General features: G+C 39.6%; 4 protein-coding genes and 3 non-coding genes across 11 annotated transcripts in view; 3 read left to right on the top strand and 4 right to left on the bottom strand.

The window, feature by feature from the left end:
- trnan-guu (transfer RNA asparagine (anticodon GUU)) overlaps positions 1–41 on the bottom strand; it is an 82-nt gene extending 41 nt beyond the window's left edge. The window contains exon 1 of the tRNA in view: positions 1–41. This exon is cut by the window's left edge and continues 41 nt beyond it. This is a non-coding gene — a tRNA (tRNA-Asn).
- Positions 42–9,509: 9,468 nt separating this feature from the next.
- LOC116698919 (uncharacterized) lies at positions 9,510–15,020 on the bottom strand. 4 transcript variants are annotated; one of them, XM_032531158.1, is made up of 4 exons: positions 14,556–15,020; positions 12,489–12,542; positions 10,169–10,269; positions 9,510–9,763 (listed from the first exon to the last, which is right to left on the bottom strand). In XM_032531158.1, the coding sequence occupies exons 1-4, from the start codon at positions 14,638–14,640 to the stop codon at positions 9,719–9,721; spliced, it is 285 nt and encodes a 94-aa protein (XP_032387049.1). In that variant the 5' UTR covers positions 14,641–15,020; the 3' UTR covers positions 9,510–9,718. The 4 variants fall into 4 exon arrangements, with proteins under 4 accessions (XP_032387049.1, XP_032387048.1, XP_032387050.1 ...); XM_032531159.1 differs by having other exon boundaries at positions 9,536–9,760; XM_032531157.1 differs by having other exon boundaries at positions 9,530–9,763; positions 10,169–12,542; positions 14,556–15,006.
- Positions 15,021–22,659: 7,639 nt separating this feature from the next.
- On the bottom strand, positions 22,660–33,265 carry LOC116699423 (ceramide synthase 2). Of its 2 annotated transcripts, none has more exons than XM_032531969.1 (11): positions 33,019–33,265; positions 31,861–32,031; positions 29,183–29,300; positions 28,389–28,507; positions 27,491–27,548; positions 27,347–27,397; positions 25,944–26,036; positions 25,590–25,718; positions 24,354–24,463; positions 24,069–24,222; positions 22,660–23,890 (listed from the first exon to the last, which is right to left on the bottom strand). In XM_032531969.1, exons 2-11 carry the CDS (start codon positions 32,025–32,027, stop codon positions 23,678–23,680), a joined length of 1,212 nt encoding a protein of 403 aa, XP_032387860.1. In that variant the 5' UTR covers positions 32,028–32,031; positions 33,019–33,265; the 3' UTR covers positions 22,660–23,677. The 2 variants fall into 2 exon arrangements, with proteins under 2 accessions (XP_032387860.1, XP_032387861.1); XM_032531970.1 differs by having other exon boundaries at positions 31,861–32,043; positions 33,021–33,166.
- On the top strand, positions 22,930–23,002 carry trnar-ccu (transfer RNA arginine (anticodon CCU)). The gene has a single exon. It is a non-coding gene; the product is annotated as a tRNA-Arg (tRNA).
- Positions 26,671–26,742, top strand: trnam-cau (transfer RNA methionine (anticodon CAU)). The gene has a single exon. It is a non-coding gene; the product is annotated as a tRNA-Met (tRNA).
- A 4,561-nt stretch (positions 33,266–37,826) lies between the features above and the next one.
- ctxn1 (cortexin 1) lies at positions 37,827–42,396 on the bottom strand. The gene is made up of 2 exons (XM_032531971.1): positions 42,198–42,396; positions 37,827–38,925 (listed from the first exon to the last, which is right to left on the bottom strand). Exon 2 carries the CDS (start codon positions 38,287–38,289, stop codon positions 38,014–38,016), a length of 276 nt encoding a protein of 91 aa, XP_032387862.1. The 5' UTR covers positions 38,290–38,925; positions 42,198–42,396; the 3' UTR covers positions 37,827–38,013.
- A 15,113-nt stretch (positions 42,397–57,509) lies between these two features.
- Positions 57,510–58,769, top strand: LOC116699583 (uncharacterized; the record flags this gene model as incomplete). The annotated part of the gene is given in 1 exon segment (XM_032532248.1): positions 57,510–58,769. A coding segment is annotated over 1 exon segment (691 nt), but the record flags the coding sequence as incomplete, so codon positions are not given.
- Positions 58,770–62,214: the final 3,445 nt, after the last annotated feature.

The raw sequence follows: 62,214 nt of genomic DNA, 5'->3' as shown, positions 1-62,214 counted from the left end.
GGTTAACAGCCGAACGCGCTAACCGATTGCGCCACAGAGACAACCATACAAGAAAAACAGGCATAAACAACTATGAAATAATAACACTATGTACAGTTATGTTAATACAACCATGCCTGCCGGCAATCACTTTAATCAACGTTGCAATAGCGCCCCCTTGAGACAGCTTAGATACTCAAATTGCGTGCATTTCTCTTTTACACCACTAGCGAGGTGGCTAATCATTGGAGAAATTAAAATGTAATTAAAAGAGATAAGCTAGCTAGCTACACACGCGACATACAAGATAGAAGCTAACAATCAGTGAGAAATTGGGGGTACATGGTAGGTACCGTTAACGTTTCATGCGCGGTGAACGTTTTATTGACTGTCAAAAAACAGAAGTTTCGGTTCGCTCGGTTGCTAGCTAATTAGCTACGCGCTACTACAAGCTAACTAACTAGTGCGCTAAGTACTTAAGGCTAGCTAGCTTGATAAGTAAGAGTTAAGTTATAATAGTTGACTTAAATGCAGCCTGACTCATAAATAAACCCAAATTGACTAACATAATACATTTAAACATTAGTTAGAGGGCCCGGTCAGTGGTTCCTCAACCAATTAACGTTAAAGTCCAAATTGTAATAGATTTAAATCACAAAAATTACCACAATAGGTCATCAGATAGATATTAAGGGAACGTGCTAAATACTATCTTTACTGACAACTAGACGACTCTCTCCAGTATTTTGAGTTTGTACTGCAGTTAGCTAACTGTTTTAAACACAAGCTGCACCTTTTACGTAACGTATTAAAATTGGCACGAGGAAAGGTGTTCAAAGAAAGTTAAACTGCATAAACCGCTTTATCGCGAACACATGACTGACGTAATAACAATTTAAGATAAAACTCACTTTCAATGGATAGCCAGCACATTAAAGCGCAAAATCACTCCATCTCTATAGCGACCAAGGACCAGTTCTGGAACGTTAACATTGGAGCCGTGAAAAAATAGGAATTTATCACGTGTTTGATTGGGAAATGTGCATCCCTCCCTCACGCTACATAACTATATATCATCAAACAAATAGTATGTATATGCAACTTGCCTCTTAACGTTACTTCAATTACATTATCTTTGATACTATTATATCAGGTCACATAACGATATGTAACTGACACCTGATAGCACCCAGCCCGTGTAAACCTGGTCGCAGCCACTAGATGGCACTAAGGGTACAGAAGAAGCTACAGCATGATTTCAGTCTGTGATAGCAAGATGAGATATACCTTTATTTATCTCTTGTGGAATATATAGCATATATATGTGTGTATATTATCTATGTATAAATATATATATAATAGACTGTTAATATTCTATTTTACAGTTGTTGTCATCCTGGTCTGTGCCACCAGATGACACTGAGGGTACAGAAGACGCTACAGCATGATTTTACTTCTCGGAAGACGGGGATTCGAATCCCGGTCATCCCTATCGAGCTATCAGCTAGAAGCTACACCATAGAAGTTATAATAAAAGTTAGAAGAAGAGAAGGGATGGGACCTTCAACCCTAAGGGACTCATCAAAGGCAGCTTGCTGTAATTTATGTACTTTACCAGGAGCTTCTTGGAAATTGGGGATCTGAGGGAGGAGCCTGCGCCACCAGTGGCACCCTGCCAACACTGTTGGTTTTGGAGTCAGGGCCAAGGACACTTGGAGGCAGATCTGGGAGAGCAGGGCTGATGGATATGCTGTCATCATTTTAGGTATAAAGTGTGAAAAAAACAGAGATGTACAACCTGCAGCAGTGCATCTGTAATGGGTAGAGAAGGTTAATAAAAATAAAAAGTTCCCCCCTCCTATTTTTTGTTAATTTCTTACAGGGTATTCATTGCCATGTATTTAACTTCATGCCGGTAGACGGCGCTGTTTATCTGCTTCACCGTTGTGGGTTGCCGTGAAGTTGGTAGCTCGAGCGCTGGTTGTTTATTTCTGAGCGCTCGAGCTACCAACTTCACGGCAACCCACTACGGTGAAGCAGATAAACAGCGCCGTCTACCGGCATGAAGTTAAATACATGGCAATGAAAGACACCATTTTGGTATCTCCACTTCTTTCCAATCCACGGGTGAATTTTTAAACTTTTACTTTAATTTCTGTTAGGTTCTAAAAGTGTATACCAGTTTGGTCTCTGTAACGTATGTTGTTAGGTTTTTTGTAGAAAGATTATTATGATGTTGTTATCTGGGATGTATTTGCTAGCAGCTTTAGCTAGCGAGCTAGGTGAAGTTAGCCTGTCAACGTTCGTGAAGGCTAAGCCGCCGTCAGTTTATGGAAAGCCAAACCGTTTAAAGACACGTGATTTCTCACACGTAATCAACACGTGAACAACACGTAAACAACGTGCAAAATACACGTAAACAACGCGTCAATTTTTCACATGTTAACAACACGTAAAATACACGTAAACAACACGTAAATTATGCGTAAATTATGTGTTATCAGCATGTAGACAACGTGTTGTTTACGTGTTAATTTCATGTAAATTTGAGCCATTTGGTCCCTACTCAATTTTGAATGGGTGAGCGTCCTAAGCTCCATTGGCTGTGAGCAGTAGGGTTAAACCATTTCTGTAAGCCTGGGGAGGGGGTCGCCTGCCCAACATTCAACATGCAAAGGATCCTCTCCTTCTTTTTCTCCTTTATTCTTGGTAGCTTTTAAAAAAAAAAAATAATATTAAGTTTAAACTCAATAAATTTACTATTAATTATAAAAAAAATTCTCACGATAACATTACCACCTTTGCTCCACTGCTGCCTTTTGGGGACATTCCGCTTTAACACCATCAATTAACTTTCCAATCCAGCAGATTGTTGTAGGGTGGTTGCTTCATGCCAAAAGATTTTTCAGTCATTGCAAGGGAGGCACATGATGTAGCATTTTTTTTTTTTTCTCTTGCAAATATTGTACTGTGGTTCGGGTATTTAGCGTTGTATGTTTTTTTCTGTACAAGCTTTTGTTTTACTATTTCTACTCATTGCCATGTCTTATTGGATACTATTGCCACATTTATCAACCCCAACCAGCACCATCAAACACGCCTAAAAACCTTGGTCGTTTCTCCCTAAATGGAGTTTTTCTTCACCACTATCGCCCTAAATGCTTGCTCTTGATGTAATTACTGGAATTGTTGGGTCCTTGTAAATTATAGACTATATATAGTATAGAGTCTAGACCTTCTCTATCTGTATAGTGTGCTGAGATAACTCTTATGATTTGATACTATAAATAAAATTGAATTGAAATTATATATTTGCAATTGGCTAGTGTGAACAAACTATGAGAAAGAAATGTTTTGTTGAAAGTATAGTGTAGATAGATAGTTAGATAGCCTTTATTAAAGGGTAAGTACTTTAGTCTTTTTTTAACTGGACCCTATTTTTCAATCTTTTTGTGTGTAACCCTTTAGAGTTACCCAACGTAACCCTAAACAAAAACATATAAATTAGTATTTTACGGCTCAAAAGCACAAACCACCGATGTTCCTTTACATTGTAGGACGAAAACTCCAATGAAGTTGTAGTTCATTTAAATACCAATGCAGCAAAAATAAATGTACTGGGTAGTGCTTCCTTAGTGCTGCCTTTTAGATAATACTCCAGAGCCTCAGGAGACCTTCATAATACTTTATCAGATTAACTCGCACACAATTTAAAAAAAAAACGGCTTGACTGAACAGGTGTAAGTCTGTTGCAGGCGGCTTAATTGCTTGTTAACCATGGTGTTGTCGTCCTTTTTGTGTATACAACCCTTTTCCACCGGGTCGAAAATGACCCGCCTTCACTTAACCCCTAAAATAAAGCAGCTTACCGTAATTGTGAATGCCAAATCTTAGGATGAAGAAACAACCTGTTGTTGATCACAAAATGTGGGAGTATCTAGGAATTTTTCTATTCTCAACAAAAAAGGCTATTTAGTTTGTGAAGACACTAGTTGTTTTATACAAGCTCTGTCATTAGTTTTTTTCTTGACTAAAGTTGAGATTTATTATAAATTATATTATTTTTAAGGTGCTGCATATGTGGTTAAGAATATTTTTGTATCAAGTAGTAGGCCTACTGTGGATCTCTGATCCCAAAGACTGAGCCAGCTTAATAAGTCGAGTGTGTGTGTGTGTGTGTGTGGTGTGTGTTGTGGGTGTGTGTGTGTGTGTGTGTGTGTGTGTGGTGTGTGTGTGTGTGTGTGTGTGTTCAAACGTCAGGTTGCCCACACCACTCCCTCCCGTCCAGCTGGTATGTCATCACATTGGCCCCCCCGCTCTGTGCCTCAGCCAGCATGTCCATTACTCTCACAAATTATACATTGTTTCATTATATTGTAGCAAGCCAGAGTAAACCTACATATTACATTACTATTGATGATTTCATATATTGAATGAATGCTTTTTGTGGTTCAATATGTTTAGAATAAACAGTGTATCAATGAGATTGTAAAAACATTGTGGACAATGTGAAAGATGCCGCTCAAAGCGCAGAACCTACAGGGAATTATGGCCTGAGTCTGCCACTGCTCCCTCTGTTTTTGCAGTTTTACGGTGACTTCAGCTCCCGGTTTAGCTGTTGGCCAGCGACTTCGCTGTTTGGTTCAATTCACAGCTCTCATAGCGACAGTACCGGCACAGCAGGCAGCAGGACCAAAAAAATCTCCAAATGGAATGATATGTTGCTCCTTACTGGGATGAGTGAATAAGCTACTTTTTGCCAACCAGTTACTGCAGGTTTAGTCAGTCCTGTTCATAGACTGCAAGTTATAATATACTTAGCTACTAAAGTATACTTGTTCATGGCGAAGATTCATCCACAGCTGCAGTAATGTTATAGCAAGCACCGTTTACTACCTACTGTATATTGTAGGATAATTGATTACTAAAATTGATTTACATAGCCTTTGTAATTGTAATCAAAGTGTAAATGTTTTGAAAAAAAAGCTATCAATATGGTTAAATTTTTCTGAGGTTTATAATATAAATATCAATTAATGTAGGTAAAACTGTCTTTCTGTGTAGATTATGTGTGTAAGTGGTGATGCAAATCCCAGTTGAGATGGCCCACTTCTTCATGTACCTGACAAAAGTGCCTGATCAGGAAGAAAGATCCTGAATTTAATGAATTGACTACAGATCATTTTTGACCCACTTTTGGGGTATTACAAAAGTAAATCAGCTATCCAAAGATTTTTTTAAGGAACATATGTTATCTCTCTTTCAAATGGAATACTTGATGAATGTTTACATAGTAGATATAGGTTGTCACACCTCCTAAATAGTTCCCAAATACACATTTGAAAATAATGTTTATACAAATATTTGTTTCACTAAAGATTGAAATACTGTAAACATAATATAGTTACATAATTGTGTGGATATGTAACTGCTGAAGCAGACCTGTAACAGAGACATCTAAGTATGATTTATGGAGTGGTGTCTATGATGAGTATAAGTGAGGATTTACGGTCGGTGAGCGTTACAGTTAAACCTGAAAGACATCCACCGTGGTGCAAAAAGCACCTGTGCTCTATGTGTTAGTTTCTAGATGGGATGTATCTAGATTAGCCTATGCTAGGCATGTGAGTACGTGGTTACTTTAAGCTTGTGTCATGAACAAAGTGGTATGCTATATAAATTACTCATATATCATGTCACATAGGTTCGGCAAAAGAGAGTGTTCCCCGTTTTATGCTGCACTGCTATGCTATGCACACAATGCCAACTCTGAATACCAGTCAATAAACACTTGTGCACATGATTTGCTGCAAAACAAAGTCATTTATGATTTGTATGAGGCATCCATGTATGACTTTGAAAAACACAAACTGAGAATTGAACAGTAAAAAAACTTGTGTCACAATGTCAATGTCACATTTAAGACATTTCTAACACTTGTAAAGCAAGTCAATAGTGTGTTCATAGTGGTTCTAAATTCATTAATGTACTCCATGGATGGTTATTTCACCTGGTCACAAACCCCCTATCAATGGTAAGCAGCACACAGTGATGCTGGCACTATTGGTCCCAGCAGATTTACTGTCATGTGGCTATACACGCACACCTAGTCACTTTATCACTTCAATACTGGACTCAACACTGACACTTTAATAATAATTTATGGTTTTGTTTGTTTTATTGACAAAATGTCTTATTGTTGTTATTATCATTATTGTTATTTGTTTCTTTATACCGTCTTTCTTTTCTTTTTTTTATCTTATTTTTAATTTGTTCTTTCTTGCTAAAAGGTGCTGGAATTTTCAATTTCTTGCGGGAGTCATCCCAAAAGGATAAATAAAGAGAAGTCTAGTCTAAGTCTAAGTCTGGCCCACATTCAAGTGCACAGTCTAGCATGGCTGGGGGAGCATCAGTTACATGGTGTTCTCTCTACAGAACACACAACACACCACACACACACACAAACACACACCCACACACACACACACACACCACACACACGCGGTGTGCTGGGTGGGTTCACAGCCCCTTCAGTGCTAGGAATCTAATATAAACATTTTCAAATTCAAATTGCACTTATCTTATTATGATATCTCTGTTTCATCTGTTTTGTAAATAAAGTTGATAGTTCACTATGCACTCTACCCTTACACTAAAGAAAAAGGCACACATTTGGAGTTATTATTATCGTTATAATGCAATGGTTTTACTGGTTGGCCACTTGAGAGAACTGGGCTGATATTGCCCAACAGCTAAATTGGTTTGACACACCTGTTAAATATTAAACAAACTATTACAATAGCTCTCTAAAAATTGTGCTTGCACATCAATACACCAGCAACATTACTCCAATAATATTACTGCATAATCATATTTTCTGAACATAAGGGCCATATTATATAATTTTTACTTTCATTATTAGTTTATTTTCAGTCAATACTTAAAGTATATAATTGTACATTTGAGATCAAAACAGAACCTTTATACTAGTAATGAAGTATTCCTATGGGTACTAACTATAAGGAACCTGAGAAACTTATTGGGCCACATGCATATGGCAGCCGCGCTGCCTGGAAGGGACATGTTGGGGCCAAAACCACCAAACACCAAGTGATGGAGAACATTAGTAAACACCTCCACTGTGGATATTGTCATTTGTACACAACAAAACACAAAACATTTATTCACATTAAGCACTGACTACATGCTGAAACGTCAGTATTTGCTTCCCTTCATACATGATGCATTGGAAACACATAAAAAGAAATGATGAATGGGAACATATAGAAATACTCATAAATTACTGGAGTGTAAATGAAATATAGATACACTTTCTACAATTCTCTTTCTACATATTTTTAATTACTTTCATTGAATTTTTGACAAAGTAGGGACTGTAATGAAATTTGAACAACTGTAAAGCAACATTCAAACATTTGGGTAATTTTTGATTAAATCTTGTCATCGCATCTTAAAAAGTTCACTTTATTTCTTTATGTATTTATTTATATTACTTAAAATGTAAGGCAATTGATTATATGCAATTCATAATATGAAACTTTTCTTATATTGGGGCTATTTGGGAGATAGCCAACGTCTTATGTCAAGAAAACATTTCCCCCCCACAGGTTGTTTAGCGTGTGACAGGAGGTGAGGTAGCCCGCAGCTCAGTCAACAGGGCTGATTGCGTAGTATGTAAAAGGGACGGCCGTAAAATATGAAGGGGGTTCGTCCCCTTTGAGAACTAGCCTTCAAAGACATTTGAGTCACGGACCATCTGGTCAAAACCAAATAGCCATGGACATGTGAGATACTAATTATAGAGTGCCATGATAGTTTTTAAGTGTTGACCAATGGTTGGACGTTTTGTGCTGTGTTCACGTACGTGCTGAGGTTGATAAATAGTATAAAATACCAAACAGCTAAGCATTTACACGCTTTCCTGTGGGAGTATATTCAGACTTGATTTCCTCTTCTTTGTTATAGCATAGCTCTTAAATGCTTTCATATCTTATCTTGGACAGCAATAAGCCAGCTCTCCAGAGGCATCTGTAGAGGCCCCAAGCTTTGACTGTTCCTTTAAGAGCTTTTCTCTCTGTATACGTTTTTGATACTATTGATGAATGGAAACACTCACTCTTGTGTTCACCTTAAAGCACTGTGTAGCTGATTTCTTATTGATGGATTAGTGAAGCACCATCTTTCTCGTGTCTTGCATGCGAGTCAATGCACTTCAGATTCTAGATGTCTGATATTTAATATAGATTTTATGATTGTAGTTTCCAAAATGTAAATTGTAAGTTTGTTAGAGATGCTTTAGTTTAATTTAGAATGTAGCTTTAACTATCCACATGTAGTATTCTGAGCATTGTACATAGTATGTATTCATACCAAATTATTTAAAACAACAATAATAATGAGATAGTTAAAAACAACACAGTAATGCGTTAAGTCAAATGAAAATCAGAACACACTAAATCACATTTGTTCAACATTTATTTCTAAATTACATAAGAATTAAAATATTGTATACATATGTAAAAAGAAACATTTAGAAACTTTTCTTACATGTTTTGCATTAGTAAGTAGATAAACAGTATATACTAACATACTGTGTTTAAATTCACAAACTTAACACTTTATAATATTTGAATTCAGTCTCTGTGTCTGTGGTGACTGCTTCCTGTGTGTGTGAGGTGCTTCCCAAATCCACCAGCACAGAAGAAGAAGAAGCAGATGGTGAAAACTTCCTCTGTGCTGGTCAGGCAGGAGCTCGTAGTAGTCTTCAATGGGTCTTCAGCTCGTAATTGGTGCCTGGAAGCAAGTAGGGTGCTGAGAGTGGTCCAGTGGTCTGCTGTGGTGCTGGGTCTGCCTGAGATGATAGGTTGGTTGACGTCTGTGGTCCAGTGGTCTGCTGTGGTGCTGGGTCTGCCTGAGATGATAGGTTGGTTGACGTCCGTGGTCCAGTGGTCTGCTGTGGTGCTGGGTCTGCCTGAGATGATAGGTTGGTTGACGTCTATGGTCCAGTGGTCTGCTGTGGTGCTGGGTCTGCCTGAGATGATAGGTTGGTTGACATCCGTGGTCCAGTGGTCTGCTGTGGTGCTGGGTCTGCCTGAGATGATAGGTTGGTTGACGTCCGTGGTCCAGTGGTCTGCTGTGGTGCTGGGTCTGCCTGAGATGATAGGTTGGTTGACGTCCGTGGTCCAGTGGTCTGCTGTGGTGCTGGGTCTGCCTGAGATGATAGGTGGGTTGACGTCCGTGGTCCAGTGGTCTGCTGTGGTGCTGGTCTGCCTGAGATGATAGGTTGGTTGACGTCCGTGGTCCAGTGGTCTGCTGTGGTGCTGGGTCTGCCTGAGATGATAGGTTGGTTGACGTCCGTGGTCCAGTGGTCTGCTGTGATGGTGGGTCTGCCTGAGATGATAGGTGGTTGACGTCCGTGGTCCAGTGGTCTGCTGTGGTGCTGGGTCTGCCTGAGATGATAGGTTGGTTGACGTCCGTGGTCCAGTGGTCTGCTGTGATGGTGGGTCTGCCTGAGATGATAGGTTGGTTGACGTCCGTGGTCCATTGGTCTGCTGTGGTGCGGGTCTGCCTGAGATGATAGGTTGGTTGACGTCCGTGGTCCAGTGGTCTGCTGTGGTGGTTGGTCTGCCTGAGATGATAGGTTGGTTGACGTCCGTGGTCCAGTGGTCTGCTGTGGTGCTGGGTCTGCCTGAGATTATAGGTTGGTTGACGTCCATTCTCAGCTGCCTGACGAGTGCCAAAATCCCAGAGGAATCCTGCCCTGCTAAAACAGACAAAACAGTGAGTAATGTTGAACACAGCTATACAGTATTGCACTGTTGGTAGCTGTTTTGTTGAGTTTGGCCTCCAATGACAGAATGATAAACAATGGAATAATATTCAAGAAGGTTTCTGTAATAAATATAATCCACATGTGTAGAGTTAACTTATCACTGCTTTATGTCCCTGCTGGTACTTCTGTAGTACGCCACGGCACAATGCTATCCTTGGGGTCACACACTGCTCGGAATTGCCGTTGTACACTCAAAATTCAAATTATTTAAACTTTGACCTTTCAAAGCACAACCAATTCCAGAACGTTCCTGCGCTGCGCTTTGCCTCTCTGCGCCCTACCTCACGGTTTTGCTACAGATCATGTGTAGGCGGCTTTAGTGAGGGGATTACTTACTTGGCCATGTGAAAGAAAGGCAACCACTGCTCTTTTGCTGGACTTGTAGTCATCCCAGTCCTGTGGTCGTCCATCCTTCTCATCTGGTCCAGAGTAAACACCTAGAAAAATTATGACAGTAAAACAATGAGTAAGATTTATTATGCCTTAACTATTCAATAAGTGAGATTACTGTCAATAATTGTTAACTTACCTCTGGTATAGGCATCTGTAGCTTAGTTTAAAAAGTGATACCTTGGGCAAAACACTGAACCCCACATTGCTCCCCATGGTCAGGCGAGTGCCTTGCGTGGTAGCTTTCTGGCGATGGGGATTTGCGGATTTGTTATTGTTGTGCTTGTGATCTCTACACTGATACTTATTTGTTTTGTTATTATTTTATTGTTGGAGTAATGTTTAACTAAAGCACTGCTTGACACCATGTTGTGTTTATACACCATCAGGGCCATATTATGGTTTGTTGTATGGTATTGTCAATTATCTATTGTTTGTTATACATGTCTGTTTTTATTTTTAACATGACTGCCTCATGGGTTAAGTGCCCAAGACAAATTTCCAACATGGCGGGACAATAAAGTTAATCTTGATCTAGTGTGTGAATGAAAGTGCTACATAAATGCAATTAATATAGGTATCACATACTGTACATTACCATTAAAGCTAACTATTAATCAAAAGAGAAAATAACCCTGATGCTAGATGCTACCTGAGTCATAGCCAACCCCGCCAAAACACATGGGAAGAATACGTAAATCTTTGCCAGCCTTCAAGATTACAAAGAGACAATCCTGCTTCCAGATAGGTACAAATAGGCCCTGGTGCAATACTCTACCAAAGGAGTTATCTACCCCGTTAGACGCAAAGGTTTTCCAATCCTGCAGCAAACAGTCCCAAACTCTGTCCTAATCAGAGTCGCTATCTTCAGTTCCTTGCATGTTATCAAGAGGAACCATCCAGTATCTCCTGAATGTGGAGGGGCCGAGGCCTGAAGAGGAGTGTGCAGACTCCCTGGAGCTGTCTTCCCTTCTTCTGTCTGTGGAGGGGCCGAGGCCTGAAGAGGAGCGTGCAGATTCCCTGGAGCTGTCTTCCCTTCCACTGTCTGTGGAGGGGCCGAGGCCTGAAGAGGAGCACGCAGATTCCCTGGAGCTGTCTTCCCTTCTTCTATATGTGGAGGGGCCGTTGCCTGAAGAGGAGGTTGGCAACTCATTGAGGCTGTCCTCACAATTCCCCTTCAGCCTCTTCATACTTACCTGCAAGGTGTCACTCTCTTCCCTGCTTCTCTTTGTGGGGGGGCCGAGGCCTGAAGAGGAGCGCGCAGATTCCCTGGAGCTGTCTTCCCTTCTTCTGTCTGTGGAGGGGCCGAGGCCTGAAGAGGAGCATGCAGACTCCCTGGAGCTGTCTTCCCTTCCACTGTCTGTGGAGGGGCCGAGGCCTGAAGAGGAGCATGCAGACTCCCTGGAGCTGTCTTCCCTTCTTCTATATGTGGAGGGGCCGAGGCCTGAAGAGGAGCATGCAGACTCCCTGGAGCTGTCTTCCCTTCCACTGTCTGTGGAGGGGCCGAGGCCTGAAGAGGAGTGCGCAGACTCCCTGGAGCTGTCTTCCCTTCTTCTGTCTGTGGAGCGGCCGAGGCCTGAAGAGGAGTGTGCAGACTCCCTGAGGCAAAGGTGTGACCTTTGAGAGGCTGAGGGACAACCATATTCAGGTTCTCTCACTTGCAGCGCAGGAAGCCCGTGCAGCGGACCACCAAATGGGAGGTGCCAGAATGGCTCACCAGTGGGAAAGGAAGGACGCAGTGGTTTAAATTGCTGCCAAAAACTTGGAGGTGGGAAGTGCTCGATGAGAGGGGAGTAAGGTAGGATGTTGACATCATCATGAAAACTAGAACCATCACGACAACCATCACTATAACCATCACTATAACCATCACTATAACCAGCAATATAACCAGCACTATAACCAGCACTATAAGCATTACCAGCACTAAAATCATCACAATAACCATCAACATAACCATCTCTAAAACCATCACTATGACCATCACTATAACCACCACTACCACTACCACCATCACTATCAACGTCACCATCTCTATCAACGTCACCATCACTATAACCATCACCATAACTATCACTACAATTTTCAACATCCACTTGCTCCTCTTCCTCTGCATTCTCGTCCTCTTCAGACATGGAGCCATACCCAAGATCTACAGACTGGTTAGACCAGTCGTCTTCATCCTCTGAGTCTTCATCCTCCCACTCCTCAAATTGATGTTCATCTTCTCTGAGAGGGGGAAAACGGTGACCAATGTTATACTCACCTTCCTCTTCAGGGAGGCCAGGTTCTGCAGGATGTGGGAAGTTGTCTACACGGCCTGAGGGAAACAAAGATCAAACGTAAAACCTCTTGTTTAACTAAAATGTTTAATGTGACTTCATATAATAAGGAGTTCTCATAACATTAATTATTTGGATTAAATTAGCAACAATTAAAGTTAAAATAAGAACAGCATACATATGGAGCTAGATTTGTTTCTTTATTACATGCAAAAAAGTAAAAATGTAAAAAAAATGTTTGAGAGAAAAGGTTGTCACACTGATAGCAAAAAAGGATTTTATGAGAGAGAATACAATATTTGAGAGAAAAGGTTTTCATATCAATGGCAAATATTTGAGACTAAAAAAAAGTTTAAATATAAATTTGAAAAAGAAATTTCTCTTAAAATACTTTTTTTAAACTCTCAAATATATTATTTTTCCTATCAGTGTGACATTTTTTTTTCTTTTCTCAGGATTTTTTTTCAATGTGAAAATATTGTCATGGGCAGGGCCACGTTCCTATTGGCCAATCGGGTGATCACTGTCTTGAATTTTTTTTTTCACACTGATAGCAAAAAATATATACATTTGAGAGTTTAAAAATGTATTTTGTTTTTTCTCAGAAATACATTTTAAAAATTTCAAACTTATATTTAAGCTTTTGCTATTGGTATGAAAACTTTTCTCTCAAATATTTTTTTTTTCTCTCATAAAATGCTTTTTTGCTCTCAGTTTGATCATTTTTTCTCTCAAAACCTTCTCTCTTCATTTATTTTCTCGCTTGTAACAAAGAAACAAATCTAGCTCCATACATACATACATACATACATACATACATACATACATACATACATACATACATACATACATACATACATACATACATACATACATACATACATGCATGCATACATACATACATACATACATGCATACATACATACATACTGTACATACATGTGTCATAAAGTCACCAACAGACAAAAGGCTATACCCTTTTTAACAGTAATGCCAAATATTGTGCAGTTTTTCCTCAGTTATTTTTAACAGGTGATGACATGATAATTAATTCATGCTGCATTCATATAAAAATAAGCATTATTTACTATTCTTGCTCACACTGAAAAACTTACCAAACTGTTGATCCGTCAAACTTGAAAAAATGACTGTTGACTTGATATTACATTGTATTCAGATATGTGGCTGAAGAGTCATATTTTATCAAATTAAAATCCCAAACAATTGTTAAAGTTTTCTGGTGTATTTATCGGAGTTGCTGAATAGAGAGCACATAACAGCAACAACAATAATAAAAATGGTAATAATAATAATTGTTATAATCAAAAGGTGTAGGCTTCAAGAACATCGCTTTGTATTTGTTGGGCGAGTAAAGAATCTCGCGTTAGGGCTTTTACGCACGGAGAGCGCAGTTCAACTGCCAGACCCAGAGGTCGAAAAAAACGTGGATAGATATTATAATAAAAGAAGTTAATATCATTTGATAAACTTTAAAACTTTTTAAGATTTAACCAACTAAACAAAGAACCTCCGCGTTCCAACCACACACATGAACGTGTCCTGGTTTGATTCCACCTGCGCGTCCTCGCCTCCCGACGTTCGATCCTAATAGCTCCATCGTCTCCATGGTGCTCAACTCAAATACTTTTTTTGGCATTTTATGAATTTTGGCCCGGTCGCCATCTTTTTTCAGCAAATTCAATGTAGCTATATTTTGTAAGATGTTTTGCCCTCAAACTGAAATAACAGTGTTTTCACATCCATACACTAATTGTTGATACATTCCACACATGTCCCGCGATATTAAACACATGCTGTCTAGCAAGTCATTATTTTACAGGATAAATTGTGAAGTAAAAGTCTGTTTTAACATCTGTTTTTCCAACAGGCCTTAACGTTAATGGCTTTCCACCTTTACATTCTAAACGTGACACCAATTTCCACAACTTTATAGCTACTGATAAAGATTGGCTATTTTTATTGAATACATCAATGAATCAGAGAGAAGTAGGCCAGACTTATAATAAAAATAAATCTAAAAATTGTCTTACCTTGCATGTGCAACCCATGGATGCGTCCCCTCGGAAAATCCGGGAGGTGCTCCTCGGGTATGCCACCAGGCAGACGAAAGGCCATTTCCAAGCTCTTCCTTTCACCACAATAGTTAGTGATTCAGAAGTTGTGTTGTTCTTTGTTGCTCTTTTATTTTTCCAAATGATCAGTTTGCAGTATGTTATCTCCAGCAGTTTAAAACTCAAAGAGTTTGTTTTCCACAGGTTCGATTTGCATGAAGCACAAGTCAAAATGCAAAGTGAGAAATTAGAATGGTCTGCAGCCCTATAGGCTCCTCGGATCGTCGTTCTGTTTCCATGACATTAATTGACGTACACGCCTGCGTTTGATTGGCCGAATGGCCACTAATGTATTTTACAGGCTAGCCTACTCATTTTTATTTTTCTGTGAAATGAAACCATCAGTTGTTTTTTTCTGATATTCTAAGTTATTACTTAGGCATTGTAAACCTTTTACAACCTGTTTCAATAATAATTAAAAAATATATCACTATTACATCACATTAAAATAGGCTTCTACAAATAGCCTAGTTAAAGATTAATAAACAGGCAGAGAGACTAACGTTTCTGTAAGTATGAATGAACCTTATTTGCATTTTGATGACAAATATATATATGTATATATATATATATATATATATATATATATATATATATATATATATATATATATATATATATATATATGTCTAAGCTTTCCTATAAAACCTTTTTTTTTTAAATGCCCCTCAAGCTGGCTGGCTCAACCGGGTAGAAAATGACCCGCCTTCACTAAATCCCTAAAATAAAGCAGATTACTTTAATTGTGAATGCCAAATCTTAGGATGAAGAATCAACCTGTTATTGATAACAAAGTGTGTGAATATCTGAATATCTGAATTTTTCCTCTTCTCAATGAAAAAACACTACATTTATTCAGTGAAGACACTAGTTGTTTTTATACAAGCTTTGTCATTATGTTTTTCTTTACTAAAGTCGAGATTTAATATAAATGTTGTTATTTTTTAAGGTGCTGCAAATGTGGTTAATATTCTTGTATCAAGTAGGCCTACTTGTAGCTCTCTGCATCCCAAAGACTGGATCCAGCCTTGACTCAGGACCTGTGTGTGTGTGTGTGTGTGTGTGTGTGTGTGTGTGTGTGTGTGTGTGTGTGTGTGTGTGTGTGTGTGTGTGTGTGTGTGTGTGTGTGTGTGTGTGTGTGTGTGTGTGTGTGTGTGTGTGTGTGTGTGTGTGTGTGTGGACATTGACTGGAACACCTGACATCCAGTTGGTGATAGTCCTGGAGCCAGACTCCTGAAGCAGGCTGTCTCAATATGATCTTCAGGATATTGACTGACATGCATACATATTAGTTCATATACTGTATGTCAATAAATCTCTTTTTGCAACATTAGGTACCTCTGGGTATCAAGCCCCATTGGTCCGGACAGGTGATTTTGGAAGATCCAGCTACCTTATCACTGAAGAAAACTTGAGATTCCTGCTATCATGTGGTTTTGTAACTACACAAATGGCTGAAATCCTGGATGTATCAGTCAGCACAGTGAAACGGCGATTGAGGCATGAATGACAGTTGCAAGGCACATACACAATTAATTTTTCTCACATTGCTTATGTTTTAAATTATTTTATTCAAAATACTGTGTTCTTTGTCAGTTTATTTACTTTCAGTGCTTGAAGGTAACGTTTTCCCAAGGAGTGCACTGTTGATCCACATACAGGCTTTAGTAACAAAATAACCTATTACAACGCCAATGTAGCAAAGTTAATGGAGCCACTAAATTAATTTTACGGTACACTGTCGAGCCCTGACATGATTTTTTTATAGCTATACATTCAGTGGAATTGATAGACACCGCTCATTTAAGCTAGCTTTGGGTATCTTACTTACTTACTTACGCCTACTACCCCTCCTGGGTCACAGGCCGCCGACAAGGGTTCTCCAGGCACTCCGGTCCTGTGCGATTTTCTCTAGTTGTCACCAAGAGTGGCCTGTTCTCTTGACGTCAGCATCCAGGTCTCGACGCCAGCTGTTTCGGGGTCGACCCCTTTTTCTCTTCCCCTGAGGATTCCAGGAAAGAGATTGCCTGGTGATGTTTGAAGCCGGCTTGCGGAGAATATGTCCTATCCATCTCCAGCGCCTTTGGATGATCTCTTCATCTGTCGGTTGTTGATTTGTTCGTTGCCATACTTCTTGGTTGCTGATGGTATCGGGCCAGCGGATCTGTAAAATGCGCCGCAGACGTGTGTTGGTAAATGTCTGAATCTTCTTGGTGGTGGTAATGGTGGTCCTCCAGCTTTGGGTATCAGCAGGTCAAAATAAACAGGAATGAGCAAAAGTCAAATTATGCATAAGGATAATACATTTACATATCTGACACAGTTGGGTCATTTTGAGCATCAAAAGCAAGTAGTTTAGTGTGGTTTCTTTTTGCAAGGTATAGTTTATTACTGAAACTGTTATTATTATTATTATTATTATTATTATTATTATTGCTGTTATCTGTATCAGAAGTTTTGTTTTTGTAAAATCACATTCAGTCAATTGAAAGACACTTAAACTGAAATTGACTTCTCTCTGTCTAGGCGGTTCAACTTGTCCTATTTGATGAGGTCTACACGTCTTACTAAATAATTATCAGTCCTCTACAGTACAAACTTTTTTCTCACTTTTGTTTGTCAAAATTTTGCATGCATATGTAAAAAGAAAAAAGTGGTCATACCGTTGTGAGCCACTAGTGGATCTGATTAACTTAGAGATCAGAATAAACAAGCACGTATCCTGCACTGATGTATGTTGTTAGGATAAGTTAATTAAAAAAACATTTTGTGTAGTGTTTTTCCTATTTTGCTATTGAGCTGTAAACAGATGTTATAAATGTAGGTGTCTAATTTCCTCAGTTATGTAGCTTGTAATTATGAGAACATGATTGCTGTGTCTGTTTTGTATTACTGATTCCTCGACCTTACAGTACATAACAAATCGTACTTTAAATACCACCATACATTTTGTACAGGAGCAAGCGTAGAACCCTGAATTTATTATGTAATCTAATGCATAACACAAATAACCTCCTTTTTGTTTCATTTTTAGGAGGAGAATAGTGATCCATGGTGGAATATGTGGCTTCAGCAGACTGATTGTGTTTTTGCAAGCTTCAGACAATAACAGAAGTAGCAGTGTGTTTGATCAGTTGGTTCTAGCCACTGCTAATTATGGGGTGCCTTCTAGGATAAGGTGTGACTATGGGGGAGAAAACAACAGCGTTTGCTTCTTCATGAACATTTACCGTGGATCAGAAAGGGGAAGTGCCATGCGGGGCAGAAGTGTCCATAACCAGCGGATAGAGAGGCTTTGGGGAGATCTTTGGCGGGGAATGACAAATGTGTACCACCAGCTTTTCTCCTTCCTTGAAAGTGAAGGAATCATTAACTGTACATATGAGCTGCACTTGTGGGCATTGCACTATGTTTACCTGCCACGGATTAACCGGGACCTGGATCTTTTCAGGCAACAATGGAACAACCGTGGCTTGCGCACTGTTGGCCACCATACACCATCTCAGATATTTATCCGAGGATGTCTTCAAAGGCAAACGCAACCACTCACAGCCATGGCAGAGATTTTTGGATCCGACACTGCTCAACAAGGTGCACCTGCTGCAATTCCTGCTCTGAACTGGCAAGAAGTAGTAGCAGTTCCTGCTAACCAATTCAGTCCAAGCCATGCACAGATGCAACAACTCCAGGATGTGGATATTCTGGCAGGACCTATTGGTAGTCTAGCCATAGACACACTCCAAAGTGTAATTGACATTTTGGAACAATAATTTTATGTTCAAGTCACAGCCACAGCTGTTTCTCAGTATTGTTGCCTTGTGATAGAAAGCCATATCGTGCATAGAGGTACTTTACTTGAGTCTTTTCAAATCATGCCACCATCTACTGCTACCCTACATTTCAGAGAAATATTGTACTTTTTACCTCAATACATAAATCTGAGAGTTTTAGTTACTTTAAAACATTAAGATTGTTTTGAACCTTTTCAGTTTTTAAAATGTGTTTATATTTATGCAATAGCTGAACACACTGCAGAACTCACGGCCCTTGAGTTTTTTTTTCTTTTTCTTTTTTTTTTAAGTTTAGAAAGGTTCACTCTGTATTTAGATATATTTTAGCCTAATGTAAAAAAACAAAACAAAAAAACACTTGAAGGATGATGATAATTTAAGTTTGACATTACTGCTTCTCCTTTTCTTTTTTTAGAGATTGTTTTATTATTCAGAAACATATTTTGTGTAACGCCACAGACAACTTTATGCAGTGGCTTTTGCTTATTAATGGTACGAAATAAAAACATTTGTCAGATAGCATATCTCTGTGGGTGTTGTCAACTTGAAAGTGTGAGATTTAGGCTGAATCCAAATCCTTCGTCTTACCCCTACCCCTGGGCCCTTAGCCCTACCCCTTGGCCCTTGAAACCAAGGGGTAGGGGTAAGGGGTGAAAACATACCCCTATGAAATGGGACACCACTTGGTGACATCACCATGCAGAATTTATCACAAACTTCCAAGAAGCTGTCTCTGTCAGTTGTGTGGGTTTGGACAACAGTGTCATGTGTATTTATATATTTTATAGTTATTTTATGTTCACTTTGGTGGTGTAGAGGCAGATGTTCTTATCTGTGTAGTACTTAGGTCTGTTTGCAAACCAAATGTGTATACACATGTATCATGTATACATACATGTACACCCTGTATACATGGTAAATACATACATATACACCCTGTATACATGGTAAATACATACATATACACCCTGTATACATGGTAAATACATACATATACACCCTGTATACATGGTGAATACATACATATACACCCTGTATACACGGTGTGTTGTATATCTGTTTCAGCTATCACCGTTTTGAATGTCATTGATGTTCAGAAAAAGATTTTGTCAGCAAAAATCTGTCTTTATTGCTGATAAATTAAACATAACAGGCAAAAACGTTACATAAAATTATGTTACAGAACCATTATCAACTATTAGAACCATAACTAACATGTCACACACATAAAAAGGCTTCAAATGTGTAAAACTAAAAAAATACACACAAGACCACAAACAAACAAATTAACTACAGCTGTTCTGATATTCCAGACCAGTCTGACCCCCCCCCCCCCCCCCCCTCACATATCCTCAGTGTCCCATATCAAAACCAACAACAATATACAAGTATATGAACAATGAACAGGAATTAATTACAAATGATTACATTAATACAGTACCAACATGTACAGTACATGAACATGTGATTTAGGGAACTTCTGCGTTTTCAGCCCCAAAGTGGACCAGCTCCTGTGTCCTCCTGTGTGATACAGGGCGGTATATGTAAGCACGTAGCGATGTATCATAGACCGTTAATATTAATATATATATAGCTATACAATCTATGCAATGTATACGATCCATTCAAGGCAGAGAAATGTGGGACTGTTGTGCAAATCAACGTTGGCGATTAGCGTTGGCATTGCAAGCTAACGATTTTTAAAAGTTTCAGTTAGGAACATGGTTACAAGTATATATGCACAGGACTGCATAGACCACAAAACAAGACTGTCGTAACTGTTTAATCAATTATTTAAGCCGAAAGTACTTACATTTATGTGTCTCTGGTCGATGCAGCAGCCACACTGCTTGTGTGTTTTCAAGTGAGGTCGCGTCCACACTCGGTTCGTAGGGGTATACACCCCTTGGTCTATCCCCTTCCCCTCGGTCGTAATAGGTATTCGGACACCACTAGGTCCCCCGTGAACGCGCAAAAACTAGGGGAAGGGGTAAGGGGTAAGGGTAAGACGAAGGATTTGGATTCAGCCTTATCCTCTGTAATATTGTCCATTTGCTAACATTGTATATTTAGGCAGCTTAATAGTATTGATGTCAGCCATAGCACACACTATGTTTTAGACAAAGCTTTTATTTCTCAAAGTATTTACACACTAGCCAATTGCAAATATATAAAGAAAGCTTGTACAGAAAAGAAAATACAACAGCTAAATAACCAGGAACCACTGTACAATGTGTGCAAGAAATAACAAATGCTACACTTAAACAAAAAGGCAGCAGTGGAGCAAAAGGTGGTAATATAATCTTGAAGAAAAAAATTTATAATTGAATAGCAAATTCATTGAATTTAAATTAATATATATTTTTTAAAAGCTAAAAAAAAAAGAAGAAATGAGAAAGAAAAGAAGTGAGAGGATCCTTTGCATGTTGAATGTTGGCAGGCGACCCCCTCCCTAGGCTTACAGAAATGGTTTAACCCTACTGCTCAGCAGCCAATGGGAGCTTAGGACGCTCACCCATTCAAAATGGAGAAGTGACCAAGTGGCTCAAATTTACATAGAATTAACACGCGTGTTGTTCACGCGCCGTTTACGCGTAATTGAAGTGTTGTTTACGTGTTGTTAACGTGTGAAAAATCGACGCGTTGTTTATGTGTATTTTGCGCGTTATTTGCGCCTTGTTTGCGCCTTGTTTATGTGTTGTTCATGTGGCTTTCCATATCAGTTGAAGTGCGCGTGCCTGTAAACTCACGCAAACGGCTGACCGCTGCATTGTTTTGGTGATTGATTATCACATAGTCACGTGAACATCTTCAATCTTAATATAATATTCTTTGTATTTGATATATGATAAGGTTGTTTGTATTGTAATGTTTTTCATAGAAGTAATCTAATGTAGCCTCTGATTTGTGTTGTGTGTTCTCTTTAAAGGAATAATGTAACAGAAAGCCAGGTAGCCTATGTTTACATACTTGAAGGTGTTAATTGTTTTACCATGTATTCCGAGCTATAGTGTCATTTAGTAATGAATATTTGATATATTATACAGTAAGGCTGAGATCTATTTCACAATATGTTATTATGGCTTTAGTATTTTATCTGATATATACTAATGTGTTACATATCTGTTAGTTTATTGTATTCATGTATTTATAGACTATTTATATATTATCTATTTATATAATTATAGTGTATTTTATAATTGTATGTGTTGTAAATCGTCCAGTGTCTTAGTGTGTGCTAGGCCTATCTGTTGGCATGGTAATCAAATTATTTTCAGCTCAGCGCTTGAGAAAGACACAATTTTGGTATCTCCACTTCTTACCAATCCGCAGTGCTACCCGGCCTGTGGCTTTGTACCTGCCCAGATTCCCCTAGGTCTGAGGCGGTAACACATCCTGCTGCCAACCACCTGCACGAGTCTCCAAGACATCAGCTGCCTTCATCCAGCACTCTAGGTCAGTTCACAACACAAATAGGTTTTTCTCCATCAGTGTAGAAGGAGGATTCTGTTCTCAGCAGAATTCACCTGGTATTACTGTTCTCCGTCAGCTAGTTTGTTATTTTGGCTGTATTCAGGCCTGTTCTAGTGTTTTCCTCTCTTGCATGCTTTTTTTCAGGCTGTCATTCAAGGATTTGGCATGTGAAATTCCTCTCTTGGATACGTTCACTTGCCACATCTTTGATTGACAGGCAGTGGGCTTACTATCTATTGATATTGTTTCCGTGATTTACCTGATTTCTTAAAGGCATTGTGTTTTTCTCATTACAAATTATTTGATTCATAATTTAAATAGGGTGTTTTCAGGCTGTGCTCTGTGTAATGTACTGTAGTTAGAGAGACAGCAGGTAAAGACACGTTGTGAAACATAAACACACACTTGACTGTGTGATTGTTTCTTCTGTGATAGGTGATTCAATACGTGTACTTCTAACTTTAAGCCATCCTGAATATTATGTGACCAAAATGTTCATATAGCCACGCCGAGGGCCCCGCTGCTAGGCCTTGGAATAGAAGAGCAGGCGCCCAATATGTTGAGGACGTTGTCCTCCTAAACTACCATATACATTTCAGTTTTAATCAAACAAATCAAATTCAAATTTCTGTTGTTGTGGTATATATACAGTATATATATTTAAAAAACACACCCATGCCATCCCATACTGTATATACAGATTGGCAAATTAAACAATAAAATTCTACTGCATCAAATAACAAAACTATGACAATACATAGAAAGAGTAAAATCGTGATTTTATTTCCTACAAATGTCTACTGCATGTTGTGTAACCATTTCATTATTTTACAATGTTAAACAACCATTTGTGTCTAGAATTGGGTCTTTCATCAGCTGTTTAATATAAGTTTTAATTTTTCATTTTGCTATTGTGATATTTCTTAATAACAATTAAAGAAAGAAAACAAGTAAATTGACTGAAAAGGGTATGTGTCACTACCATTGATGGATGAATTATGAACAGTTGTTCTGCAACATCTGCAGCTGCCCCAGTGGCCTAATGGATAGGGCACTGGCCTCCTAAGCCAGGGATTCTGGGTTCGAGTCCCATCTGAAGTGCATGGCAGAGAAGCGCAACAAAAGCGTGCTGGGCCCATAAGCCAGAGGTCGATAGACTGAAACAATCCTCTGGTATTTATTTCATAGGACTAAAGATGAAACTCTTACCTCTTGTCTAATTATACTCTCCATTAATGGTGCTCTAAATGATGTTGCGTGTCTTTTAAGCTACAACATTTGTTGCCACGTACAGCAAACATCTCCTCACTATCCACTAGCTGCCTGTCCCCGGAACACACTGTAGAAAACGAAGTCTCTGTAGACAGCCCAGGGTCTACAAACCGCAACAAAAAACAAAATGTGCCCACCTGCACCATGAGGCATACCCAAACAGTGTTCCAGCGTTCCAGCCAATAATCGACAAGAAGGATTTGGGGGTGGGGGGGTTAGTGCGCGGAAGCACAGAAGGGAGGTGGAGGTGATGGGATGAGGAGGAGGGAGGGGCAAGCTAGTCTCATTTTGTTTGAAAATACTTCGAACGTCAACAAGAAGTAACGTCACCACCCAACATCGCTTAGAGCACCTTTAAATGTGAAGCAGTGGCATCAGCATACGCAAACTGTAGTAAACATCGTGAAAAATCACATATTTCCTTTGATTTCAGTCAACATGTAAACCATGGCTGTTTCAATTTTCAAAAACTGTGACTTTCTGTAAAAGATAATCATCAAGACTTTACTGAGCTTTTCGCATCTTGTCGGCTACAGACTCCCTGTGGTTGGTCAAGTTATTTAGGACACAATTGTTGGTCAGCACAGACAGTTTGGAGTTCAGTTTGTCTTTACTTCTCTCCCAACAATGATCTCCTCCTTGATCCACATTTCTCCCTTTATCGTCCCCATCTTCTTCAACCTCACTCTCTTCATCACTGCGTTCGTCTTTTTCCAGCTGGAGACAGAAGCAAATACAAGGTTTAAAAAAAGTGTGACAAAACCGAGGATCTAGTCTGCTCTGAGATGTTAATTTAGAAATTGACTCCTCGTGTCTATTCATATCAAAGCTATTTGCAAGGGTTACAAATACTAGCCAGGGATGCTCTTTGTTTTATTTCACTGCTGATTCTCACCTCGCCTTTCAGGAATTTATAAACCATGCGCAAGATTAGGCCAGCCCAGAAGATGTGAAGAACCTGCAGCACCATCAGCAGGACGTTGAAAAAGTAGTAGCCGGGAAAAGGTTTAAAATTCTCCATGGACAGTACCAACGTGGTGTGGATGATTCTGTAAGTATTAAATAATAAAAGTAATGTTGAAAAAAGTGTTTCTGACAAGGCAGCCATGCTGCATGAAGTAGTTAAACATTTTATTGCCAAAAATGGAGAAAAAAAAAACATCTTAAGACTGAACCTTACTTGGTGGGAAAAATCACCAGTCGAGTCACAAGAAAGACCAGCGTAAACACAACAAATAGCGTATCACAAGTTCTCCTCCAGCCAGTGCCGTAGTTGAACATCTTGGCAGACTGCAAAAAACACACAATAGCATTGATAAAACCCATACTCGTAAAGCTAAGTCACCACACTAAACAAAACATTAGGAAAAAATTAGTTAATGAGCTAACACTGGGGATTAGAATAATAGGTAAAGAGGAAAACATGTCAACATGGGGAAATAAAAAGGAGCATGTACTGTATAAGCATTAGCTCATTTTTGTCAGCTCAGTTCATTAAGAGTCTGTAACACGAGCAGACTTGCATGCATTAGAAATGTTATTAGCATCATTTGTATGACTTTATTGTTGTCTTTACTGTTGTTTCTTATGACATATCTTACGGAGTGCAAGAATCCCACACAACCTTTTTTATGTATACTAATACTAGTGCCCTTTGAAAGCATGTCTGTTTGGGAGGTGTCGATTGCTTTACCTCCTGTATTGCTGCTTGCAATTCTCTCAAATCTCTCTCAAAAAGTACTGCACGAAACAATTTTGACGTACTTGTACTTGTACTTGAGTACTACTTTATGCTGCTTCATACTTCTACTCCACTACATCTATTACATCTATATGTCTATTGGTACTGAAACCAAGTGGAGGTCGATAGACAGACAATTAGTTTTTTTTTTTTGCCTGCAGGCAAAAAAAACAAACAAACAAACAAACTTTGCTCTCTGCTACGGCCTCATATGAGAAAGACAGACAGACGGACCGTCGGACATAGATTCCTTCCCTTTACAGATAGATATTTTCATGTACAATCCATCGTTTTGTAGAGGTAAACAGAGGCCACCTAGGGGTGCTAAAGTACTTTTAGCCATCAGGCCTCAATCACAGGATCTGCTTGACACCATTTTACTTTCTAAGAACAACTTTGAGCACAGAGTAAACCTCTGATTGTAGTTTACTTAATTTAGACAGTTTGTACGGCTTCACAGACGCAGACATATGGCCAACATGGAGGTGACTCTATAGTGACATGCCCTCACGAGATTCATTTGGGATTTTTTTGTGCCTGTTTGGCCATCGCCCTAAAGCCGGAATAGATGACATGGTTAATGTTGTTAATGTAGTAAATAAAGTTGTTCTTTTGAATCCCACCGTTACATGAAAGCAGCATGACAATGGGAGAGTATGTGAAATCAAGCATTACCTCGAGCAGGATGTCAGAGGAGTCGTGAAGTAGCATGACCAAGGTGCCGATGCGAAGGTAGTTGGCACAGTAGGAGAAACTCAGCAGGAAGATGGTAGCCAAATGGTGAATCACCTGTTCTTTAAAATCCTGACAAATCAAACATATGAATAGTATCTACTCAGTGAAATGAAACTATCTTCGCATGGCAACAAGGTAATTTGTATAGTCACTGATTAACCATGTGTTAGTGAAGTTTCTCATTAAAGCAATGCTTCAAATGAGAAATACGACCAGGCTTAAGCAAACATGAGGCTTGTGTAATTTTCTAAAAGGAAATGCAATGTGGGTTAGAATGGATGTTGAGGTCCTCACCTTCCGCTTGACGTCCACAGAGATTCGGAGTAGCAAAGAGCCATAAAACCCCAACTCTAGCATGTAGTACCAGTAATGAGCCCTCTCCATGATCTGTGGATAAAACATTATTCAGTAGCACAAGGACATTTACCCCTGGCACAAAAATGAAGCCATGGTTAGCAACAAAGGAACAAAACTCTAAATGTAGATGAGAATTCACAGTTAATAGCTACATTCTTTCAGTTAAGATTTGTGTCATCAAACTTTGTCTTTAAAGCCATTTGTTTTTGAAGGAAGTGTGTATGGAAGGAGAGCACTAAATGAAGTAGAGCTAAAGCCATGAGTGACTAAATCGATCAGTTCATTATCAGAACATTAATCTGCAGCTATTTTGATTATCGATTTTTTTAAATCATGAATGTGGTAGTTTTAGCTTTCTTAGTCTTCTGTGATAGTAATACTTATTATACTTAGGTTTTGGACTTTTGGTCAGACAATTAAGACATTTGAAGACGTCTCCTTGAGCTTTGTGAAACTGTATTTATAAAACTGTATTTATACTTCTTTTTAATATTATATAGACCAAACAATTAGTAGTGAAAAGACATCTTCCAAAAGTATTATAGTATGTAGTGTGAGAGTATAACAGTCACTGCCACAACAGTTTTTCCTGCACCCCTAGAGGTAGTCATATGTATGACCTCCTAAGCTATTTATAGGCCACTGAGTATCAGCTGAGCAGTGCAGCAGAGTGGCGCAGCGGAAGCGTGCTGGGCCCATAACCCAGAGGTCGATGGATCGAAACCATCCTCTGCTATTTTGACACTTTTAAAGTGAATATCTGTGTTTTTATCAAGAAAAATCTAATTTATAATTAAACTAAGCATTGATGATGATTAATAGTTATCCATTTATATTGTTAGGGCAGTGATACTCTAGATTCAGAAACAGCCTGAGTTATATGTTAATATATAGAGCTATTGAAACCTGATTTTTTCATAGCTTGATAGCAATCACATTTAAATGGCGGGAGAGAACTCTGGCAAACAATAGGAATATAATATATAGTTTAAAACATAAACACAATTGTTCTTATCTTCCTAAAAATGTCATTCCTTAGTTGAGTCATTTAGATGTATTTACCCATAGGATTAAAACCGAAAGGAAAGTGACAGAATATTCATTGTTCTCAGTGACATGAATAAGGATGCAGATTAGTTCACCATAGTTTGCCATAATTTCCTCTTTAAAACAAATGCAATCAGTTTCCTTCAAAGTCAGGTTTTAGGGTCAGACTACCCTTATAAACTAATCAGGATGAACAGATTTCCCATCAAACAAGGCTCTCCTCATCATGTTTAAATGTAGGACAATAACGACAAGCAATGTAAAAATAAGATGAAATGATGTTAAGTCTTCACCTGAACTGGATATTTCCTCCAACATTCCCTCAGGTCCCAGAACCATGGTCTCTGTAGAGAAAGAAAAAATAAAGACACATTTAAAACAAAAAAACTTCCATAGCAACGTCATTGCTATAAAACGTTTTTGAAACTCATACTCACATCAATCAAACAGGCCAGTCCAGCCGTGAAGGCTGTGATGTAGAAAAAGAACCTCCAACTGCCAGACAAAACACTTTATCAGACAGATCAGACAACAAGTCTACAAAATAATGAAAGCGCCCATATTATGCTCATTTTCAGGTTCAAAATTGTATTTTGAGGTTGAACCAGAATAGGTTTACATGGTTTCATTTTCAAAAAACACCATGTTTTTGTTGTATTGAACATTGCTGCAGACATTGTTTTCACCCTGTGTTTAGGTCTCTGTTTTAGCTACAGAGGGAGACATCTCACTTCTATGCTATATTTGGTAAGAGTCGCACATGCGCAGTAGCTAGGTAAGATCACATCAGCTAGGTAACTCTTTCTCCAACTTTGTTCTGTACAAGGCAGGATTAGCTGGGAGACTTCTTCTTTAACGAGGGGTACTTGTGGAATACCTGCAGAACAGGGACATGGAAGTAGTTCTTTTGGAGATTACGGTGAACTAGTGTGTGTTGTAGCAGTGTTTTGCCATTGAAAATGAGCTAGCATGCTACGGTTAGCCACCTCGTCTCGGGTAGTGACGTAGAAAGCTGTGCAGATTTTGAACAGCTCACCCGGAGACTGGAGCCAGAGGACATTCAGAAACCGGATCTCAGTCAAAACTGCATGGATAGTTTTTTTAAAGGTTGTATGCGTGTGGAAGCACCAGAGACACAAAATAACAATCCAAATCCCAGATAAATTAGATTTTTTCATACTATGTGCACTTAGATACTAAGATAGCTTGCAGTGCAGTGATGATTCTTACGATTAGTTCATTAAGGGGTTTCCCCCAGCTCTTGTGCTCTTGAGGGAAGTCATCTGTAAACTGAACAATGAAAGTGTTGTGGCGAGAGAGAGAGGCAGCACTCACGCAGCTTCGCCAAACTTCTTGGTTTGACAGGGCCTGTCTTGGTTTCTGCGAAGTCTGAACCAGGTCTCAATCTGCCTCTGCGTTTTGCCACACAGCGACATCAAATGAACAATTTCACTCTGAAACAGCAATGGAAGAGAGAAATCAATTAAATGCGGAGGGATGGAGAGCTGTATGTGATCTTGGAAGATACTGGGTATAATGATGTAATCGAAATGGCAGGGATAAAGGAGGAAATGACAAAAGGAAGAAAAAGATATTGGCAGAGAGATCATCTCAATTTCACTATCTACTAAATGGACAGTGTTGTTGAGTTACTCCAAAAGTGTTGTTGAAGCAAAATGTAAAGTGTTAGCCGAATAAGTGCAGTAACGTTTGTCTGTAATGTCTCCTGAAGCAGATGGATCCTTATCTGCAGGTTTTGTAATCAAACAGGGCTGCTGGGATTAATGAAATTGGTTTGTGTGATGCGATGAAGCATTTTTATATTCTTTTGTAGTATTTTGTACATACAAGCATTTCTAGTTTACCCAAAAGCTGAGAGTATATGACTTAATGTAAGTTGGATGTTTTTCCTAATGACAGGTTTAGCAGGAACAAGGAACTGGAGCCGTCACAAAACCCTTTCCTTGCTTTTCACACAGAACTTCATTGCAACATCAAACTAACTAGAGGAAGTATAAATTTAAATTAAGACATTTGAGAAATGAAAACCAACTCTTTCTGGATGACGTTCAAAACGAGCTACAAATGGAGCTGAACATGCATGCATGGTGAGGCCTTTTCAGACTAACCTGTGTCGGCTGTCTGCTCCTCTGGGTGTAAAACGACTCCAGCTTCGGGGAGGGGGCAGCAGTTGCTTGTATTCTGTTCTTCACCCCCAAACATCTGCCCATGGGTGGGGCAAAAAACCTGGAGGCAACAAAAGACAGCTTACCTAAATGATGCACCGCTAACACCCACTGTGGTAGAGTTAGGCCACCAGCCTGCAGTTGTTCAGCCAGAAATATGCATAAATATAATCTGAATAGTATACGGTATATATATATACATATATATATATATATATATATATATACATACCTATACCTATTAAAGAAAATATGAGATAACAGACTACTACAGAAGAAAGTAGAAAGTAGCACAGTACAGGAATAACAATGCCATTTACGGTATATATAATATATATATATATATATACACTACCGTTCAAAAGTTCGGGGTCACATTGAAATGTCCTTATTTTTGAAGGAAAAGCACTGTACTTTTCAATGAAGATAACTTTAAACTAGTCCTAACTTTGAAGAAATACACTCTATACATTGCTAATGTGGTAAATGACTATTCTAGCTGCAAATGTCTGGTTTTTGGTGCAATATCTACATAGGTGTATAGAGGCCCATTTCCAGCAACTATCACTCCAGTGTTCTAATGGTACAATGTGTTTACTCATTGGCTCAGAAGGCTAATTGATGATTAGAAAACCCTTGTGCAATCATGTTCACACATCTGAAAACAGTTTAGGTCGTTACAGAAGCTACAAAACTGACCTTCCTTTGAGCAGATTGAGTTTCTGGAGCATCACATTTGTGGGGTCAATTAAACGCTCAAAATGGCCAGAAAAAGAGAACTTTCATCTGAAACTCGACAGTCTATTCTTGTCCTTAGAAATGAAGGCTATTCCATGCGAGACATTGCTAAGAAATTGAAGATTTCCTACAACGGTGTGTACTACTCCCTTCAGAGGACAGCACAAACAGGCTCTAACCAGAGTAGAAAAAGAAGTGGGAGGCCGAGTTGCACAACTGAGCAAGAAGATAAGTACATTAGAGTCTCTAGTTTGAGAAAACAGACGGCTCACAGGTCCCCAACTGGCATCTTCATTAAATAGTACCCGCAAAACACCAGTGTCAACATCTACAGTGAAGAGGCGGCTGCGGGATTCTGGGCTTCAGGGCAGGGTGGCAAAGAAAAAGCCATATCTGAGACTGGCCAATGAAAGAAAAAGATTAAGATGGGCAAAAGACACAGACATTGGACAGAGGAAGACTGGAATAAAGTGTTGTGGACGGATGAATCCAAGTTTGAGGTGTTTGGATCACAAAGAAGAACGTTTGTGAGACGCAGAACAAATGAAAAGATGCTGGAAGAATGCCTGAAGCCATCTGTTAAGCATGGTGGAGGTAATATGATGGTCTGGGGTTGCTTTGGTGCTGGTAAGGTGGGAGATTTGTTCAGGGTAAAAAGGGATTCTGAATAAGGAAGGCTATCACTCCATTTTGCAACGCCATGCCATACCCAGTGGACAGCGCTTGATTGGAGCCAATTTCATCCTACAACAGGACAATGACCCTAAACACACCTCCAAATTGTGCAAGAACTATTTAGAACAGAAGCAGGCAGCTGGTATTCTATCGGTAATGGAGTGGCCAGCACAGTCACCAGATCTGAACCCCATTGAGCTGTTGTGGGAGCAGCTTGACCGTATGGTACGCAAGAAGTGCCCTCCAACCAATCCAACTTGTGGGAGCTGCTTCTGGAAGCGTGGGGTGCAATTTCTCCAGATTACCTCAACAAATTAACAGCTAGAATGCCAAAGGTCTGCAATGCTGTAATTGCTGCAAATGGAGGATTCTTTGACGAAAGCAAAGTTTGATGTAAAATAAATCTTATTTCAAATACAAATCATTATTTCTAACCTTGTCAATGTCTTGACTCTATTTTCTATTCATTTCACAACGTATGGTGGTGAATAAGTGTGATCTTTCAGGAAAACACAAAATTGTTTGGGTGACCCCAAACTTCTGAACGGTAGTGTGTATATATATATAAATAAAATATGAGATAACAGAATACTACAGAAGAAAGTAGAAAGTAGCACAGTACAGGAATAACAATGACATTTTAATTAGCTTTAACAAGCCATTTGATTCCACTGACTCTTCACTCCCGTGAATGTAACAACAGTTAACACTCTGGAGATGTAATCAACCAATCCAAACCCCTGTAGACTATCTGTGTGTGTGTGTGTGTGTGTGTGTGTAAAAGTGCCTATGAGGCTTGTTATGCACTCCTATGCCCACTGCAGCTATAGAATGCAACTACCAATAATTTCTTTCTCAATTTTATAACTGGACATGTGTTTCATTAGATTTTGGGAACAGAATTTTGTTTACAGCTATAATTTAAAATAACTTTGAAATTTGAAACCCTTCCTTTTAGTGAATAACATTTCTATTTCTGTCTGTCTGTCTGTCTCTTTCTATTCCCCAAAGGGCTCTTTTTCCTTGATGATACCAATGCCTGCTCACTCACCCATAGGAAATCAGATTAGACGATTGTGTATTCTAAACTGTAGGTATTTTTTCAGGTCAGGCAGGATGGTTTAAGAGAGTGTTTGATTGTGATCCTGTAAAGCCTACAATATCCCATACACAACGCCTAGATCTTGACAGGATCAGGTGTGTTTTACCTCTCAAACACGTAGCGTAGAGCAACAAAGCCCAGTGCGAGAGGCAGAGCTATGAGAAGGTCCCGGGGTCGTGCTCTGTCAGAGTCTGCCAGCTGCTCCACGTCTCTCCAGGTCACTCCTGGAGGAAGCCAGTAGTCCTCCCTCCAGACGTCAGGTAGCAGGTCCATTCTGCTGCAGATGGACAGGTACAGGCCAAGAGGAAAAAGTAGACACGGTGATGTTTAGTTGAGGTTTCCACACAGTTAAGCCTCATTTCAACCAAATTTGATTTCTTCTGATTAAACCCAATCCGGGATGTTGTGTACTTGGATTCAAGTAAGCAGTGAGCCGAGTCAGACCTCAGAGGCCTCTAAATCTCTTTTCTATCAATGGATCTCTGGACGACTCGGGTTTCTCATTGTTTGCATGAAATCACAGAGCAGATCGCTGAAACAATGTTGGGCATCTTGAATGGCTGTTGTGCTTACAAAGGAATGTACATGTATACTACCTAGCATGACATGACAGAATAGTGGACCACTTAGAAAAGGGCATATCCAAGTGAGAATGTCAAACCTTGTTTTGTCTCTGCAATAGTAACCCAGGTACTTTTTGCGCATCAGTCTGCTCGTACACCAGCTGTTGTAGTGGTCAACGAAGAAGAAGAGCCCAATAAAGGGTTTATTCTATATGTAGCCTGCTCCTTTTACTTATTTTGTTTATTTCAGGTTTATTTATTAGGGACAATGCACACTAATAAAACTTAAATAAATCAACTAACTGAGCTTCAAACATACCATTACAATATGGATACTATTATTAACAAGTCATATCAAAGCTATAAGCAATATATTAAGTTTTACATCCTTTATTAGGATTACTACCTGTCAAATATGAATATTATCTGTCAACAATGCCACAAAACAACCACACATGTAGTTTACAAAGCTGTGAAACAAGAAAGGCCCTGCAATAATAAGCTATATTATAAATCCTAGAATAAAATCCATAAACTCCAGTACCACATGCATACTGTAGCCTATACTTCTACACAATAATGTAGAAATGTCATCTATGTTGAAAACCAGTTAGAATTACAAAAAGATGAATTTCCACGGTGAAACACACCAATTTGTAGTTCAACTGTTGAAAGAAATGGGCTGCATAAAAGAGACTCACCTGGTGATTTATGAACTGATAAATCAGAGGACAGAAGAGTAAATCCACCTCAAGCTGTGAATTTGTTTGAGCCAATTATTTGGCAGCTAATGCGCCTCAGGACCGCTGTGTCCCTGACGACTTCACCACAGTAGAAGTGACTCGTTCAGCTATCATGTTTCAGGTGTCAAGGTAGGCGCGACAAAGAGAGGACGACACTTGTTTCAAAATAATAATGATTTGTTGGTAATGACCGTTAAGGTTTGTAATGATTTTGAGTCACCAAAATGAAAACGTGGTTGCTAAGAGACGTCTGTTTTTATTTCACAGCGCACTTTTTTCAGAAGACACGATAGCCTTCAAAGGGACAAGTGCCGATGCCTTAAAATGTGTAATTAGTTAGGTAGGCGAGATAACTTACGACGCACAGTCATACAATATTTTACAGCTAAATTAAGTAGATGTTTGCTACCTTCCAAAAACATTTTTCAAATTAATTTCAACCCATATGTTTTACAATCCGTACAGCTAATCCACAGCAATTGCTCGTCAAGGTAACCCCGGTGTGCTTTTATTCTGAAGTCTTCCGGTGTTCTCTGCCTTGATATTGGAGCTTGACGGTAGAGCGGCTAATGAGACACAAGGGGCGTTTCCTGCTCCGCGCCACGGTTCACCTCTCAGCATGGGCAAACAAAGAAAAGACTGAACACTGAAGAAATATGTAGTGATAAAAATGACATAACCATGTCAGTTCAGTTTATAAGCCCTGTAACCTGAATACATTAAAGACAGTTAAAGCAGCTATGTAACTTTTGAGAGAAGAGATTAAAAAAATGTATCAATTAAAAGTTGAAATCATGAGCAATAAAACTCACTTTGGTTCAATTATTAAACCAAGTTTATGGCTAATGTACTCTATAGTTAACATAAAATGCTTGGCACACCTTTGACTGGAAATACCAAGTACATCTTGTACATCATCACGTTTCCTTATGTAGATATACGTACATCTCCTGAGTTTCTACTCGGTAGGAGACTGGTTAACCCTAACCCTTAACCCCCCTAGCAACAATCCAGGACATTTCCAGGACTTAGTTTGAAGATAGCTTGAAAGTAAACACACTTGTGTACATATTTATTCAGAGTAACAGACATTACTCTGAATAAATGTCCGTGATGGCTTTGTGCTTGACTGCTTTAACAAACTCTAATGACACACACTCCCTTAAAACACACAAACAGAGTCAGTCACACACTCCTTAACCCATGCCAGCACACCCTTGATGCTGTCCGCTGATAACCCTTGTCTTTAGGGAGATAAGCCAACTGTCTGCTGATAATATCATTACTGTTTTGCAGATGAGCTATTCTTTCATTCAGGACCGCAACTGTGTTATGTGTCAGCTGTGTTATTAAGTCACGTATACAGGACATACTGGGAGATACGTGTGTTTCTGTGGGATGGAGTCAGACTAGCAGAAAATGACTTTGACCAGATTCAGGAAGTTATTTGCATAATGTGGGCACCTGTCTTGTCTGTGTTTCCCATGGATGTGGTGTGTCCATGAACTGAGACAGAGGCGCAGGTGTCTTACGTCTGCAGAGGCGCAGGTGTCTTACGTCTGCAGAGGCGCAGGTGTCTTACGTCTGCAGAGGCGCAGGTGTCTTACGTCTGCAGAGGCGCAGGTGTCTTACGTCTGCAGAGCCGCAGGTGTCTTACGTCTTCATGAGGTTATCAGATCTGCTGAGGCTACAACACCAGCCATTGCAGCTACTTATTTCAAATGAAGCTACAATCAGACGACTTTTTTTAATAAATACTAACCAACTTAATGACAATAATTATAGTAGTATTGCTAGTATTGTTTATATTTATTCACACTCTCAACCACAGTAATAATGGGGCATGTTGAAGTGTCAAATATACAATATGCTTACCCAGAAAAGTTTCTGTCATGCACGTCAGGCCTGAGGTCATTGTTTCCGGTGATGCCGCTTTATTTGCATATCCATGTGTGACATGCAAAAGTGTGTGTAGGTGAGAGAGAGAGATGGGAACTGAGAGCCTTTGTTTGTCTTTTATCAAGTAGGTCACTTGTCAGGACCCACTGAAGCAAATGTGCCCTTTGAATTGCCGGAGTAATGAGTTCGGGGGGGGGGGTGTTAAGCTGTAAACTGTTAGTTAGTCTGGCTGGTTGTGCCAGGTTTATGGCCCCAGATAACATTCATGTTACAACAACATTAATATTATAGGTGAGGTGTGGAGGCATATTAGTGCAATAGATATGTGTATTACTGTAAAACATTCTGATAGCTTTAGCAATTGTTAACACTTTTTTCAGGACTTAGAGCTTTGAGCTTAATGCTAACATTAGCGTGCTAACATGTGTCATAATAACAATGCTAATATGCACATCTTTTAGCGGGTATAACCTTATCTTGTTCACTGTTTTAGTTTAGCATATAAGCATGCTAGTATTCATTAAATAGCTCATTAAATACAGCTGAGGCTGATGGGAATATCATTAGTTTAGTAAGTATTTGGTCGTGAACCAAAGTATCAGAAAAAAACCCTTATATTTTGACCTGATGATTGTGCTAGAGGAAAAGTTACCAATATTTCTTTAATTTGTCCAGAGAGAGACATGAAGGTTTGAATGTCTGCAACCAGACCTACAATAGTCCTACATCTCTTGAATGAATGTACTATGGAAATGGACAGTACCTATACAGTTTATCATTTAGTCAGCATAATAACTTTTAAGTAAGGGATTGTATCCAGTAATCACTCATTTTGATACTAATCCTTTTTGAAAAATCAAAACCACTTTCTCCATATTTCACTTTCATCCAAGCCCTTTCTGAAAGTCACACATTTCTCTCTTTTTATTTTCTCAACAACATTTTTTATTTTTTTTTATTGGATTTGAATAAGCTTTTCCTCATAGTGTAGAAGCACTTTGGAGCGCTAACTGATCAGTGTACTCACACTTGTAGTTCTCAAAGTGTCCAGAAGAGGTCTCAACGAATCAGATGGCTAAGTTCCTGAGTGAGAGTGTTCACAGACGGAAGCAAAGGCCAGGCATATCTGATACCACAGAGGATGAAGCTGAAAGGGAAAATATGGGGAAATCCTACTGAAAAACCCCAATGGAGGTGTGTTCAGGAAATACACTTTAATTATTTATTACAGGAGTCCGATAATTCTTACCTAAATCACTTCAAATATTCTTGTTTAGTGTTTTTGCTATTCTTTTTGAGATGACTGCCGCAAATCTTTGAAAACACGTTACCACTGATATGTCTCATTTGTCTCTCATCCCAACAAGCAGAATGCTGTGATGAGGGTCTAAATCACTCAGCGGAGGTATATGTTTTATCTTGGGCCCCCCGCCCAAGATAAAACATCTGATCTAACTCTGTGAGGGCCGGTCCTCGTAAATTAAACGGCTGTGTGTATTTACGATCCTCCAATTGATTATTCCATTGATTTAATTTGCTCTAACTCTTGCTTATATTGATTGTAGGGCGGCAGTGAGGACAGCATTTGCTCAGGCTAAGTTTGTGTGTTATACATGTGGTGTCTGCCTCTGGTGTTTGTGTGTGTGTGTGTGTGTGTGTGTGTGTGTGTGTGTGTGTGTGTGTGTGGTCTGTAAACTGATGAAACTATACAATCAAGACAAAAGCTTTTTATTTCATTAAAAAACAGAATACCAGTTTAAAGAAGTTTAGGAAAATAACTTTTTTACAAGAGAGAGTCTACATCCGGGATATGGACCACATACAATAGGTTGGTATTGATAAACAGTCTTTTGGCCATCTTTAATGAAACAAATCAACTTTTTAACAAATCAATCAAATATCAATACTTAACCTTTTTTTAATCCAGAGAGGACACTTTAATAAGGGCAGAAACAATATTACAAAAGAAGTGGAAAAAGGTCAATTTAGTATGAAATAGATATTAGCTCTTCACATACTGTATTCCTACAGGCACTGTTGAACTGATTTGGCTGGTGCACTAACCCTAAAGGCAGAAAGGATTAGGGAGAGGAAATTGGTATACATGCATTTGATAATCACAACTGAGCTTGATAAGCCTCTTAAAGGGATTGCGACATGAACTAGCAAAACCTCAAAGAAAATATGTTGCGTTAACTGTTATGTATTATAATACACTAGCTTTCATTGTGAGATGAGATTGAAATTTCGGACACAAAATAGAGTGACACAAACAATTTGAGAAGACAAATTAAGTGATTCCCTGGAATCATAGAGGCTTTGGTTAGTTAGGAATCGGTTAGGACCTGAGAATCATGTTAGAGGTGGTACAAATACTGTACAAAATCCAGCATGGTTCACGTTAAAAATAACTTCTTGGTTCAGCTTGGTTTCCAAAAAAGTCTCAAACCTGTTGTTCTTCCATTTTAACGGTAAAACGACGTACACAGTTGACAATCTTGCTTTAAATCTGCTGCAATAGTGCGTATTAGTTCTGTCTAAATGGCTTCCATGTCTGCCCTAAACATATTGGATTTCTCTTTTATTCAATCAGAGCCGCTCTTGCAGCAGCTCCGCTCTCTATTTATAATCAGCCCTGGGATTTGTAAAGACATTACAGAATTACAAAATGACATGACAAACAGGAGTCCTAACGTAATGCTATGATACTGATCACTGTCTTCCTGCAGTGTGACATCATACACACCATAAGTCTACAATAAATGTGAATTACTGTGAATTCAAATGGATGCAGGGCTTCTGGTATGTCTCCTCCATTTTTCTGTGAATGAAATCCTCATACAGATACGATGCAATGTTTTTTTTTTTGCTGTTATCTTTACAGCATTGCATTCCAGTATCCCAACCACACAACAAACATGCAGTTTCTTTTATTTTTGGGAGCTGAGACTTTGGAAATAGAAGCTTTAAACAGGGCACGGAACAAACATCATCCATCAAAAGTGCCCCTAAAGAACCTCTACATATCTCCAAATTCATCCCTTTCTCCTATCTTCACACCAGTGCATAATCAAACTGCCCTCTGTCGAGCCCCTCCTTGTGGTCCGACCACGAGGATGCCGGCATGCTGCTGTACGGGTCTAATAAGATACGGATGCAGCGAACGACCAGAAAGAACAGCAGCAGCACGAGGAGGCCAACGAAACACAGGGCCGATCCCTGCTCGGGGTGCCCTGCCGTGGGCTGCAGCGCCGCCGGGCCCCTGGGGAACCCGGGCGGAGGGTGAGAGGAGACTTCATAGTCCACAACCCAGTAGTTTGTGTCACTCATCGTGGAAGTGAGGGAAAGTTTTGAAGGTTAAAATCGTTTACTGTGTAGGTTTTATTTAGCAGTCAGACGATATGAGGAGCGTGCATGGCTCTGCAGGGTCATCTTTGTTATCGTGAGTTAGATTTCTAAATCCAGAAGGACATCACATCTTGAAAATGTGGCAGATGTCAAGAGAGTGAACTCGGCCACGGTGCTTCCCACAAGCCACAAGGCAAATAAATAGTTTCAGCAGATCAACCGCGAGGCCAATTAGTATTGCAAATGAATAAGCCCTCAGGCAAGCTGAGCAGCAAGCCGAGGCATGCTCAGTGAGTGTTTAATTACAGTAAATCCCTCAAGAGTAGTTAATACAGAAGCTGTGGTCGCCACTTTAACTTTAAATCATTGGCACGATCCTCTGTTTATTTTAAGTGTTATCCTGAAGCAGCCCTAGAGGGGCATCTATTGTGATTACAAAGTGGTGTATGAATTCCAATCGAGTGGCTGAAGATGATGTTCCATGGATCAAGTGCTTGCAGGCTGTTAATAATCTGCGTTTTGTTTGCTTCAGAGAACGTTATGGTATTGAGTCACTTGAGTTTTCATATCTTGAGTCACCAGGAATGTCTTCATTTGGGGATTCAGTCATCAAGATACCTGAGAGGGGGGAATCAAGACAAGAGTATGGCTGGGTTAAAATCATCCATTCTTCAATTGAAATAGATATTGAGTCATCTCAAATCGGTTAATAACATCCCCAAATCGATCTTTAAATGGCTGCCTTGTCACCATGGATGTGTGGAATCGACCCCCGTTTTGGGTGTCAATTATTAGTGTAAACATTAACCTGGTCCATTGTAAAAAAATATTTGAGGGTTGCTTCTTGCTTGTACAATTTAACAGCAGAAGTTCTCTAAGAATGTCTTTATTATGTCCAGGCAAAATTGGTATTGTAATTTGTAATCAGGGATGCACCGAATCCAGGATTCAGCTTCGGATTCAGCCAAATATTGTGCTTTGTGACGGGGTTTGTTGTCTGACAAATCTTAGAATTTACGCTTACACTTGGCACGCTACGCTGGTTGACTTAAATTACGTTGATTATGGGAACGTGTATACGGAGGTGGAGTGTTCAATGCAGGAGGCTGTGAGAGTGAAAATGAAACTTGTGATGTTGACTCAAAACAGAAATGTAATGGAATCGGGACCTTGTGAATCGGAATCCAATGGATTCAGGGAATCATTGTGGATACCCAAGCCTAGACAAGAGGCCATGTGAGTGAGTGAGTTTCAAGCATGCAGAGGTGTTGAATGGATGGAAAAGTCTGATGGATTCAGGGGGATCAGAATTTGACAGGGGCCCTGGACCATATCAAGAATTATAGATTTTTAGGGCCCGAGTAAGGAATTTTCAAACCTAGCAGTATCCCTGTATCACGTGCCCGTGAAACAGAGACAAAACAGTCTTATGTTAAAACTATGCATAAAACTACAAAAAAAAATGACTTTCCTCGTCACAACATCTGAAAAAATAACTGAGACCAGGCTGAAGCACTACGCCTCTCCTGAGCTCCAATACAGCTTAGTACAAGAAAGATAAATCAGACACTGATGATGGGAGAGAATTATGTGGTGGCAATCCTCGGAGAGTTGCTGCACTCTTGCACAGAAACACTTTCTGTAGGCTCTTTCATGGGCCGCGGAGTGGAGCGAGATTTCCTGCTCTAGGTGCACTCCCCAGTCAGCAGATTCTATTCCAGGAGGCTTCATCTTCCTCCTTACCACCCCGCTGATCCACACAAAGACACATTGATAGCTCCTCTGCTCTCCGGTTGATGGGAATAAAGGTCCAAGCGGAGGTTTAATAGAAAACTTGAAGACATAATGAAAAAAACTGCCTGCCTCAGTATCAATTATCAAATGGCCTGTGGTTACATCAGGCTGGACAGTTCAGGTAGCTGCGTGTATCAAAGGAAGCTAAATGAACAAGACTCAAGATCAATAGAAAGCCATGAAGTAGACACCAAGTTTACACAACAAGACAACATTAGTCAGAGTGAGTCAGTGGAAACCACTCCGAACAAGGCTGCTAATGAAAAAAGTGGGCAATAGTAGTTGCACAATGTGATTTATGATGTTGTTTGATGACTTCTACAACTAATGTGATTTTCCATGAAAGACTGCATAACCGATTTTATACTTTTAAGATGTGACTGATTTTTATCTGCTGCCAGAAAACATCTACATTATACAAGACGGGATTTGAAAGTGATTGGGTTTTTTCCTCCTCCTAAATCCTTTTGAGTATCTGCACAGTCAAAATATACTTTCAAGTTACGCAACGCAACCAACATTTTTGCAGCTCACTGCAACTCTACTTGACAGTTTACTTCATGCTGCATTGGCAGAATATATAATAAAGGAGGGTTACATTAATTCAGTGCCATCCTACATTTTTTATCCCATGACCCTCCTGCTCTACAAGTCAGGAAGTCCCAGAAAAAGAAAGAAATGTAACATTGTGAATGCGTTGTCCTTATTCACAAGCAATCCCAGCAGATACGTGGGTTTCAAAAAAGGAGCAGGGAAGTTACTGTTTGTTTTCAGGTCACTCTCAAAATTTGTGCGGGTTACCTAAGGTCATAAAGATATACAAACAACACAGAACCCAGGGTGAGGATATAAAACCCAGTGACATTGAGGAGAAAAACAAATGCAGCTTTAAAGAATATAAAAAATCGAGTTACATCCATTTCATGGCTCATTGGTCCTTATTGAGACACCTGCTTTGGTTCCTAAGCAGCAGATAAATCCCACTGATTTACACATACTGAAAATAAAAGAATGGAAGAAAAATGTGGACAAATAATTTTCTAGGAAGTAGACTTACAAAAGCCTCAGAAGCCGTGCCAATGATTTCTGAGGACAGAGCACATTCAGTGACATATGGTGTCCCACGTGGCTGTAATACCTGTAATAGTAATATAATTCATAACTGTGGATTAAGACAGCAGCTTTGAAAATGTCAAGGACTTCTCCAACTAAAAAGGGTGAAATGATGTTGTCTAAAGTAAACCCTGAATGTGGGATCTGCCAGGCTAAACAGAGCCAAATATCTATTAGTTGAAGCAATGCGCTCTGGCATCTAAAAATGTTAAATGAACTGTTTTGCGTCGTCTTTTTAATCCCTGCTGGTAGTGATCTCTGAGTATATCACCCCAAAGGCTTTCTGTAATGTGGTTTTATTCTTCTGGTTAAAAAGAACTACTTCTTAAACACAGACATGAGTGAAATTAGTTCAAAGATTCAAAGACATGCATTTTAAATATGTGTCTCACTGCTGTTAGAAGAAGGTGGAAGAAGCAGATGATTTCATTTAATGATCTCCTTATAAAACTTCAGTTTTGACCAAGTGACATGTAATCTCCTCCACTGTATTCCAAACATGCAGGGCATGAGATGGACATCTTGCAGTGGGTGAATCTGCCTTTTTATTGTGTATATTTGCACTTAGCACATAACTACCTCTGCCCTTATACCGTGAGTACAGTGTAACGTGTTGGTGCCTTATCATCGTCTATGAAATAAAGCAGAATTAATAAAGCACATATAATATAATTATATTCCCTGTTTTACTGGGATGCTGTGGCTCTCTACTTTGTACATGCCTGGATCCCCCTGTCTTATTAAGGGCGAGATGTTAATATATATATTTTTTTTTTTTTTAAACATTGAAATGTAATGCATTTTTGAACCAAGGATGTTTACATTACTCCAACTGAATGGGACATGAAGTTACACAACAGCACAAAGTTATAGCCTGCAACCCACCCGGCCACGCATGCATGACGTTCACAGCTCCAGGCTGACTTCTTCATGCATACGTTCACACAATGACAAACTGGAGGACAATCACATTAGAGACTTACTTCCCAGCTGTTGTCACAGATGAGTACAACTTGGAGTGATGATCCAGCAGTAGCAGCAGTAGCAGCAGGCGCGGTTTTAGCACCGCGGAAGGCTGCGGTCTCTCTGAGCTTGCACGCGGAGCTCCAGGTCTGAACTCTGCATCACCTCTGCTGCTGTGCTTTAAGTCCGCTCAGTTTGAGGGTCCGCCCCACCTCCCTGCCCACTTCTGACTGTCCCTGCATGTACTGCACACATCTGTTCGTTCGGATGAGTAAAGCGCCGGGAACCATGTGTGTCTTTTGCATTATGTAAGAGGACACTCAGGGGCCATGCAGCCAGTATGACTTGTTTTATTCTTGTTTACTCCAAAATAATAACTCTATAATTTTCTTTGAATTATCCTACACAAATCAAAAACAAAAAAAACATTATTCAAAAAGAAAAACATTTGTACACCGATAGGTAGGTTGACAGGTGCGAAGAAAAACCATGTATTGTGTGTAAGTTTTGTAATACTTTGCTTTATTATAACTAGTTTTACACTTCTAGTGTTATAAAGGCTAAATTATTTTTTTTTAAATGGCAGTAGCATGAACTAAACAATGTAGTTCTTACAATAGAGTTTGGGCTATGAGTTATGAGACAAATATGATGATGCCACTTGCATAAAATGTATTTGAACAGATAACTATGAAAAGGTCCCAAAATTAAGACATTTTAGAGATTTTACACAATGTTGTGTTAGGGAGACTTGCGACCCCACTACTGTTTTTTATTGCTAGCTTTGGTTTTAAAACATGCATGGCTGAATTAACCTGAGATCAGGCCCTGGGGTAAAATTGAGCTGTGGGCCCCAACTGACCACCCTCCAGGTATGGAGTTTAGTGTGATTCTATTGAACACAAATTAATTTAGTAATAGTCTACCAAGTGAACCGAGTAGAGAGTGCAGGTAGAGCAGGAACTAAACTAGATCAGATTTCAGAACGAGATGTTGACTTGCTGATTTGTTTGGGAAAAAGTAGACAAAATCATAAGAGCTTCTCAGAGTTGATGAATTGATCATCATTGATTGATGTTGAATTAATACTAATAGGAATACCTAAAGTGTGCTTAGAATTGCGAGGTATGTGATGATTTAGTATTAATATCTTACGTCAGACTGCATAGCAAGTTTTCCTGAACTGCAAGAAAGGAAATGATCAAGACATGGATCAAAACAAGTGGGCCAACCTGACTGCACCTGTGGCTCAGCTCCAGACACTGACTGTGAGAAGTCATTAATTGGCACAATTAAAACTGTACAAACACTGGGACAGATTGCAGTCTGTACACATCCATATCTCCCCTGTGTGAAGCCACATGGGATCTCCCTGTAGGTTTAATTAATGGTCAGTGGATTGTAACACTGTCCTGAACACAACACAGGCCACTGGGGTCCTCATTGATAGGAGTCTCCAGCCAGCAAGGTTATGAAATCCAACATTTCTATCGCTATCCTTATTGTTACAGATACAGGTACACTGAGGGGTAAAGCTGTGGTCCAGGAAGCAGACGCATGCCACCCCTACGGGCAGTCTGGACCCCATGACAGCAGGTGAGTCTAAGTAATTAAAACCATGTGTATGTAGGGCACTGGAGCCTTTGTTCCACTTCGAAGCAGCCCTTCCTTTAAGGCTACAGACACACCTCACCTCCTTCGGCTGGGATTGACAGACTCTTATCTTAAAGCTATAGTGCTTAGTTTCTCGCAATCTATTGCGAAGTAATGGCAACAACATGACAACATTGGCACATTGACATGATGTAAGCGTTCGGTGATCGCACCCTTCTCAGCAGTGACGTAAAACACGTCACTCAAGCTTCTGCAGGCAAATGTCATCTGACGGCACCATTCTGTAAACATAGCCATAATGAGAAATGCAGAGAGTTTTGTAGAGCTGACAGGCTTGAAAAGCTTTTTAACAACTAATTTGGCTATGGCTTGAGTTTAACGGAGGTTCATTATATGAAATAGTTGTGCACAATAGCTTTAACCAGGGCCAAAAACCTGAACTTGACCTTATCCACTGTACAGTCTACTCTAACCTAGTCTCGCATTGACAGACCTTCCTTCACAGTGCTGTGGAGGAGGGTCTGATTAGTCCACACAGAATTTAGGGATGGGAGAATCACAATCGTCATGGGTGGCACTAAGCGCTGCACGGAGCCATGGTGCTGCTGCAAAATAGCATGCAACAAAAAACTCCGATTGGACAGATAGTCTAGCTAGCTGTCTGGATTTACCCTGCAGAGATCTGAGGAGCAGTTAACCTTAGTCCTCAGAAATCCACCCGAGTTTAGAATTAAAACACGAAAAAAGTGTAGGGTAACGGACATACTGCTGCAAAGCGGGACATCCAGCAAAATTTCCGGCGGCAACGGAGCAATCCTGGAAGTGGAATTTTGTGGATATAGACTAACTCTAACCTAAACGTGTTACAACTCATTGGGGAAAGTGATGCCTGATACCTTCCTAATTCTTTCCAAGACTGCGATCCAAATCGCATACTTTTTCTACTTTCTGCCGTACTGCAGCTGTCCTTACAAAGTGGGTATTGTTGCATGCAATATGCATACAATTGATACATACTTTGTCATATATTGCATCTTAGACTTTGACCATCCTGCTCATATATCCGTCGAAGGCTTCTGTCCATGAACTGTCATCTGTCTGTGCTCTCTTGGCGGCTCAGTCGATGTTATGTATCTTCTGCAGCTCAAATGATTGTGGGTCAGAATAGCCAGAAAAACATGCTGCTTTGAATACTGCAAAATGCGACCGGATGCAGTAGGACATCCTCGTTCCAACGCATACTTCATTTGAGATGTGTATTGGGACATGCTTAATCTTTTTCTGGCATACAGAATAGTACGGTAGAATGGGTATTGGCATAAAACATTGAAATTAGTGTATTATGTGAGATTAGTGTGAGATTCTATTGTAATCAATCATTATCAACAGTTTTCACAAAAGCACAGAAAGTTGTATTCAACCCTTTCTGTCAATATGGTATATACAATATTGTAATATAACAGTAATTATTCATGTCAATCATTTGACAAGATTACATGAATAGTTTGATAATTTGGGAAATAAGTTAATTTGCTTTCTTGCAGAGAGTTAGATGAGAACACACATATTTGGTCACTGTGTGTAGCCGGTTAGCTTAGCTTAGCATAGAGGCTGGAATCAGAGGGAAGAAGCTAGCCTGCCCTGACTCTGTCAAAAGCTAACACAAAAAAAGTGACTTCCTGGAGTATCTGCTGTTTGCCTGGCAACCTTACAGTGAGGTGTAAGCATTTTAGAAAACTGGTCATACACAAGTGACGTATTACATGAATATATTTCACAATCACAATTTGCATAGTGGTACCAATACCAATCCCATATTCCTAAGCCGTTTTCTTTTGCTGATAAGTTGTCCAACTTGAGCATGTAAAGATAAGAGCAGCAGAGCAAGCCCTAAATGTGGGCCATATGTTTAGATACAAGTAAAGTTTTTCTGGGTATCAAGCTACTGTTGAATTTTTTTCCTCAAGACTACTTTAAATGCTGTTTAATTTGCTGGGGAAATAAAATAACAAAGTGTGTTATTAAAGTATGTTACTTCAAACCAAAACCACCACAAAGGAAAATGTAAGTATCAGACTAAGCTATATGAATTTCATGACATGTAAACAATGTATAACATCTGCTTATGTAATGGTCTGATGTTGCTGCATTCACCACACTGAAAACCTTTTTATTACAGTATGTAGACGAGAGCACATCTTGGTGTATTCATGGTAGTGAGCCACCAGGAACGTAATGAAAGAAGTAGATAAAGGAGAGCGCTGCACTGCCTCCAGGCTGTTGCTGAGATGCAGCCAACCCCTTTCATTCAGGTACAATAAGGGTGTTCTTTGCTCAGGGGGCAAAACATGGACTTTTTCCGTAAGAATGTTCTTATCACATCCTGTGATTTTAATGGGCATAGTTTTATCTTGCCACACTTGCCGCACATTGAAGGGAAAAAAACTTAAAGGACAGGAATCAACACCCAGTACGCTTCAGTGGCATTCAAGAGAGGTAAGAAGACTTCGGAGGACCAAAGGAGGTTAGTGGTAAGACGTCCCTAGTCATTCATCACATCAGACAGCTGTGGGATGAGGTCGCCTTAAATTGGCCCTGTGTGTGTGAATCTACAGGCATGTGTTATTAACAGCCTGATCTATCATCCCTACACTACCAAGTCCATACGTTTATCAAGCAGTGTCAATGGCCAGACCAATGGACATCTATCAAAGCGTGTCTGTTTGCTAATGAGAAAAACAAAGCGCACACACACAACACGCACAAATTCACCAAAGTCGTTACCTTCCATGTCATTAACTGGAAAGGAGTAATCCTTATCAGGTATCATCGTTGTCGCCATTCTGTAGTGCAGTTAAATCAATTAGCATCATTTCCACGTCATAGACTTATCGTAATGCAGATCCATTCACAACCCGATCTGATGTCATTGAGAACTCTTCCAAGTAGCAAATTGTAAACAATTCGAAGGGCAACAGTTATATGGAAAGCCAAACAGTCCAAATACACGTGATTTCTCACACTTAAACAACACGTAAACAACGCGCAAACAATGTGCAAACAAGGTGCAAAAATACTCATAAACAACACGTTGATTTTTCACACGTTAACAACACGTAAAATACATGCAAACAAGTAAATTACGCGTAAACGGCGCTTAAACACGTAGACAACGCGTAGACAACGTGTTGTTTACGTGTTAATTTGATGTAAATTTGAGCCACTTGGTCACTTCTCCATTTTGAATGGGTGAGCATCCTAAGCTCCCATTGGCTGCTGAGCAGTAGGGTTAAACCATTTCTGTAAGCCTGGGGAGGGGGTTGCCTGCCAACATTCAACATGCAAAGGATGTCTTTTCTTTCTCATTTCTTCTTTTTTGTTTAGCTTTTAAAAAATATTAATTTAAATTCAATGAATTTACTATTCAATTATAATTTTTTTTCCTTCAAGATAACATTACCACCTTTTGCTCCACTGCTGCCTTTTTGTTTAAGTGTAGCATTTTTTATTTCTTGCACACATTGTACAGTGGTTCCTATGTTATTTAGCTGTTGTATATTTTTTTTTCTGTACAAGCTTTCTTTATATATTTGCAATTGGCTAGTGTGTATATACTTTGAGAAATAAAAGCTTTGTCTAAAACATAGTGTGTGCTATGGCTGACATCAATACTATTAAGCTGCCTAAATATACAATGTTAGCAAATGGACAATATTACAGAGGATAAGGCTGAATCCAAATCCTTCGTCTTACCCTTACCCCTTACCCCTTCCCCTAGTTTTTGCGCGTTCACGGGGGACCTAGTGGTGTCCGAATACCTATTACGACCGAGGGGAAGGGGATAGACCAAGGGGTGTATACCCCTACGAACCGAGTGTGGACGCGACCTCACTTGAAAACACACAAGCAGTGTGTGGCTGCTGCATCGACCAGAGAGACACATAAATGTAAGTACTTTCGGCTTAAATAATTGATTAAACAGTTACGACAGTCTTGTTTTGTGGTCTATGCAGTCCTGTGCATATATACTTGTAACCATGTTCCTAACTGAAACTTTTTAAAAATCGTTAGCTTGCAATGCCAACGCTAATCGCCAACGTTGATTTGCACAACAGTCCCACATTTCTCTGCCTTGAATGGATCGTATACATCGCATAGATTGTATAGCTATATATATATATATATATATATATTAATATTAACGGTCTATGATACATCGCTACGTGCTTACATATACCGCCCTGTATCACACAGGAGGACACAGGAGCTGGTCCACTTTGGGGCTGAAAACGCAGAAGTTCCCTAAATCACATGTTCATGTACTGTACATGTTGGTACTGTATTAATGTAATCATTTGTAATTAATTCCTGTTCATTGTTCATATACTTGTATATTGTTGTTGGTTTTGATATGGGACACTGAGGATATGTGAGGGGGGGGGGGGGGGGTCAGACTGGTCTGGAATATCAGAACAGCTGTAGTTAATTTGTTTGTTTGTGGTCTTGTGTGTATTTTTTTAGTTTTACACATTTGAAGCCTTGTTATGTGGTGACATGTTAGTTATGGTTCTAATAGTTGATAATGGTCTTGTAACATAATTTATGTAACGTTTTGCGTGTTAGTTTAAGTTATCAGCCAATAAAAGACAGATTTTTGCTGACAAAATCTTTTTCTGAACATCACATGACATTCAAAACGGGATAGCTGAAACAGATATACAACAAACGTGTCTACAGGGTGATATGTATGTATTCCATGTATACAGGGTGTATATGTTGTTTTACCATGTATACAGGGTGTATATGTATGTTTACCATGATACAGGGTGTATATTATGGATTACATGATACAGGGTACATGTATTACATGATACATGTGTATACACATTTGGTTTGCAAACAGACCTAAGTACTACCCAGATAAGAACATCTGCTCTACACCACAAAGTGAACATAAAATAACTATAAAAATATATAATACAAATGACACTGTTGTCCAAACCCACACAACTGACAGAGACAGATCTTGGAAAGTTGATAAAATTCTGCATGGTGATGTCACAAGTGGTGTCCCATTCATAGGGGTTGTTTCCACCCTTACCCTACCCCTTGGTTTCAAGGGCAAGAGGAGTGGCTAGGGCCAGGGGTAGGGGTAAGACGAAGGATTTGGATTCAGCCTAAATCTCACACTTTCAAGTTGACAACACCCACAGAGTATGCTATCTGACAAATGTTTTTATTCGTACCATTAATAAGCAAAAGCCACTGCATAAAGTTGTCTGTGGGTTACACAAAAAATGTTCTGAAAATAAACAATCTCTAAAAAAAGAAAAGAGAAGAGCAGTAATGTCAAACTTAAATTATCCATCATCCTTCAAGTGTTTTTTGTTTTGTTTTTTTTACATTAGGTAAATATATCTAAATACAGAGTGAACCTTCTAACTTAAAAAAAAAAAGAAAAGAAAAAAAACTCAAGGGCCGGAGTCGCAGTGGGTTCAGCTATTTGCATAAAATAAACACATTTTAAAAACTGAAAAGGTTCAAAACAATCTTAATGTTTTAAAGTAACTAAACTCCAGATTATGTATGAGGTAAAAAAGTACAATATTTCTCTAAAATGTAGGGTAGCAGTAGATGGGTGCATGATTTGAAAAGATCAAGGAAGTACTATATGCACGATATGGTTTCTATCACAAGGCAACAATACTGGAGAAACAGCTGTGGCTTGACTTGAACATAAATTATTGTTCCAAAATGTCAAGTACACTTTGGAGTGTATCTATGGTAGACTACCAATGGTCCTGCCGAATATCCACATCTGAGTTGTGCATCTGTGCAGCTTGGACTGAAGGTGGTAGCGGAACTGCTACTACTTCTTGCCAGTTCAGAGCAGGAATTGCAGCAGGTGCACCTTGTTGAGCAGTGTCGGATCCAAAAACTCTGCCATGGGCTGTGAGTGGTTGCGTTTGCCTTTGAAGACATCCGGATAAATATCTGAGTGGTGTATGGTGGCCAACAGTGCGCAAGCCACGGTTGTTCCATTGTTGCCTGAAAAGATCCAGGTCCCGGTTTATCCGTGGCAGGAACTAGTGCAATGCCACAAGTGCAGCTCATATGTACAGTTAATGATCCTCACTTTCAAGGAAGGAGAAAAGATGTGTGGTAAACATTTGTCATTCCCGCCAAAGATTCCCCAAAGTCTCTATCGGGTTATGGACATCTGCCCCGCATGGCACTTCCCCTTTCTGATCACGGTAAATGTTCATGAAGAAGCAACACGCTGTGTTTTCTCCCATAGTCGCACTTATCTAGAAGGCACCCCCATAATTAGCAGTGGCTAGAACCAAACTGATCAAACACACTGCTACTCTGTTATTGTCTGAAGCTTGCAAAAACACAATCAGTCTGCTGAAGCCACCTTATCCACCATGGATCACTATTCTCCTCCTAAAAATGAAACAAAAAGGAGGTATTGTTTATGCATTATGATACATAATAAATCAGGTTCTACGCTTGCTCCTGTACAAAATGTATGGTGGTATTAAAGTACGATTTGTTATGTACTGTAAGGTCGGGATCAGTTCCAAAACAGAACAGCAATCATGTTCTATAATTACAAGCTACATAACTGAGGAAATTAGACACTACATTTTAACATCGTTACAGCTCAATAGCAAATAGGAAAAACATACCAAAATGTTTTTTTTTTATTACTATCTCAAACAACAACATCAGTGCAGGATACGTGCTTGTTATTCTGACTCTAAGGTAATCAGATCCACTAGTGGCTCACAACGTATGAACTTTTTCTTTTTACATATGCATGCAAATTTGACAAACAAAAGTGAGAAAAAAATTTGGTACTGGTAGAGGACTGACAATTTTAGTAAGAGTGTAGACCTCATCAAAATAGGACAAGTTGAACCGCCTAGACAGAGAGAAGTCAATTTCAGTTTAAGTGTCTTTCAATTGACCTGAATGTGATTTTACAAAAACAAAACTTCTGATACAGATACCGCAATAATAATAATAATAATAATATATAATAATAATAATAATAAATAATAACAGTTTCAGTAATAAAATACCTTGCAAAAGAAACCACACTAAACTACTTGCTTTTGATGCTCAAAATGACCCAACTGTGTCAGATATGAAATGGATTATCCTTATGCATAATTTGACTTTTGCTCATTCCTGTTTATTTGACCTGCTGTACCCAAGCTGGAGGACCACCATTACCACCACAAGAAGATTCAGACATTTACCACACACGTCTGCGGCGCATTTTACAGATCCGCGGCCCGTACCATCGCAACCAAGAAGTATGCAACGAACAAATAACAACCGACAGATGAAGAGATCATCCAAAGGCGCTGGAGAGGATAGGACATATTCTCCGCAAGCCGCTTCAAACATCACCAGGCAATCTCTTTCCGGAATCCTCAGGGGAAGAGGAAAAGGGGTCGACCCGAAACGCTGGCGGCGAGACTGGATGCGGTCAAAGAACAGGCCACTCTGTGAAACTAGAGAAAATCGCACAGGACCGGGTGCCTGGAGAACCGTCGGCGGCCTGGACCCAGGAGGGGTATAGGCGTAAGTAAGAAGTAAGAACCCAAAGCTGCTAAATGAGCGGTGTCTATCAATTCCACTGAATGTATAGCTATAAAAAAATCCTGTCAGGCTCGACCGTGTACCGTAAAATATTAGTGCTCCATTACTTTGCTACATTGGCGTTGTAATAGTTATTTGTTACCTAAGCCTGTATGTGGATCAACAGTGCACTCCTTGGAAAACGTTCCTTCAAGCACTGAAAGTAAATAAACTGACAGAACACAGTATTTTGACTAAAATATTTAAAACATAAGCCACGCAATATGAGGAAAACAAAATTGTATGTGCCTTGCAACTGTCAGCTACCTCAATTGCCGTTCAATGGGGCTTGATACCCAGAGGTACCTAATGTTGCAAAAAGAGATTTATGAATACAGTATATGAACATATGTATGCATGTCAGTCAATATCCTGAAGATCATATGAGACAGCCTGCTTGGAGTCGGCTCCGGACCATCACCAACTGAGCAGGGTTCCAGTCATGTCCCCACAACACCAACACAACACACCACACACACACACACACCACACACACACACACACACACCACACACCACCACACAGGTCCTGAGCAAGGCTGGATCCAGTCTTTGGATGCAGAGAGCCACAGTGGCCTACTTGATACAAGATATAACCACATATTGCAGCCATTGAAAATAATAACATTATAATGACTCTCGCTTTAGTAAAGAAAAACTAAGACAGAGCTTGTATGAAACAACTAGTGTTTCACGAATAAATGTAGTCTTTTTTCATGAGAAGAGGAAAATTCAGATACAGATATTCACCACACTTTGTTATCAATAACTGGTTGTTTTCATCCTAAGATTTGGCATTCACAATTAAGTAATCTGCTTTATTTTAGGATTTAGTGAAGGCGGGTCTTTTTACGGTTGAGCCAGCCCGCTTGAGACATTATTGAAACAGGTTGTAAAAGGTACAAGCCTAAGTAATAAATTAGAATATCAGAAAAAAACAATGTGGTCAAACATTTCACAGAAAAATAAAAATGAGTAGGTAGCAGTAAAATACATAGTGGCCTTCGGCATCAAACGCAGGTGTACGTCAATTAATGTCATGGAAAAGAACGACGATCGAGGAGCCATAGGGCTGCAGACATTCTATAATTCGCTTGCATTTTGACTTGTGCTTCATGCAAATCGAACCTGTGGAAAACAAACTCTTGAGTTTTAAACCGCTGGAGATAACATACGCAAACTGATCATTTGGAAAAATTAAAGAACACAAAGAACACACAACTTCTGAATCACTAACTATGGGGTGAAAGGAAGAGCTTGGAAATGGCCTTTCGTCTGCCTGGTGGCATACCCGAGGAGCACCTCCCGGATTTCCGAGGGGGATCATCCATGGGTTGCCATGCAAGGTAAGACAATTTTTAGATATTTTATTATAAAGTCTGGCCTACTTCTCTCTGATTCAATGAGTATCAATAAAAATAGCCAATCTTTATCAGTAGCTATAAGTTGTGGAAATTGGGTCACGATTAGAAGTAAAGGTGGAAAGCCATTAACGGTAAGGCCTGTTGGAAAACAGATGTTTAAAACGACTTTTACTTCACAATTTATCCTGTAAATAATGACTTGCTAGACAGATGTGTTAATATCGCGGGACATGGTGGAATGTATCACATAGTGTAGGGTGTGAAAAACACTGTTATGTCAGTTTGAGGGCAACACACTTACAAAATATAGCACATTGAATTTGCTGAAAAAAGATGGGACCGGGCCAAAATTCATAAAATGCCAAAAAAAGTATTTGAGTTAGGCACCATGGAGACGATGGAGCTATAGGATCGAACGTCGGGAGGGGGACGAGCGGGTGAATCAAACAGGAACGTTAATGTGTGGTTGGAACGCGGAGGTTCTTTGTAGTTGGTTAAATCTTAAAAAGTTTTAAAGTTATCAAATGATATTAACTTCTTTTATTATAATATCTTCCACGTTTTTTTCGACCCTCGGGTCTGGCAGTTGAACTGCGCTCTCGCGGCGTAAAGCCCTAACGCGAGATTTTTACTCGCCCAACAATACAAGCGATGTCTTGAAGCCTACACCTTTTGATTATAACAATTTATTATTACATTTTTATTATTGTGTTGCTGTTATGTGCTCTCTATTCAGCAACTCGATAAATACACCAGAAAACTTTAACAATTGTGTTGGGATTTTAATTTGATAAAATATGAATCTTCAGCCACATATCTGAATACAAGAATATCAGTCAACAGTCATTTTTCAAGTTGGACGGATCAACAGTTTGGTAGTTTTTACGTGTGAGCAAGAATAGTAAATAATGCTTATTTTATATGAAGCAGCATGAATTAATTATCTGTCACACCGTTAAATAACTGAGGAAAAACTGCACAATATTTGGCATTACTGTTAAAAAGGGTATAGCCTTTTGTTGTTGGTGACTTTATGACACATGTATGTACAGTATGTATGTAATGTATGTAGTATGTATGTATGTATGTATGCATGTATGTATGTATGTGTATGTATGGGCTGATTGTTTTCTTGTTACAAGCGAGGGAAATAAATGAGAGAGGGTTTTGAGAGAAAAAAATGATCAAACTGAGAGCAAAAAAAAAGCATTTATGAGAGAAAAAAAAAATATTTGAGAGAAAAGTTTTCATACCAATAGCAAAAGCTTAAATATAAGTTTGAAATTTAAAATATTTCTGAGAAAAACATCTCTCTCAAATACATTTTAATGTATAATATTTTTGCTATCAGTGTGAAAAAAAAAAATTCAAGACAGTGATCACCCGATTGGCCAATAGGAACGTGGCCCTGCCCATGACAATATTTTCACATTGAAAAAAAATCCTGAGAAAAGAAAAAAAAATGTCACACTGATAGGAAAAATAATATATTTGAGAGTTTAAAAAAAGTATTTTAAGAGAAATTTCTTTTTCAAATTTATATTTAAACTTTTTTTTAGTCTCAAATATTTGCCATTGATATGAAAACCTTTTCTCTCAAATATTATATTTCTCTCATAAAATCCTTTTTTGCTATCAGTGTGACAACCTTTTCTCTCCAACATTTTTTTTACATTTTTACTTTTTGCATGTAATAAAGAAACAAATCTAGCTCATATGTATGCTGTTCTTATTTTAATTTATTGTTGCTAATTTAATCCAATAAGTAGTTATGAGAAACTCTATTATATGAGTCACATTAAACATTTTAGTTAAACAAGAGGTTTTACGTTTGATCCTTGTTTCCCTCAGGCCGTGTAGACAACTTCCAGGTCTGCAGAACCTGGCCTCCTGAAGAGGAAGGTGAGTATAACATTGGTCACGTTTTCCCCCTCTCAGAGAAGATGACCATCAATTGAGGAGTGGGAGGATGAAGACTCAGAGGATGAGACGACTGGTCTAACCAGTCTGTAGATCTTGGGTATGGCTCCATGTCTGAAGAGGACGAGAATGCAGAGGAAAGGAGCAAGGGTGTGTGAAATGTTAGTGATAGTTATGGTGATGGTTATAGTGATGGTGACGTTGATGAGATTGTGACGTGTAGTGATGGTGGTAGTGGTAGTGGTGGTTATAGTGATGGTCATAGTGATGGTTTTAGAGATGGTTATGTTGATGGTTTGTGATGATTTAGTGCTGGAATGCTATAGTGCTGGTTATAGTGCTGGTTATATTGCGGTTATAGTGATGGTTATAGTGATGGTTATAGTGATGGTTGTCGTGATGGTTCTAGTTTTATGAGGATGTCAACATCCTACCTACTCCCTCTCATCGAGCACTTCCACCACTCCAAGTTTTGGCAGCAATTAAACCACTGCGTCCTTCCTTTCCACTGGTGAGCCATCTGGCACCTCCCATTTGGTGTCGCTGCACGGCTTCCTGCGCTGCAAGTAGAGAGAACCTGAAATGGTTGTCCCTCAGCCTCTCAAAGGTCACACCTTTGCCTCAGGGAGTCTGCACACTCCTCTTCAGGCCTCGGCCCCTTCACAGACAGAGGAGGGAAGACAGCTCGGAGTCGCCCACTCTCTTCAGCTCGGCCCTTCACAGACAGAAGGAGGAAGACAGTTCACGGAGCTGCGCACTCCTCTTCAGGCCTCGGCCCCTCCACAAAGAGAAGCAGGGAAGAGAGTGACACCTTGCAGGTAAGTATGAAGAGGCTGAAGGGGAATTGTGAGGACAGCCTCAATGAGTTGCCAACCTCCTCTTCAGGCCACGGCCCCTCCACATATAGAAGAAGGGAAGACAGCTCCAGCGAGTCTGCACACTCCTCTTCAGGCCTCGGCCCCTCCACAGACAGTGGAAGGGAAGACAGCTCCAGGGAGTCTGCATGCTCCTCTTCAGGCCTCGGCCCCTCCACAGACAGAAGAAGGGAAGACAGCTCCAGGGAGTCTGCGCACTCCTCTTCAGGCCTCGGCCCCCCCACAAAGAGAAGCAGGGAAGAGAGTGACACCTTGCAGGTAAGTATGAAGAGGCTGAAGGGGAATTGTGAGGACAGCCTCAATGAGTTGCCAACCTCCTCTTCAGGCAACGGCCCCTCCACATATAGAAGAAGGGAAGACAGCTCCAGCGAGTCTGCACGCTCCTCTTCAGGCCTCGGCCCCTCCACAGACAGTGGAAGGGAAGACAGCTCCAGGGAGTCTGCATGCTCCTCTTCAGGCCTCGGCCCCTCCACAGACAGAAGAAGGGAAAACAGCTCCAGGGAGTCTGCCTGCTCCTCTTCAGGCCACGGCCCCTCCACATATAGAAGAAGGGAAGACAGCTCCAGCGAGTCTGCACACTCCTCTTCAGGCCTCGGCCCCTCCACATTCAGGAGATACTGGATGGTTCCTCTTGATAACATGCGAGGAACAGAAGATAGCGACTCTGATTAGGACAGAGTTTGGGACTGTTTGCTGCAGGATTGGAATACCTTTGCGTCTAACGGGGTGGATAACTCCTTTGGTAGAGTATTGCACCAGGGCCTATTTGTACCCATCTGGAAGCAGGATTGTCTCTTTGTAATCTTGAAGGCTGGCAAAGATTTACGTATTCTTCCCATGTTTTTTGGCGGGGTTGGCTATGACTCAGGTAGCATCTAGCATCAGGGTTATTTTCTCTTTTGATTAATAGTTAGCTTTAATGGTAATGTACAGTATGTGATACCTATATTAATTGCATTTACGTAGCACTTTCATTCACACACTAGATCAAGATTAACTTTATTGTCCCGCCATGTTGGAAATTTGTCATGGGCACTTAACCCATGAGGAAGTCATATTAAAAATAAAAACATGTATAACAAACAATAGATAATTTACAATACCATACAACAAACCATAATATGGCCCTGATGGTGTATAAACACAACATGGTGTCAAGCAGTGCTTTAGTTAAACATTACTCCAACAATAAAATAATAACAAAACAAATAAGTATCAGTGTAGAGATCACAAGCACAACGATAACAAATCCGCAAATCCCCATCGCCAGAAAGCTACTACGCAAGGCACTCGCCTGTCCATGGGGAGCAATGTGGGGTTCAGTGTTTTGCCCAAGGTATCACTTTTTAAACTAAGCTACAGATGCCTATACCAGAGGTATAAGTCAACAATTATTTGAATATGTTCAACAGAAATGCAAGGAAAATAGGGCACTTTGCTTAAAGATATGCAGTCTCTGTTAATGCTTTTTAAAAAGCAGTTGATGCTGTTTACACTGGCTTTTGGCTCATGTTTTTAATGTTGTATGTGTAACTCTTTTTATTTCCATTGGTATTTAATTTCTTTTCTTCTTGTTAATTTGTCTGTTATTGGATAAAATGTTTTAACAATATTCTCATGTGAAACACTTCGAGACTGTCTTTAAAACGGGCTAATCAAATAAACCTGTTATTATTTGATTGCATTTATGTAACGCTAATGGCAGCACATACTGTGCAGGCACTAGCCTGACTATGGGAGCATGTAGGGTTAAGCATGTTGTTCTTTGGCTTTAACATAGCTGTGGAGTGCTATACCAGAAGTAAGTTAACATTATTGACAGTAATCTCATTATTGAATAATTAAGGCGTAATAATCTTACTCTTGTTTACTGTCATAAGTTTTCTAGGTGTTTACTCTGGACCAGATGAGAAGGCTGGACGACCACAGGACTGGGATGACTACAAGTCCAGCAAAAGAGCAGTGGTTGCCTTTCTTTCACATGGCCAAGTAAGTAATCCCCTCACTAAAGCCGCCTACACATGATCCGTAGCAAAACCGTGAGGTAGGGCGCAGAGAGGCAAAGCGCAGCGCAGGAACGTTCTGGAATTGGTTGTGCTTTGAAAGGTCAAAGTTTAAATAATTTGAATTTTGAGTGTACAACGGCAATTCCGAGCAGTGTGTGACCCCAAGGATAGCATTGTGCCTAGCTGGCCCCACTCTCTCCACAGGAAAACAATGGAACGGCCAGCGTAGAGCAGTTTTGCCGTGGCGTACTACAGAAGTACCAGCAGGGACATAAAGCAGTGATAAGTTATCTCTACACATGTGGATTATATTTATTACAGAAACCTTCTTGAATATTATTCCATTGTTTATCATTCTGTCATTGGAGGCCAAACTCAACAAAAAAGCTACCAACAGAGCAATACTGTATAGCTGTGTTCAACATTACTCACTGTTTTGTCTGTTTTAGCAGGGAGGCAGCTGAGAATGGATGTCAACCAACCTATCATCTCAGGCAGACCCGCACCACAGCAGACCACTGGACCACGGACGTCAACCAACCTATCATCTCAGGCAGACCCAGCACCACAGCAGACCACTGGACCATGGACGTCAACCAACCTATCATCTCAGGCAGACCAACCACCACAGCAGATCACTGGACCACGGACGTCAACCAACCTATCATCTCAGGCAGACCCGCACCACAGCAGACCACTGGACCACGGACGTCAACCAACCTACATCTCAGCAGACCCGCACCACAGCAGAACGGCCACGGACGTCACCAACCTTATCTCAGCGACCAGCAACCACAGCAGACCACTGGACCACGGACGTCAACCAACCTATCATCTCAGGCAGACCCAGCACCACAGCAGACCACTGGAACACGGACGTCAACCAACCTATCATCTCAGGCAGACCCAGCACCACAGCAGACCACTGGACCACGGACGTCAACCAACCTATCATCTCAGGCAGACCCACCACCACAGCAGACCACTGGACCACGGACGTCAACAAACCTATCATCTCAGGCAGACCCAGCACCACAGCAGACCACTGGACCACTCTCAGCACCCTGCTTGCTTCCAGGCACCAATTACGAGCTGAAGACCCATTGAAGACTACTACGAGCTCCTGCCTGACCAGCACAGAGGAAGTTGTCACCATCTGCTTCTTCTTCTTCTGTGCTGGTGGATTTGGGAAGCACCTCACACACACAGGAAGCAGTCACCACAGACACAGAGACTGAATTCAAATATTATAAAGTGTTAAGTTTGTGAATTTAAACACAGAATTTTAGTATGTACTGTTATCTACTTACAATGCAATACATGTAAGAAAACTTTCTAAATGTTCTTTTTACATATGTAAACAAATTTTAATCTTATGTAATTCAGAAATAAATATGTGCAAAATGTGATTTAGTGTGTTCTGATTTTCATTTGACTTAACGCATTACTGTGTGTTTTTAACTATCCAATATTGTTGTTTTAAATAATTTGGTATGAATGCAATACATATTATGTACAATGTCCATAATACTAAATGGGATATAAATTAAGTAGTTGAAGCTACATTCTAAATTAAACTAAAGCATCTCTAACAAACTTACAATTTACATTTTGGAAACTACAATCATAAAATCTATATTAAATATCAGACATCTAGAATCTGAAGTGCCTTGACTCGCATGCAAGACACAAGAAAGATGGTGCTTCACTAATCCATCAATAAGAAATCAGCTACACAGTGCTTTAAGGTGAACACAAGAGTGAGTGTTTCCATTCATGAATAGTATCAAAAACGTATACAGAGAGAAAAGCTCTTAAAGGAACAGTCAAAGCTTGGGGCCTCTACAGATGCCTCTGGAGAGCTGGCTTATTGCTGTACAAGAGTAAGATATGAAAGGCATTTTAAGAGCTATGATATGAACAAAGAAGAGGAAAATCAAGTCTGAATATACTCCCACAGGAAAGCAGTGTAAATGCTTAGCTGGTTGGTATTTATGCTATTTATCAACCTCAGCACGTACTGTGAATACAGCACAAAACAGTCCAACCGTTGGTCAACACTTAAAAACTAATCATGGCATCTTATAATTAGTATCTCACATGTCCATGCTATTTGGTTTTGACCAGGATGGTCGTGACCTCAAATGTCTTTGAAGGCTAGTTCTCAAAGGGGACGAACCCCCTTCAGATATTTACGAGCCGTCCCTTTTAGCATACTACGCAATCAGCCCTGTTGACTGAGAGCTGCGGGCTACTCATCACCTCCTGTCACACGCTAAACAACCTGTGGGGGGGAAATGTGGTTCTTGACATAAGACAGTTGGCTAGTCTCCACAATAGCCCCTAATATAAGAAAAGTGATCAATATTAAATAAATGCATATAATAATTGCAATTGCATTACATTTTAAGTAAATAATAAATAAATACATAAAGAAATAAAGTGACTTTTTAATGATGCGATGAACAGATTTAAATCAAAATTAACCAAATGTTATGAAATGTTGCTTCAGTTGTATTCAAATTTCTTACAGTCCCTCTTTGTCAAAAAATTCAATGAAAGTAAATGAAAATAATGCAGAAAGGAAATTGTAGAAAGTGTATCTATAATATTTCATTTTAACATTCAGTAAATTTATGATGCATTTCTATATGTTCCCATTCATCATTTCTATTTTATTGTGTTCCAAATGCATCATGTATGAAGGGAAGTAAATACTGTACATTTCAGCATGTAGTCAGTCCTTAATGTGAATAAAATGTTTTGTTTTTGTTGTGTACAAATGACAAATATCCAGCAGGTGGAGGTGTTTACTAATGTTCTCCATCACTTGGTGTTTGGTGGTTTTTGGCCCCAATGTCCTTCCAGGCAGCGCGGCTGCCATATGCAGTGGCCCAATAAGTTCTCAGGTTCCTTATATGTTAAGTACCCATAGGAATACTTCATTACTAGTAGTAAAGGTTCTGTTTTGATCTCAAAGTACAATTATATACTTTAAGTATTGACTGAAAATAAACCTAAATAATGAAAAGTAAAAAAATTAATAATATGGCCTTATGTTCAGTAATATATGATTATGGTCAGTAATATATAATTGGAGTAATGTTGCTGGTGCATGGATGTGCAAGCACAATTTTTAGAGAGCTAATTTTAATAACTTCATACTTCTGTGTAGTTTAATATTTAACAGGTGTGTCAAACTCAATTTAGTTGTTGGGCAATATGCAGCCCAGTTCTCTCAAGTGGGCCAGACCAGTAAAACCATTGCATTATAACGGATTAATAATAACTCCAAATGTGTCCTTTTCTTTTAGTGTAAAGGGTATAAGTGCATAGTGAACTATCAACTTTATTTACAAAACAGATGATGAACAGCCTGAGATATCTTAATAAAGATAAGTGCAATTTGAATTTGAAAATGTTTATATTAAATTCCCTGAGCACTGAAAGGGGCTGTGAACACACCCAGCACACCGGCCCGCATTTACCTCTGGGAAAAAATCTGAACTGGTCAAAAAAATTTTGGAAAACCAGACACACTGTGTCTGCTTTTTTTTCTTTTTGACAAGTACGTTTTTCCCTGATGGCTTCTGCGTGCTGTCCTTATTAGCTCTGTGTGTGTGTGTGTGTGTGTGTGTGTGTGTGTGTGTGTGTGTGTGTGTGTGTGTGTGTGTGTGTGTGTGTGTGTGTGTGTGTGTGTGTGTGTGTGTGTGTGTGTGTGTTTGTGTTCTGTAAGAGAGAACACCATGTAACTGATGCCCCCACCAGGCCATGCTAGACTGTACAACTTGAATGTGGGCCAGTAGCCACATGACAGTAAATCTGCTGGGACCAATAGTGCCAGCATTACTGTGTGCTGCTTACCATTGATAGGGGGGTGTTGGACCAGGTGGGAATAACACCATCATGGTAGTACATTAATGTAATTTAGAACCAGCTGTGAACACAACTAATTGACTTGCTTTACAAGTGTTAGAAATGTCTTAAATGTGACATTGACATTGTGACACAAGTTTTTTTACTGTTCAATTCTCAAATTGTGTATTTCAAAGTCATACATGGATGCCTCATACAAATCATAAATGACTTTGTTTTGCAGCAAATCATGTGCACAAGTGTTTATTGACTGGTATTCAGAGTTGGCATTGTGTGCATAGCATAGCAGTGCAGCATGAAACGGGGAACACTCTCTTTTGCCGAACCTATGTGACATGATATATGAGTAATTTATATAGCATACCACTTTGTTCATGACACAAGCTTAAAGTAACCACGTACTCACATGCCTAGCATAGGCTAATCTAGATACATCCCATCTAGAAACTAACACATAGAGCACAGGTGCTTTTTGCACCACAATGGATGTCTTTCAGGTTTAACTGTAACGCTCACCGACCGTAAATCCTCACTTATACTCATCATAGACACCACTCCATAAATCATACTTAGATGTCTCTGTTACAGGTCTGCTTCAGCAGTTACATATACACACAATTATGTAACTATATTATGTTTACAGTATTTCAATCTTTAGTGAAACAAATATTTGTATAAACATTATTTTCAAATGTGTATTTGGGAACTATTTAGGAGGTGTGACAACTAG

The sequence above is a fragment of the Etheostoma spectabile genome, chromosome 12, assembly GCF_008692095.1.
Source record: "Etheostoma spectabile isolate EspeVRDwgs_2016 chromosome 12, UIUC_Espe_1.0, whole genome shotgun sequence".
NCBI lineage: Eukaryota > Metazoa > Chordata > Actinopteri > Perciformes > Percidae > Etheostoma > Etheostoma spectabile.
Note: the sequence above shows the minus strand (reverse complement) of the source record. Positions and strands in the feature narration are given on the sequence as shown.

Excerpts from the sequence above, each read along its gene's own strand:
- ctxn1 (XM_032531971.1), bottom strand. The coding sequence starts at position 38,289 with ATGAGTGACACAAACTACTGGGTTGTGGACTATGAAGTCTCCTCTCAC.
- LOC116699423 (XM_032531969.1), bottom strand. The coding sequence starts at position 32,027 with ATGGACCTGCTACCTGACGTCTGGAGGGAGGACTACTGGCTTCCTCCA. Across the intron at positions 28,508-29,182 it reads GGAGCAGACAGCCGACACAG|AGTGAAATTGTTCATTTGAT; the intron begins GTTAGTCTGAAA and ends TTGCTGTTTCAG. Across the intron at positions 26,037-27,346 it reads GGAGGAAATATCCAGTTCAG|ATCATGGAGAGGGCTCATTA; the intron begins GTGAAGACTTAA and ends TTTTATCCACAG.
- LOC116698919 (XM_032531157.1), bottom strand. The coding sequence starts at position 14,640 with ATGGCCTTTCGTCTGCCTGGTGGCATACCCGAGGAGCACCTCCCGGAT. Across the intron at positions 12,543-14,555 it reads CCATGGGTTGCACATGCAAG|GCCGTGTAGACAACTTCCCA; the intron begins GTAAGACAATTT and ends TGTTTCCCTCAG.